Source organism: Scyliorhinus torazame, chromosome 21, assembly GCF_047496885.1.
Source record: "Scyliorhinus torazame isolate Kashiwa2021f chromosome 21, sScyTor2.1, whole genome shotgun sequence".
Classification (NCBI taxonomy): domain Eukaryota; kingdom Metazoa; phylum Chordata; class Chondrichthyes; order Carcharhiniformes; family Scyliorhinidae; genus Scyliorhinus; species Scyliorhinus torazame.
The window spans coordinates 121,289,538-121,361,575 of record NC_092727.1 but is presented as its reverse complement, the minus strand read 5'-3'; the positions used below and the strand labels follow the sequence as shown (position 1 = coordinate 121,361,575).

Sequence of the window (72,038 nt, the reverse complement as noted above, 5' to 3'; positions counted from 1 at the left end):
TCCTATAAAGAGAATATATTCAGCAATAACTGGCTCACTGTCAGGGTCACTCAGCTCTTAGCCTCACGGATGGATTTGTTTATTGTCACATGTACCGAGATACAGTGAAAAGTATTGTTCTGCATACAGTCCAGTCAGATCATTCCATACATGAAAGAAAAAACATAGGACATACATAAATACAGCATGTAAATCCATAGACATAGGGATCAGGTGAAGCACACAGGAATACATTACTACTCAGAAGAGAAGTTGGGTGAAGAGATCAGATCAGTCCGTAAGAGGGTCATTCAGTAGTCTGGGAACAGCAGGGAAGAAGCTGTATTTGAATCTTACATATATAAGATATATAATATCATTATACCCTAACTTGGACAAATGAACTGAACTCAAGAGGTGAGATGACAATGACTGCTCTTGGCATTAAGGCAAAATTTAGCTGAGTGTGTGTAGCGCACACACACGGAGTATAAGAACCCGAGCTTCTCCCCGCCGCTCCATTCTGTTGCTGAACTGCTGGGGACAAGTCTCGCTTAATAAATTGTAGCGCACAATGACTTACGAGAGAGACGAGTAGAGATGAAGTCGATGAGGCTTTATTAAGCGAGACTTGTCCCCAGCAGTTCAGCAACAGAATGGAGCGGCGGGGAGAAGCTCGGGTTCTTATACTCCGCCTTCAGGGCGGAACCAGGAGTCAACAGCCAACCAGGACCCGGGATCTGTCAGCCAATAGCATCACGGCTTCACAGTCCCACATGACCCCTAATACATACTACCACAGTGTGGCATCAAGGAAGGCGGGGAAACCAAAGTCAATGAAAATCAGGGGGAAATTTTCCACTGGTTGGAGCCATATTAAACACAAAAGAAGATATTGTGATTGTTGAAGGTCAGTCATCTCAGCCTCAGTACATCACTGCATGAGATCTCAGTATAGTGTCTGAGGCCCAACCAGCTTCAGCTGCTTCATCAATGACCTACCCTCCATCATAAATTGAGGATGTTTGCTGATGATTGCACACTGTTCAGTACCATTTGCAACTCCTCAGATACTGAAGCAGTCTGTGTCCATGTGCAGCAAGGCCTGGACAACATTTGGGCTTAGGCTGATAAATGGCGAGTAACATTTCTGCTGCACAATTGTCAAGAAATGACCATCTCCACCAAGAGGGAACCCTTGGCATGCCAATCGATGAATCCCCCATTATCTACATTTGGAGGCTGTTGCTCTTTTTAAGTCTATTTGCTCTGATTACGTCACCTTTGCTCATGAGTCACCAGGTAAATTTATGATACCGCCACGTGGTTCAAGTTCAGGTTATGATTAATAACACAGCACACCGCTTAGTAAGGATTAAAACAACGGTCATTTATTATATACAACAAGCAATATTAATACCCTAATACTACTTTCTATATAATAAACCTATCACTACTGGCCAATACTTAACTTAGGAAGAGCCCACCAGGTCAGGGAAACAAATGGCTTGTCCAATCAGATCTGGCCCGCGGGATTCAAAAGGCTGCTACAGGTCGGTGGCTAGGAGTCTCTATCGGATAGCGATCGCTGGATTCAAACTTACTGTTGCCAGTTGCTGTTCTTGCGAAGGTCTCGAGCAGGCGAAGAGGAGAGAGAGAGAGCTCTGAACTTGGACCTTCACTTTTATAGGGCCCATGGGCTTCCCGCCTCCCGGGGCGGCCCTTGACCCTGAGTCCCAAGTGATTGGATCTGTCCCCAATCTCTGGGGTCGATGTGTCCAATGGTGACGCGATTCCTCGATCGGGGGGTGGTCGCTCACCTGTCTTTGTTTCGGCCACTGCAGGCGCCGACAGGTCTGGCCCGGTATTCAATTGCTAATGTGTTGCAATTGTTCCCGGGGATAGCCGATTTAACTGTGGATGTCTGAATAGATGGGCTGCAAACAGTCCTGAATGCAACTGCAAATACCTGGGTTGATGGGCTGTTGACAGCCCTGAGTATCGATCTGGGCTAACTTCCCAGAGCCGAATATGCAATACTGTCTGCAGCTGCCTGCTTGTGTCTTCTTAGCTGCTTTTCCCAGCAGTCTTTCGGGTTAGCCATTTTAAACTGGGTTTTGGCCAGATTAATCGGAACGCAGCCATTTTACGTGGCTACAGGACTACCATTGACCAGAAACTAAACTGAACCAGCCGTGTGGACACCATGGCTATAAGAGCAAGTCAGAGGCTGGGAATTCGGCAGTGAGTAATTCACCTTCTGACTCCTCAAACCTTGTCCGCCATCTAGGAGGCACATCTGATAGTAGAAGTCATTGTAGAAAATCAACTTCATCAAGGGCAAAGTCACCCATTTGATTGGCACTCTATGCCCCACGTTAAACATCACTCCCTCCAGCACCGATACACAGTGGCTGCAGTGTGTGCCACAGGCAAATTTAACTGCAGCAACCCATCAAGGTTCCTTCAACAGAGGTCACAGCGGATCCAAGGTTTCCTTCCAAACCCATGACCTTGGCCACCTAGAGGCATCGGAACACCAACACCTGCAAGTTCCCCTTCCAAGCCACACACCATTAAGCTTGGAACAAAAAGCTGTTCCTTTACTGTCACTGGGACAAGACTTTGGAACTCCACTCCCAGCAGCATTGCGGGTGTATATACAGCATGTGGACTTCAGTGGTTCAAGGATTATGATGGGTAATAAATGCTGGTCTAGCCAGTGACACTGAATAAAATAAACTTCAAAAAATCCCTTATGAATGGTACAGATTGTTCTAGGCAATTGGCATAAGCAAACCTAACAATTCTCAACAATAAAGCAATTAATTTATAGTAATAAAATAATAATCTTTATGAGTGTCACAAGTAGGCTTACATTAACACTGCAATGAAGTTACTGTGAAGTTACCCCTTGTCGCCACATTCCGGCGCCTGTTCGGGTGCACAGAGGGAGAATGCAGAATGTCCAATTCACCTAACAAGCATGTCTTTCGTGACTTGTGGGAGGAAACCGGAGCACCCGGAGGAAACGCAATTTCATTTGATAACAATGATTCCGAGCAGGATATCAGGACAGGATGTCTTTTTAAAATATACACATTAAACCTGAAGATATAGGCTGGGATTCTCTGAGCCGGCGCGAGCTCAGAAAATCAGCATTCACGCCGAAACGACCCCTGACACCGGTCCGACGCTGGGACGTGAACCTCCGGCGACTGGAGAATCGGCGTCAGTCGTGCGCGCACGGTCGACACAGCACCAGTCGGGGGCCGTTGAAAAAGATCCCCGCGGCGATTCTGCGCTGGCAACTGGCCGAGTTCCCGCCGCGTGGTTCGAACATGCTTCCACCCGGCGGGCAGCCGGAGTCACGGCTGTGGGGGCCGCCCGGGTGGGGGGGCGGGGGGATCCGTCACCGGGGGGGGGGTCACCTCCAGGGCGGCCAGGATCGCGATCAGGGGCCACTGATCGACGGGCGAGCACAGTCTGGGGGGGGGGGGGGGGCTATTTCTTCGGCACCGGCCCACTGTGTGGGTCCGCCATGTTTGGGGCTGACGCCGGCAGTGCAGGGCCGCGTATCGGCAGCCGGAGCTGCGTGGAGCACTCCGGCGCTGTGCTGGCACCCTGTGGGCCACAAGATCGCTGGGCCAAGAGGCCCGTTGATGTCGGCTTGAGACACTCCGGTGTTTAGGCCGGCATCAACACTTAGCCGCCATTTTGAAGAATCCCGGCCATGGTTCTTGTTTAACAAATATAGAGTGAAGATGTCATGCTGAGTTCAAGCTGTTGGTCACAAATTTGCAAATAATTTCTTTAAGGTTGCCAGAGACACCTTGAATTCTACAAGTATTATTAAGACAGATGTTGTTCTTAAATCTAGATACTTTGGCACTGTAAAGTTTCAGGTGAGCGACCACACGGAAGCGATGACTGTAAGAAAACTCAATATTTATTTAACCTACAAGGTACAACTCTTACTCCCAGAAGGGCCTCCCTTGCTCGGCCCATACTTGGGCCGGGAAATTTATGTCCCACGAAGCCTTGCTGAAGGGTGAAGCTCCGCCTCCTCATCTGGGAAGATCATATTCAGATGAGGCCACGGGGACTCTGATGTTGCAGACCCCGCATCCTCTGGTCGGGTTACAACATCCTTCCACCTCCCCTCCCCAAGTCCGATACATTGTCCATTTCGACAGCTGGTGGGGAAATGTCCTTTCCCCTCTTTGCACGGAGCTGTTTCTCAAGCCTCTGCTGTGCTGGACACAGTGGGGTGTAACGGACTGGGGAGCGACATTTTCGGGCCGAACACTTCATTGGTGCGTGGGTCAGCGACATCCACTGGATCCATTGTGACCTCTGTTAACAAGGTCTCCATGTCCGATTCGGGGCCCGATGAACTTGGTATCCCGCACCTCGAGATTGTGGGGCTTGTCGCCTCATCAGGTATCAACAGTGGCTGCACTGGAGGAAGGGCCACTACTGGACATGGGGGTTTCGGCTTTCCCTTGAGGATCTTTAGGGCACGGGCTGTGGAAGTGGTTCACGTGCCTATTCGATTCCTTTCCCTGCACACTCACTGAATATCGGACCAGGCTCGATTGTCGCACTACTGTCCTCAGCATCCACAATGCCGTAATTCAGGACACACACCGTGTTGTGCACGGAGAATTCCCTCATGGGCCTGGCTAGGCGTGCTTTGGAGTGTTCCTGCTGGTCGTGGGCCTTCTTTCCAATGTCCGGCAGGATAAGGCTCAACCGTGTCTGCAGGCGACGCCCCTTAACAACTCTGAATGTGCGACCCCGGTAGTGGCGTACGGCTTGGTGCGGTAATAGAAGAGGAAACGGGTCAGATGGGTCTTTGGGGAACCAAAGGTCTGATTCCGCATTCGTAACTTAAAGGTCAATACCGCCCATTGGGCCAATTCGTTGGAGGGAGGGTGGTAAGGCGCAGTCTGTGCATGGCGGACCCCGTTCATCTTCTTGAAAGCACCGAATTCCACGCTCGTGAAAGCAGTGCCATTGTCTGACACTAACAATCCGGGATGTACATAACTCTCATTATGGTTTTTTTGCCTTTGTGGTTCCTCAACTCTATCCACACAGACTCCACATCATCTGATCCTATGTCGTTTAGTGCTATTGATTTAATTTCATTCCTAATTAATAAGGCAACCCCGCCCCCTCTGCCCACCTCGCTGTCTTTTCGATAGGTTGTGAATCCCTGGATGTTTAAATGCCAGTCCTGAACCCCCTGCAACCACGTCTCTGTGATGCCTACCACATCATACCTGCCAGTCACAATCTGGGCCACAAGCTCATCTACCTTGTTCCGTACACTGTGCGCATTTAAATATAGCACCTTTAATTCTCTATTGACCGTCCCTTTTTGTTTTCTTAGTGTGGTGGACCTTGGTTTACTGAGCCTTTCCATAGACTGTGTCATATTTTGTGCGATGGGGACTATCGTAACCTCTCCTGAGTTCTGTCTTTTCGTGCTTTTTTGTATTCCTAAGCAGCTACGCTTCCCACTGATTACTTCACCTCTTGGTTCCCTGACTTTCCCTTCCCCCCCAATCTCTAGTTTAAAGTCCTATTGACCACCCTATTTACTCTTTTCGCCAGAACACTGGTCCCAGCTCGGTTCAGGTGGAGACCATCCCAACGGTATAGGTCCCCCCTGTCCCAAAACTGATGCCAGTGTCCCATGAAAAGGAACCCCTCTTTCCCACGCCACTCTTTCAGCCACGTGTTAACTTCCCTTATTCTTGCCTCCCTATGCCAATTTGCACGTGGCTCGGGAAGTAATCCGGAGTTTATGAGCCTTGAGGACCTGTTTTTTAATTTGAATCCTAGCTCTTTATAATCTCTAAACAGGTCCTCTTTTCTAGACTTGCCTATGTTGTTGGTACCGACATGGACCACAACAACTGGATCCTCCCCCTCCCTCTCCAGTATCCTTTCAAGCCGGTCAGAGATGTCCCGCACCCTAGCACCGGGCAGGCAACATACCATGCGGGACTCTTTATCCTGCTCACAAAGGATACTATCTATCCCTCTAATAATAGAATCCCCTACAACTACAACTTGCCTATTTACTCCCTCCCCTTGAATGGCCTGCTGAACCATGGTGCCTTGGTCAGCTGACTCATCCTTCCTGCAGCCCTGTTCGCCATCCACACAGGGAGCACGTGCCTCGTACCTGTTGGACAGGGTCAAGGGCTGAGACTCCTGAGTTCCTGACTGCTGTTCCCTTTACCTGCCGGACTTGCAGTCACACCCTGCTGTCCCTGGCCACTGGCAGGATTTAAACTACTTACTCTGACAGGTGTGACTGCCTCCTGAAACACAGTGTCCAGGTAAGTCTCCCCCTCCCGGATGTGCCTCAGTGTTTGAAGCTCAGACTCCAGCTCATCAACTCTGAGCCGGAGCTCTTCGAGCAGCCAACACTTACTGCAGATGTGGTCGCTGCAGCTCGCAATGGGATCTGCCAGCTCCCACATCAAGCAGCTCAAGCACATCACCTGACCAGCCATCACTCATTAATTAATTAGTTTAATTTAAGTTTATGAGTTTAGCTGGGTTTTTTAAAAATTTGGAGCAGATTTGCTATCAACCAATCAGATCACAGCTTCCCTCTGACATCACTTTTTGGGGAAAAACTGGAAAACAGGAAGTTACCGTTAGATTTTTATACTCACAGAGACTGCTCCTCCTCCTCCGAATGGCTCCCAAAATTAGGCCCGAAGAAAGAGAGAGAACAAAACAGTCAGAAAAAAGCACCATCTCCCACTCTTCACCGAATTACCTCACTGCACCAAATTACCAAATTATCACTCTGTCTGTGTCTCACTCACTCAGGCTATGTCTCCTTGACCAGCGCAATGCTTACTAAGTGCGCTTTCTGTCTGTCTTTTATACAGACTTTAGGATGACTCACACTAAAACTTCAAAGAGAAGAATACAATGTGTACCTTTGTGCCCCTTAACAGGCCTCAGGTGACTGCCAGATAACTGCCTCTCAGCAATTAGGTGGGGGCAGCTTCAGCCAATCAGACACTAATCTACACTGCACTTTTAACTGAAAAACAGCACAATTAGATTAACCACTTACCTTTCCTGGTTACCTCACTGCACCAAATTACCAAATTCTCACTCTGTCTCTGTCTCACTCACTCAGGCTGTGTCTCCTTGACCAGCGCAATGCTTACTAAGTGCACTTTCTGTCTGTCTTTTATACAGACTTTAGGATGACTTACACTAAAACTTCAAAGAGAAGAATACAATGTGTACCTTTGTGCCCCTTAACAGGCCTCAGGTGACTGCCAGCTAACTGCCTCTCAGCAATTAGGGTGGGGGCAGCTTCAGCCAATCAGACACTAATCTACACTGCACTTTTAACTGAAAAACAGCACAATTAGATTAACCACTTATCTTTCCTGGTTACCTCACTGCACCAAATTACCAAATTCTCACTCTGTCTGTGTCTCACACACTCAGGATGTGTCTCCTTGACCAGCGCACTGCTCCTGTGCAATGAGAGCTGCTGGGACGGCACGGGTTCTTATACCCTGCCTATCAGGGCGGAGCTACTATACTATACAGCCAATGGTAAACCCCTTGGTTTAAACAATGCTACTTCAGCCTCTCAGGTACCGTAATACCTGATAATACCACAAGGCCTCCATCATATGCACTGACCAGGAAAGGGCTGCAAATGGACAGTTAATTATTCTTACCTTCTTTAGACTGGGAACAGGCCATGCGCGCTGATGTAGAAGGAAAGAAGCGAAAAGTGAAATGGCTCGAAACTGCAGGTCAGCTGACCTTAACCACAGCACCATTGTAGTGAGTGTGTCCCAAGGAGCAGAAAGCAGGGAGGAGGACACGGAGAAGATCTCAAACCAGGGATTGGGCCAGAAAGAGATTACAGAAGAAAGCCCCAGATAAGGAACAAGGACAAATATCAGGGTGGCCAGGGTGAGTAGGCAGCGCTGTGCCCTTGGCGCAAACCCCACCTCCCCACACACACGTAACCCAGTCCCTCCCCCCAGGGTCAGCTGAACCCCCACCCTGCCCACATGCCCGCATCCATGCATCCAGCCGCAACTGTCCACTGATGCCATCATCTACCCAATCCCTGGACTGCATTCGTCGGAATATCTAACACCCCCTCCCCCCTTCCCGCCCGCTCTCTAACCATACTTGTCGCTTTTTGTCTCACAGGACCTGCCGGAGATGGGGCCGGTCCATCCGGAGCCCCCCGCCCCCAGCCAGTGCGAGAGCCGGTGCCAGACAGCGAGCATTGACCGGGAGAGCAGCCCGAACACCAGCTCCCTGCCCGAGACTCAGGACACCCCCGGAATTCGGCTCAGAGCGACTTTCTGTCGCAGCTACACACTCCACCAACCCAGAGACTAGCACCTCGGTTGGGCACATTAGTGAAGAGGCTCTTGGGACACTATCTGGAGCGCACAAAACATCTCACCCGGTCCAGCAGGTGGCAGCAGGTGCAGCTGAGGGGCCGGACGGTCGGAGGGCAGGTCGGCCCCAGGAACCAGCTGCCGTCCAGCAGGTGTCCCGGGCTCCTGGAACAGTCCCAGCCACAATGCAGGTGCAGTCAGTGACCCAGGGACTACAAGAGGGGGTGACGGCGGGCATCCAGTACCTGCAGGCATAGGTGGAGGTGTCCATCCGTATGCAGGAGCTGGAGGTGGTGCTGGTCATGCGTGACACCCAGGCCGACACCGCACGGGTGGCGTCCGCATTGACGGCAATGGAAGACGACGGTGTCGGCTATGGATCAGCGTGCCCAAGGCCTGGGGCATTCTGTGCAGGTGGGGGCCAAGGCCCAGGACTGCGCTGCCCTCTCACAGGCAGCCATGTGTCAGAGCCACATGGAAATTGCAGCGGCGCACCTCAGCCTAGTCATAGCAGGCCATGGCTGAGACCATCGGCAGCATTGCCCAGGCGCTGGCCAGACACAGGGGGAGGTGTCCCATCCCAGAGAGAGGTGGCCCAGACACTGGCTGATGTCGCACAGACCCTCAGGGTGGTGACACAGTCACAGCGTGATGTGCTGCAGTCCCAGATGGAGATGGTCTACTCTCTGTGCTCCATGGCCACGAACGTGCAGACCCTGGTCGAGACCAGAGAGAGCCTCCAGGATTGGCAGCACCAAGGCCTCAGAGGATGGCTCTGCTCGCACCCCTGTCCCATGGAGTAGCCCGGGGGCCCTGACGAGGAGGTGACAGGGCCCGTGCCGGTGACTCCAGCAGGGGAGGTGCCGGAACAGCGCGGCACCTCAAAGGTGCTACCGTGGGCATGAGTCAGACACTGCCGTACGATGTGAAACACCAGAACTCATCCCAGAGCGGGTTGTCACCATCCTCCATTCCAGACCCGCTGTTACCGCAAATCCATGGCCACCAGCTTGTTGCGGCGCAGGTATGTATAACGGAGGGGGTGTGCATGTGGGCGGTTTGGTGGTGTGGGAGGTGAGGGGGTGTGACTCTGGGTTGTGGTGTCCGTGCTGCTAGCCAGCAAACCCCTGCCTCCTAGTCGTTGAACCATGTCACGATCAGAGCGTCCTGTGCGCGCTGGCCCTGGCGATGGTGTCATGCAGCCTCCCGTGTCTGCCTGTGCCCCATGTCCTGCTCATGGCCCCCTCCCCCACATCCTCCTCATCGGACGAGGCATGCCCTTCCTCCTCATCCTCCTCGTCCAGCACAGCGCCCTTCTGCTGTGCTATATTGTGGAGGATGCTGCAGGCCACCATGATGCGGGCAACCCTCTCAGCCTCGTACTGGAGGGACCCTCTTGAGCGGTCAGGCACCTGAAGTGCTTCTTGAGGATGCCGAAACACCACTTGACCACAATCATGGTCACTGTAACAGTGTCATTGTATCGGGTCCCCGCGTCGGTCTGTGACTTCCGGATAGGCGTCATCAGCCAAGACTGCAGCAGGTAACCCCCGTCGCCCAGCAGTTAACCCAGCAGCCATTGGCTGGCACTGCCCTCACTGGGGGCTGCCTTGGGTATGGCCCTGGGTGGTCCCCCGGTGCGTGGCTGCCAGTTGGGCAGGGTGCTCGGGGCCTGGGCGGGTCAGGCTGTGGCCGGGGGATGGGGTGCAGGCGTGGGCGCTCCCATACGGCCGTGCCACTGAGTAGAACCAGGGGCCGGGGTGGGTGGTCAGTGGGTGTGAAACAAGATGGCGCTCGGTGTCTGGGCTCCGCCCCAGTCCTGTGGAGGGGCACCCTGGCTGCTCGACCCGCCCGAATTCACGTCAAACCAGCGTCGATCCCGATTTCAGCGTAGGAAGCTATTCCCTGCCCAGACCTTGATGGGCAACTTTGAGAGGCCTGCGGTAATGATCCAGAGATTATGGGCTGGGTTGTCCGCAGCCCACTGCCGAACGCGATTTCGCCGTGGGGCTTCACAGAATCCAGCCCATAGTCTGTTCAGTCCGCCGATTCTCCGGGAATCGGCTTGATCACGGTGTACGCCGCGCGGCTGGGGTCCCAGTGACACATGCCAGCCCAGCGACCCTCCGCTCCCGACCGGCCAAGTTCCCGATGGCGTGGAACTAACCTGGTATTGGCAGTCGGGACGCTGGCAAGGCAGCTATGGACTCAGTCCGCGGCCGCCCTGGTGGTTGGCAGGAAGATCGGACACCAGGGGGGCCTTACAGGCGGCCGGGGTTAATATCCATGTGGTCAGATCCTCGGGCGCGCGACCGATCGGTGGGGGGGGGGGGTCTAATTTTTCTGTCTGCCTCCGTGGTCTGAGTCCACCTTGGCACTCGGCTCGGCCACTGGAGGCCGCTGCCGTGCGCATGCACGGACTCAAAACCGGATATGCAAGGGCCCGTATTCGCAGCTAAAGCTGTGTGAATTACCCCGGGTCCCTGCTAGACCCCTGCAGGGCATTAAATTAGCTGATTTTCTTTGCAGGAATCTCCAGAGTAAAACTCCAGCATTTTTACACTGGCGTGGAGACTTAGTTCAGCTGTGAGTTCAGCTCCCACCGAGAAAAGCTGCTCCCTCTGTTGGTGAGATGTACCATCTGCAGCCATTATATCAGACCAGCAATGAAAAACAGAATTTAAATAAGAGATTATGGAAGACAGACAGAATTTTAAGATTTTCTTGCTTCCTCCCTTGTTGGCAAAGCAGTTTAGATACTTTTTTCTATACCTTTTCTTCTCAAAATCATCTATTGTATAATTGCAGGCAAAATCTAGTAAAGACATACTTTCAGTCGTCAATATTGCAAACTTGTCAAAATGTTCCTGACTCATCGCACTTCTCAAATTAATTTTAATCTCTTTTCAAGATAGAAAAAGAATGTTCACCGGAAGCATTTGTGACAGGTATTGTCAAAAATATTTTCAGAATGGTTTCCACATTTGGAAAGGTTGCCTGCAATCCATTACGTGCAAGTCTTTACAGATCAGCTGGTGATGTGGAATCAGAGAGCACACCATCATTGATTAAATAAATGAATTGTTTCACTTTAGCTTCAAAAAGATTTGTGTCTATTTCCTCCCAGTAGAATTAACTTAATTTGCTACTGCAGTGACTTTTAACATCCTCATGCAAGCTTCTGTCGAAAAGCACATAAAATACATCTCAACAGTTTTCTTCAGAGATGCACTTCTACTCTGCAATGTGACTATTATTGTGAACTAATAACATCCCAATGATGAACTTCTCTTTCCCTCTTAAACTGATTTCATTGTCTTTAATTTCAACGAAAAATAACTTCCTGCACCTTCTATACTTATCATCATCAAAGAGAATTATATTTTTAGCTAATGTTCGTGCCTCCTCTTCCATAGAGCTGTAGTTATTTCAAACTTCAATGACAAAGATTCTAATTGAGGTTAATAATAGTGCAGCATTCAATATAGTTGCATCAACACTTTGTATAAATTTGCTGATGGCATTAATTCTTTGATGTATTCTTTGATGACAATTTTTGATGTCCCAACCTAAAATTGCAATGATTTACAAAAGAGTTGTCTCCAGATAGTCAGAAGTATGGGATTGTAGCTGGACAAAAATAAGAAATTGCTGTACAACTTCACCATCGCTGGTTACATACGTCTGAGGATCCTGGGATTATATTCATTGGAGTTTAGGAGGTTGAGGGGAGATCTAATAGAAACTTACAAGATAATGAATGGCTTAGATAGGGTGGACGTAGGGAAGTTGTTTCCATTAGCAGGGGAGACTAGGACCCGGGGGCACAGCCTTAGAATAAAAGGGAGTCACTTTAGAACAGAGATCAGGAGAAATTTCTTCAGCCAGAGAGTGGTGGGTCTGTGGAATTCATTGCCACAGAGGGCAGTGGAGGCCGGGACATTGAGTGCCTTTAAGACAGAAGTTGATAAATTCTTGATTTCTCGAGGAATTAAGGGCTATGGAGAGAGAGCAGGTAAATGGAGTTGAAATCAGCCATGATTGAATGGTGGAGTGGACTCGATGGGCTGAATGGCCTTACTTCCGCTCCTATGTCTTATGGTCTTATGGTCTAAGCTCATCAGATTCACTGGGATATTCAAGGCAGGCGAAAAAATGAGCTCTTTGAGCCTATAAGAACCGTGCTGATGTTTGCTGCGAGAGTGTTCCAAAACCGCAAAGGATAAGTTCAAACATTGGTTCCTAGTGGTGTATTTGTAGTTGGAATAATGTGAGGAACAATGTACAATCCAGTGAGGAACCAGAATAGTTGTCGTGTGAACAATTAATAAAGAATATTTATTAAAGTAAAAGAAAATAAAAAGCACATGACAAAAGACTAATACACACTATGAAACTTAAGTTTATGCATAACTAAATGAACCGTTTTATCTGAAGTTACCTCCTATTCCCAAAATATACCCACCTTTTCTGAACTCACTTGACACCCCTTTTCCTAAACACCATCCAATATTAATCTACAGGTAAAATACAGTTAATAGTTACCACACAATACCGCTTAAATCATAGAATCATAGAATCACTACAGTGCAGAAGGAGGCCATTCGGCCCATCGAGTCTACACCAACCCTCCAAATGAGCACCCTATCGAGCGCCCCACCCAATTCTCACCTGCTCTTTTGGACACTGAGGGCAGATTTAGCATGGCCAATCCACCCGACCTGCCCATTTTCTTTTGGCTTGGGTCGCCAAGTCTGGTAAAACGTTTCTTCCTGGTTCAGCGAGATAACAAAACTTTTAGAAGAAAATATCTGCAACCTGCCATGGCTCTAAATTTTAGATGGAACAGGCTTCCACGACTTGGATCATAGATGGAACTGGCCTGTCTGACTGTTGGATGGAGAACTATCCAGTTTCCATGTATTTCCCTCTGTGGATTCTGCTGTCTACCTCGCTCAAATACCTTGTCTTTAGAAATGATCAATTTTATAGCCCCACTGACATCTGGTAAACAATATTTCTGATAGGGCCATTCACACATCAATGCCACTACACTCCTGCTAATCTTGTTACTTGTCTGTTATTTTATTTTCATCTCAAGTTCACTGTTAATCTTGTTAACGTCACAGATTTCTGACATGTCCCATTTTTCATAAAAGTGAAACATCTTAATCTGAAAGACGCATTCATTTCTCAATTAATTCTTAGCTGTTCTACCTTATCAACTATTGCAACAGTTTAAGAGCATGCACTAACAATAAAATTATAATGCATAGAATTTAAACCCAATGTTCCAAAAACCGATTTATGCTCATAGAATCTCCACAGTGCAGGTGGAAGCCATTCGGTCCATCAAATCTCCACCAACCCGCGAAAAGAGCACCCTACCTAGACCCACTCCCCTGCCCTATGCCCAAAACCTTACCTAACCTGCACATCTTTGGACACTCAGGGGAATTTTATAGGATGTTGTCATCATTGTCACAGTGACGATATCTTCAGTGGGCAGAAGAGAAAGCAGCCTCGAGTTAACAAGGAGATGATGGAAAGGAAAGAGTTATATTAGCAAGGATGATGTACGGCTGCTGTGAAATATTTCATCTCTGCTCACTTATCTAAAGCACTGAGAATACTCAGAGCGGCAAAGGTGGAAACAAAGATATTTCTATCCCCATCATTCCATTTGAATAAGATTGAATCATTTTCTCGCATGAGGTGAAATCCAAATTCTTCCAGGATCTTCTGTGTTATTTCAAACCCTTCATTTGATTATTGAGCATGTCATGAGAATGTCGCTTTAAGAAATGTTTGGCTGCTCATATTACTACAGTGATGTCAGAGAGTGGGTGGAGCTGAGCTTTTTACTTTTGTTTTAGGCTGTTTGCTGCAGGGTGTGTTTTAGTTTTGCTTTCAGTGTTGGAGCTGAAGCCAGACCAAGCAGGTGTACAGGGGGGAGAGGAGTAGAGCATTAGTCATTGGAGACTCCATAATTAGGGGGATAGATAGGAGATTCTGTGGGAACGAGAGAGACTCGCGGTTGGTGTGTTGCCTCCCAGGTGCCAGGGTGCGTGATGTCTCGGATCGTGTTTTCGGGATCCTTAAGGGGGGAGAGGGAGCAGCCCCAAGTCGTGGTCCACATAGGTACCAACGACATAGGTAGAAAAAGGGATAGGGATGTAACGCAGGGGTTCAGGGAGCTAGGGTGGAAACTTAGATCTAGGACAAACAGAGTTATCATCTCTGGGTTGTTACCCATGCCACGTGATAGCGAGACGAGGAATAGGGAGAGAGGGGAGTTGAACACATGGCTACAGGGATGGTGCAGGAGGGAGGGTTTCAGATTTCTGGATAATTGGGGCTCATTCTGGGGTCAGTGGGACCTCTATAAATGGGATGGTCTACACCTGGACCAGAGGGGTACCAATATCCTGGGGGGAAATTTGCTAATGCTCTTCGGGAGGGTTTAAACTAGTTCAGCAGGGGCTTGGGAACCTGAATTGTAGCTCCAGTATACAGGAGGTTGAGAGTAGTGAGGTCACGAGTAAGGTTTCAAAGTTGCAGGAGTGTACTGGCAGGCAGGAAGGTGGTTTAAAGTGTGTCTTCTTCAATGCCAGGAGCATCCGGAATAAGGTGGGTGAACTTGCGGCATGGGTTGGTACCTGGGACTTCGATGTTGTGGCCATTTCGGAGACATGGATAGAGCAGGGACAGGAATGGTTGTTGCAGCTGCCGGGGTTTAGATATTTCAGTAAGCTCAGGGAAGGTGGTAAAAGAGGGGGAGGGGTGGCATTGTTAGTCAAGGACAGTATTACGGTGGCAGAAAGGACGTTTGATGAGGACTTGTCTACTGAGGTAGTATGGGCTGAGGTTAGAAACAGGAAAGGAGAGGTCACCCTGTTAGGGGTTTTCTATAGGCCTCTGAAAAGTTCCAGAGATGTAGAGGAAAGGATTGCAAAGATGATTCTGGATAGGAGCGAAAGCAACAGGGTAGTTGTTATGGGGGACTTTAACTTTCCAAATATTGACTGGAAACGCTATAGTTCGAGTACTTTAGATGGGTACGTTTTTGTCCAATGTGTGCAGGAGGGTTTCCTGACACAGTATGTCGATAGGCCAACGAGAGGCGAGGCCATATTGGATTTGGTACTGGGCAATGAACCAGGACAGGTGTTAGATTTGGAGGAAGGTGAGCACTTTGGTGATAGTGACCACAATTCGATTACGTTTACTTTAGTGATGGAAAGGGATAGGTATATACCGCAGGGCAAGAGTTATATCTGGGGGAAAGGCAATTATGATGCGATGAGGCAAGACTTAGGATGCATCGGATGGAGAGGAAAACTGCAGGGGATGGTCACAATGGAAATGTGGAGCTTGTTCAAGGAACAGCTACTGCGTGTCCTTGATAAGTATGTACCTGTCAGGCAGGGAGGAAGTGGTCGAGCAAGGGAACCGTGGTTTACTAAAGCAGTCGAAACACTTGTCAAGAGGAAGAAGGAGGCTTATGTAAAGATGAGACATGAAGGTTCAGTTAGGGCGCTCAAGAGTTACAAGTTAGCTAGGAAGGACCTAAAGAGAGAGCTAAGAAGAGCCAGGAGGGGACATGAGAAGTCTTTGGCAAGTAGGATCCAGGGTAACCCTAAAACTTTCGATAGATATGTCAGGAATAAACGAATGACTAGGGTAAGAGTAGGGCCAGTCAAGGACAGTAGTGGGAAGTTGTGCTTGGAGTCCGAGGAGATAGGAGAGGTGCTAACTGAATATTTTTTGTCAGTATTCTCACAGGAAAAAGACAATGTTGTCGAGGAGAATACTGAGATTCAGGCTACTAGACTAGAAGGGCTTGAGGTCATAAGGAGGAGGTGTTAGCAATTCTGGAAAGTGTGAAAATGGATAAGTCCCCTGGGCCGGATGGGATTTATCCTAGGGAGGAGATTGCTGAGCCTTTGGCTTTGATCTTTAAGTCGTCTTTGTCTACAGGAATAGTGCCAGAAGACTGGAGGATAGCAAATGTAGAGACAACCCCGGTAACTATAGACCAGTGAGCCTTACTACTGTTGTGGGCAAAATCTTGGAAAGGTTTATAAGAGATAGGATGTATAATCATCTGGAAAGGAATAATTTGATTAAAGATAGTCAACACGGTTTTGTGAAGGGTAGGTCGTGCCTCACAAACCTTATTGAGTTCTTTGAGAAGGATGAGGGTAAAGCAGTTGATGTGTATATGGATTTCAGTAAAGCGTTTGATAAAGTTCCCCATGGTAGGCTACTACAGAAAATACGGAGGCATGGGATTCAGGGTGATTTAGCAGTTTGGATCAGAAATTGGCTAGCTGGAAGAAGACAAAGGGTGGTGGTTGATGGGAAATGTTCAGACTCGAGTCCAGTTACTAGTGATGTACCACAAGGATCTGTTTTGGGGCCACTGCTGTTTGTCATTTTTATAAATGACCTGGAGGAGGGCGTAGAAGGATGGGTGAATAAATTTGCAGATGACACTAAAGTCGGTGGAAAACATAGAAAACATAGAAAATACAGCACAGAACAGGCCCTTCGGCCCACGATGTTGTGCCGAACCTTTGTCCTAGATTAATCATAGATTATCATTGAATTTACAGTGCAGAAGGAGGCCATTCGGCCCTTTGAGTCTGCACTGGCTCTTGGAAAGAGCTCCCTACCCAAACTCAACACCTCCACCCAACACCAAGGGCAATTTGGACATTAAGGGCAATTTATCATTGGCCAATTCACCTAACCCGCACATCTTTGGACTGTGAGAGGAAACCGGAGCACCCGGAGGAAACCCACGCAGACACGGGGAGGACGTGCAGATTCCGCACAGACAATGACACAAGACGGAATCGAACCTGGGACCATGGAGCTGTGAAGCAATTGTGCTATCCACAATGCTACCGTGCTGCCCTTAAGAACAAATAAATCTACACTATATCATTTTACCGTAATCCATGTACCTATCCAATAGCTGCTTGAAGGTCCCTAATGTTTCCGACTCAACTACTTCCACAGGCAGTGCATTCCATGCCCCCACTACTCTCTGGGTAAAGAACCTACCTCTGATATCCCTCCTATATCTTCCACCTTTCACCTTAAATTTATGTCCCCTTGTAATGGTTTGTTCCACCCGGGGAAAAAGTCTCTGACTGTCTACTCTATCTATTCCCCTGATCATCTTATAAACCTCTATCAAGTCGCCCCTCATCCTTCTCCGCTCTAATGAGAAAAGGCCTAGCACCCTCAACCTTTCCTCGTAAGACCTACTCTCCATTCCAGGCAACATCCTGGTAAATCTTCTTTGCACCTTTTCCAGAGCTTCCACATCCTTCCTAAAATGAGATGACCAGAACTGTACACAGTACTCCAAATGTGGCCTTACCAAAGTTTTGTACAGCTGCATCATCACCTCACGGCTCTTAAATTCAATCCCTCTGTTAATGAACGCGAGCACACCATAGGCCTTCTTCACAGCTCTATCCACTTGAGTGGCAACTTTCAAAGATGTATGAACACAGACCCCAAGATCTCTCTGCTCCTCCACATTGCCAAGAACTCTACCGTTAACCCTGTATTCCGCATTCATATTTGTCCTTCCAAAATGGACAACCTCACACTTTTCAGGGTTAAACTCCATCTGCCACTTCTCAGCCCAGCTCTGCATCCTATCTATGTCTCTTTGCAGCCGTCAACAGCCCTCCTTACTATCCACAACTCCACCAATCTTCGTATCGTCTGCAAATTTACTGACCCACCCTTCAACTCCCTCATCCAAGTCATTAATGAAAATCACAAACAGCAGAGGACCCAGAACTGATCCCTGCGGTACGCCACTGGTAACTGGGATCCAGGCTGAATATTTGCCATCCACCACCACTCTCTGACTTCTATTGGTTAGCCAGTTCGTTATCCAACTGGCCAAATTTCCCACTATCCCATGCCTCCTTACTTTCTGCATAAGCCTACCATGGGGAACTTTATCAAATGCCTTACTAAAATCCATGTACACTACATCCACTGCTTTACGTTCATCCACATGCTTGGTCACCTCCTCAAAGAATTCAATAAGACTTGTAAGGCAAGACCTGCCCCTCACAAATCCGTGCTGACTATCCCTAATCAAGCAGTGTCTTTCCAGATGCTCAGAAATCCTATCCTTCAGTACCCTTTCCATTACTTTGCCTACCACCGAAGTAAGACTAACTGGCCTGTAATTCCCAGGGTTATCCCTAGTTCCTTTTTTGAACAGGGGCACGACATTCGCCACTCTCCAATCCCCTGGTACCACCCCTGTTGACAGTGAGGATGAAAAGATAATTGCCAACGGCTCTGCAATTTCATCTCTTGCTTCCCGTAGAATCCTTGGATATATCCCGTCAGGCCCGGGGGACTTGTCTATCCTCAAGTTTTTCAAAATGCCCAACACATCTTCCTTCCTAACAAGTATTTCCTCGAGCTTACCAATCTGTTTCACACTGTCCTCTCCAACAATATCGCCCCTCTCATTTGTAAATACAGAAGAAAAATACTCGTTCAAGACCTCTCCTATCTCTTCAGACTCAATACACAATCTCCCGCTACTGTCCTTGATCGGACCTACCCTCGCTCTAGTCATTCTCATATTTCTCACATATGTGTAAAAGGCCTTGGGGTTTTCCTTGATCCTACCCGCCAAAGATTGTTCATGCCCTCTCTTAGCTCTCCGAATCCCTTTCTTCAGTTCCCTCCTGGCTATCTTGTATCCCTCCAATGCCCTGTCTGAACCTTGTTTCCTCAGCCTTACATAAGTCACCTTATGTTGTGGACAGTGCGGAAGGATGTTACAAGTTACAGAGGGACATAGATAAGCTGCAGCGCTGGGCTGAGAGGTGGCAAATGGAGTTTAATGCAGAAAAGTGTGAGGTGATTCATTTTGGTAGGAATAACAGGAAGACGGAGTACTGGGCTAATGGTAAGATTCTTGGTAGTGTGGATGAGCAGAGAGATCTCGGTGTCCATGTACATAGATCCCTGAAAGTTGCCACCCAGGTTGAGAGGGTTGCTAAGAAGGCATAAGGTGTGTTAGCTTTTATTGGTAGAGGGATTGAGTTTCTGAGCCACGAGGTCATGTTGCAGCTGTATAAAACTCTGGTGCGGCCGCATTTGGAGTATTGCGTGCAATTCTGGTCGCCGCATTATAGGAAGGATGTGGAAGCATTGGAAAGGGTGCAGAGGAGATTTACCAGAATGTTGCCTGGTATGGAGGGAAGATCTTATGAGGAAAGGCTGAGGGACTTGAGACTGTTTTCATTAGATAGAAGAAGGTTAAGCACGGTAGCACAAGTGGATAGCACTGTGGCTTCACAGCGCCAGGGTACCTGGTTCTATTCCCCGCTGGGTCCCTGTCTGTGAGGAGTCTGCACGTTCTCCCCGTGTCTGCGTGGGTTTCCTCCGGGTGCTCCGGTTTCCTCCCACAGTCCAAAGATGTGCAGGTTAGGTGGATTGGCCATGATAAATTGCCCTTAGTGACCAAAAAGGTTAGGAGGGGTTATTGGGTTACGGGGATAGGGTGGAAGTGAGGGCTTAAGTGGGTTGGTGCAGACTCGATGGGCTGAATGGCCTCCTTCTGCACTGTATGTTCTATGCTAAGAGGTGACTTAATTGAGGCATACAAGATGATCAGAGGATTGGATAGGGTGGACAGTGAGAGCCTTTTTCCTCGGATGGTGATATCTAGCACGAGGGGACATAGCTTTAAATTGAGGGGAGATAGATATCAGAGGTAGGTTCTTTACTCAGAGAGTAGTAAGGGCGTGGAATGCCCTGCCTGCAACAGTAGTGGACTCGCCAACACTAAGGGCATTCAAATGGTCATTGGATAGACATATGGACGATAAGGGAATAGTGTAGATGGACTTTAGAGTGGTTTCACAGGTCGGCGCAACATCGAGGGACGAAGGGCCTGTACTGCGATGTTCTATGTTCTATGTTCTAACCCTTGGCACCATCCCCACCCATACACAGTCCAAAATAAGTGTGTCCAGTTTCTGAAGGAGATCTTCGGAACAAAGATGAAAATGCAATGAAATGAAATGAAATGAAAATGGCTTATTGTCACAAGTAGGCTTCAAATGAAATTACTGTGAAAAGCCCCTAGTCGCCACATTCCGGCACCTGTTCGGGGAGGCTGGTACTGGAATTGAACCATGCTGCTGGCCTGCCTTGGTCTGCTTTAAAAGCCAGCTCTTTAGCCCGGTGCTAATTGGGAACGTCTGGAAAATGAACAGGAACCTCGGCAGAATGTTTACCGTTACCACTTGGACCCTCCCCGCCAAAGTCCCAATTGCAACCCATCCCAGTGGGGAGTGTGTTGTGGACAATGGCTCTTTCAGAGGCTCTGACGTTTTTGGGGGTGGACAGAGCCGAAAAGCAGACTGTTAGGTTTGGCAAAAACATTGCAGTTAACATGACCTGACAAAATGCGAGAAGATGAGGTCATTATGGCGATGGCTAAGCATTTAAAGTTACCTGAGATGCAGTTTGACTCATTGGAAATGGCAAAAAATTCAGTTACAAATTAAACAAATGGAACATGAGAAAGAATTGAAGCAGCTTGAATACGAAAGAGAGAGAGAGGAAAGAGAAAGAGAAAGAGAGAGAGAGGAAAAAGAGAGAGAAGAAAGGAAAACAGGAGACTTCCGTTTGCGGCTATGCTGAGCTCAGTCGCATGTTCGGCAGCTCCTGTCAGAAACGGACTTTTGGGCTCTTTTTAGGGGCCCCAGTGGCATTTGTATCGACGGTTCCCAGTGTGGGAAGGCGACAGCACGATTCCCCGGCACTGTATGGATTTGGGCCAGGAGTGGAGTGGTGAAAAAAGTGATTTTGGTGCAGCGAAAAGTGCGAGGGAGGAAAACCAAGATGGCGGCGGGTGGAGACCAGGCAGCGTGGCCACAGTGGTCGCAAGAGCAGCAGGAGTTCCTCAAGCGCTGTTTTGCGGACCTGAAGGCAGAGTTGCTGGAGCAGATGAAGGCATCGATCGATAAGCTGGCCGAGACCCAGCAGGCCCAAGGGGAGGCGATCCGGAAGGTGCGGCAAAAGGCCTCGGAGAACGAGGACGAGATCTTGGGCCTGGTGGTGAAGGTGGAGGCGCAGGAGGCGCTGCACAAGAAGTGACAAGAAAAGTTTGAAGACATGGAGAATCGGTCGAGGAGGAAGAACCTTCGGATTCTGGGTCTCCCGGAGGGAGTGGAGGGGTCGGATGCTGGAGCATAAGTGGTCACGATGCTGAACATGCTGATGGGCGCGAGAGCTTTCCCGAGGCCCCTGGAGCTGGATGGGGCTCACCGAGTCCTGGCGAGGAGGCCCAAGGCCAACGAGCCACCGCGGGCGGTAATGGTGCGGTTCCACCGCTTTGTGGACAGGGAGTGTGTCCTGAGATGGGCTGAAAAGGAGCAGAGCAGCAGGTGCGAGAACGCAGAGATCCGTATATATCAGGACTGGAGCGCGGAGGTGGCCAAGAAGAGGGCCAGGTACAACCGGGCTAAGGCGGTTCTGCATCGGAAGGGGGTGAAATTCGGGATGCTGCAGCCGGCGCGATTGTGGGTCACGTTTAAGAACCAACACCATTACTTTGAGACGCCGGAGGAGGCGTGGAACTTTATCCAGGCCAAAAAGTTGGACACGGACTGAGGGTTTGTTGGGAGGGGGTGTCAGGGGGGGAGGGGGGGGGCTATTGTGGTTATTGTGTTTTGGGGGATGTTCTGTTCTGTTTTCTTTGGTGCTGGGTGGGGTTGAGTAAATGGTTCGAAGTGGGGGTTGTGTGAGAGTGTGGACGTCGGTGGTTGGAAGGACGGGGCGCCGCCGGGGGTGAGGGGGAAGGGGAGGCCCGAGGTGGGGGAGCTGAGATAAGGCCGCAAAAGGGAGCTGCGCCAGAGAGGGCGAGGCCGGCTTGGTGGAAGGCGCGGGCTTTTTCCCGTGCTAGGGAAGGAAGGGGCCTGGGAGGGGGAAGGGCGGTGGTGGAGAGGAGCGCACGCTGAATGCCAAGAAGGGGAGGAGAGATTCTCACACTGGGGGGGGTCGACGGAGTGGCGGGAGAGGCCGGTGGCAGCAGGAGTCAGGTGACTTACGGGAGTGCCATGGGGGGAGCAATACAGCTAGGGGGGGACCTAGCTGGGGGGGGGGGGGGGGTGTGGGGGGGGGGGGGGGATGCTGCGGAGATCCGGGTTGCTGCTGCATTGGCCAAAGGGGAGTTGGAGTTCGAAGAGGGAGTCCGCCGCCTGGGGGAATGGAGGGTGCGGAGGCGCGGACATGTGGCTGGCCTAGAAATTGAGATGGCTAGTCGGCAAAGGGGGGGGGGGGGAGGGGGGGGCGGGAAGCCCCCTGATCCGGCTGATAACTTGGAATGTGAGATGCCTGAACGGGCCGGTCAAGAGGGCCCGTGTGTTCGCGCACCTCAAGGGACTGAAGGCAGACGTGGTTATGCTCCAGGAGACGCAGTTGAAGGTGGCAGATCAGGTTAGGCTGAGAAAGGGGTGGGTGGGGCAGGTTTTCCACTCGGGGTTGGACGCGAAGAATCGAGGGGTGGCGATCTTGGTGGGGAAGCAGGTGTCATTTGAGGCGCTGAACATCGTGGCAGATAATGGAGGTCGGTACGTGATGGTGAGCAGTAAGCTGCAGGGGGTGCGGGTGGTATTAGTGAATGTATTCACCCCGAATTGGGAACGCCGGATTCATGAGGCACATGTTGGGTCGGATTCCGGACCTGGAGGGAGGGAGCTTGATAATGGGGGGGGGACTAGGACCCAGCATTGGACCAGTCCAGGTCCAGGACGAGTAAGAGGCCGGCGGTGGCCAAGGTGCTTAGGGGGTTTATGGACCAGATGGGAGGAGTGGACCCATGGAGGTTTGCCAGGCCGGTGGCCAGGGAATTTTCCTTTTTTTCCCACGTCCATAAAGCCTACTCCCGGATAGATTTCTTCATTATGAGTAGTGCACTAATCCCGAGAGTGGAGGGCACGAATATTCGGCCATAGCTATCTCAGATCATGCCCCGCATTAGGTGGAGCTGGAGTTGGGGGAGGAGAGGGACCAGTGCCCACTGTGGCACCTCGATGTGGGACTGTTGGCGGATGAGGAGGTGAGCAGGCCGATCCGGGGGTGCATTGAAAGATATTTAGAGGCTAACGACAATGGGGAGGTGCAGGTGGGGGTGGTCTGGGAGGCGCTGAAGGCGGTGGTCAGGGGACAGCTAATCTCCACTAGGGCCCATAAGGAGAGGAAGGAAAGGAGAGAGAGGGAGAGGTTGGTGGGGGAGATATTAAGGGTGGATAGGAGGTATGCAGAGGTCCCCGAGGAGGGACTACTCAAGGAGCGACAAAACCTCCTGTTGACTACCAGAAAGGCAGAGGTGCAGTGGAGGAAAGCGCAAGGGGCGGTGTACGAATATGGGGAGAAGGCGAGCCAGGTGTTGGCACATCAGCTTCAGAAGCGGGAGGCAGCGAGGGAGATTGGGGGAGTTAGGGATAAAGGGGGGAACACGGTGTGGCGTGCGGTGGGAATAAATGGGGTATTCAGGGACTTTTATGAGGAGCTGTATAGGTCTGAGCCCCCGACGGGGAGGGGGGGTGCGCCGATTTTTGCATCGACTGAGGTTCCCGAGGGTGGATGAGGAGCAGGTGATTGGGCTAGGGGCACCGATTGGGCTGGAGGAGCTGGTTAAGGGGTTGGGGAGCATGAAGGCAGGGAAGGCCCCGGGGCCGGATGGGTTCTCGGTGGAATTCTATCGGAAGTACATGGACCTGTTGGGCCCACTACTAGTGAGGACTTTCAATGAGGCGAGGGAGAGGGGGCCCTGCCCCCGACAATGTCCAGGGCGCTGATCTCGCTGATCCTGAAGCGGGACAAGGACCCATTACAGTGTGGGTCGTACAGGCCGATCTCGCTCCTCAACGTCGATGTGAAGTTGTTGGCGAAGGTGCTGGCTACCAGAATCGAGGACTGTGTCCCGGGGGTGATTCACGAGAACTAGACGGGATTTGTGAAGGGTAGGCAGCTGAACACCAATGTGCGGAGGCTCCTCAACATAATTATGATGCCTGCAATGTAGGGGGAAGCGGAGGTAGTGGTGGCTATGGACGCGGAGAAGGCCTTCGATAGAGTGGAGTGGGAGTATCTTTGGGAAGTGCTGAGGAGGTTTGGGTTCAGGGAGGGGTTCATCAGTTGGGTTAGGATACTTTATGAAGCCCTAGTGGCGAATGTGGCCACGAACCGGCGGTGGTCGGAATACCTTTGGTTGTACCAGGGGACGTGGCAGAGGTGTTCCCTATCCCCCTTGTTGTTCGCATTGGCAATTGAGCCTTTGGCCATGGCACTGAGGGAGTCCAGGAACTGGAGGGGACTGGTTCAGGGGGGAGAGGAACACCGGGTGTCGCTGTATGCCGATGACCTGTTATTGCCGGAGGTTATGCGGATCCTCAGGGAGTTCGGGGACTTTTCCAGATATAAGCTTAACGTAGGGAAGAGTGAGCTCTTTGTGATACACCCAGGGGACTAGGAAAGGGGGATAGACGAGCTTCCGCTGAAGAGGGCGGAAAGGAGCTTTTGGTACCTGGGGGTCCAGGTGGCTAGGAGTTGGGGGGCCCTGCACAAGCTCAATTTGACGCGGCTGGTGGAGCAGATGGAGGAGGAGTTTAAAAGGTGGGATATGTTGCCACTGTCGTTGGTGGGTCGGGTGCAGTCGGTGAAAATGACGGTCCTTCCAAGGTTCCTCTTTGTGTTCCAGTGCATTCCCATCCTGATCCCTAAGGCCTTTTTTAAACATGTCAGCAGGAGCATCATGGGATTTGTGTGGGCGAATAAGGCCCCGAGGGTAAATAGGGTGTTTCTGGAGCATAGCAGGGACAGAGGAGGGCTAGCGTTGCCCAATCTATGTGGGTACTACTGGGCTGCCAATGTGGTGATGATCCGTAAGTGGATAATGGAGGGGGAGGGGGTGGCGTGGAAGAGGCTGGAGATGGCGTCCTGTGCGGGCACGAGTCTGGGAGCACTGGTGACGGCACAGCTGCCGCTCCCGCCGACAAGGTACACCACGAGTCCAGTGGTGGCGGCAACTCTGAAAATTTGGGGGCAGTGGAGGTGCCACAGGGGTGAGGTAGAGGCCTCGGTTTGGGACCCGATCCGAGAGAACCATCGGTTCGTCCCGGGGAGAATGGATGGGGGGTTTCTGAGCTGGCACCGGGCAGGAATTAAAAGAATGGGGGATCTGTTTATAGATGGGACGTTTGCGAGCCTTGGGGCACTGGAGGAGAAATTTGGGCTTCCCCCCGGAAACGCCTTCAGGTACATGCAGGTGAGGGTGTTCGTGAGACGGCAGGTGAGGGAATTTCCGTTGCTTCCAGCACGTAAGATTCAAGATAGGGTGCTCTCGGGGGTGTGGGTTGGAGGGGGCAGGGTCTCGGCAGTCTATCAGGAGATGCAGGAAGAGGAGGAGACCTCGGTGGAGGAGCTAAAGGGTAAATGGGAGGAGGAGCTTGGGGAGGAGATAGATGAGGGTCTGTGGGCTGATGCCCTGGGTAGGGATAATTCTTCCTCCTCTTGCGCCAGGCTTAGCCTGATACAATTTAAGGTTCTTCACAGAGCGCACATGAGAGGGGCGAGGTCGAGTAGGTTTTTGGGGGTAGAGGACAGGTGTGTCAGGTGCTCGGGGAGCCCAGCAAACCACGCCCATATGTTTTGGGCGTGTCCGGCAATGGTTGGGTTTTGGAGGGGCTTTGCGAGGACCGGTGTCTAAGGTGGTGAACACCCGGGTCAAGCCGAGCTGGGGGCTAGCATTATTTGGGGTATCGGACAAGCCGGGAGTGCAGGAGGCGAAAGAGGCAGGTATTCTGGCCTTTGCATCCCTGGTAGCCCGGCGGAGGATTCTGCTACAGTGGAAGGATGCAAAGCCCCCAAGCGGAGGAGCCTGGATCAGCGACATGGCAGGGTTCATTAAATTGGAGAGGGTAAAGTTTGCCTTGCGAGGGTCTGTGCAAGGGTTCTTCAGGCGGTGGCAACCGTTCCTAGAGTTTCTAGCGGAACGTTAGGAGGTGGTCAGCAGCAGCAACCCGGGGGGGGGGGGTTTCGGGTATGTGTTTGTTACTGTTTCATGGGGGGGGGGGTTTGGACATTGGGGGAATTTGCGATATAAGTGTACGATGTTGATCTGTGCGTTTTATGCTTTTCTTTTTTCTGTAAGTTTGTTGAAAATTTGCTAAAATAGAAAAAAAAAAATTTTTTTTTTAAAGAAAGAAAAACAGAAAGAATAGCCGAATAAAGCTCTCAGAGAAATTATACTTTTGGAGGAGTTTAAAATTCAATTCCTGATGCAGTGAGAATGCATGTGGAAGAGCAGAGGGTGAAAACTGTGAGATTAGCAGCACAAATGGCAGATGATTATGAATTAGTGCATAAATCAAAGCTTGATTTCTGACATCAGTTTCAGCCTATGAGGGATAGAAACTGGGGACATGAGAAATACTCAAGTGGTAAAGGTAAAGGTGATCTGATGGGAAATAATAAGGAGAGTGTACCTCAGATTAAAAAATAAATCCAGGAGGGTGGAAAAGAAATGAAAAATTTCAAATGTTTTCACTGTAATAAACTAGGCCATGTAAAGTCACAGTGTTAGTGGCTGAAGAAAAGCACTGGGAAGGCTGATATGGTAAAACAGGATAAGACAGTGGGGTTTGTTAAAGTGGTAAAGGAAAGCCCAAGTGAAGTGAAGGAGGTGCAAAAGATTGTACAACCTGATCAAGAGGTGATTGATAAGAAGGTGCCAGATGTCTTTCAAGAATTTATTTGTGTGGGTAAAGTTTACTCATGTGTATCAGGAGGAGCAGGTAAAGAAGTCACAATTTTAAGAGATACGGGAGCTATTCAATCTTTAATGGTAAGAGATGAGGAGTTATGTAGTTTGGGAAGAATGTTGCCAGAAAAGGCGGTAATATGTGGAATTCAGGGTGAGAGGAGTAGTGTTCCATTATATGAGGTAAGGTTGGAAAGTCCAGTGAAGAGTGGTGAAGTGGTAGTAGGTGTAATAGAGAAACTATCTTGTTCAGGAATACAGTTTATCTTGGGTAATGGTATAGCTGGATCACAGGTGGGAGTGATGCCTACTGTGGTTGATAAGCCAGTGGAAAAGCAGACAACTGAAGTGTTGAAGGACGAATATCCTGGGATTGTTCCGGATTGTGTAGTAACAAGGTCTCAAAGTCACAGGTTAAGACAAGAGGAGAAATCAAAGACTGAAGGTGAAGTTGAAGTGCAATTATCAGAAACGATTTTTGATCAGATGGTTGAAAAAGAACAAGAACAGGTGGAGGATGAGGTGGATATTTTTAGTGCAGGAAAATTGGCAGAGTTGCAACAAAAAGATATAGAAATAAAACGGATGTATCAGAAAGCATACACGGAAGAGGAATCTGTGTGTATATCAGAGTGTTATCACCGTAAAAGTGATGACTTGATGAGAAAATGGAGACCTTTACATATGCAGGCTGATGAAAAGTGGGCAGAAGTTCATTAAGTAGTATTGCCGGTAGAGTATGGAAAGGAGGTGTTGCAAGTTGCACATGAGGTACCAGTCGGAGGTCATTTGGGAATAAGGAAAACGCAAGCTAAAGTCTAAAAACATTTTTATTGGCCTGGACTACATAAAGATGTAGTTAAATTTTGTCAATCATGTCACACATGTCAAGTGATAGGGAAACCTCAAGCAGTGATAAAACCAGCGCCTTTAATACCCATTCCAGCATTTGAGGAAACTTTTACAAGGGTACTAATTGATTGCATAGGACTGCTTCCTAAAACGAAAAGTGGGAATCAATATCTTTTGACTATAATGGATGTGTCTACTAGGTTTCCAAAGGCCATTCCAGTACGTACTATTACAGCTAAAAGGATTGTTAAAGGATTGCTAAAAGGAGGTGTTACTTAAATTCTTTACCAGATATGGACTACCCACAGAAATACAATCGGATCAAGGATCGAATTTTACCTCAAGGTTATTCAAAGAAATTATGGCTAGGAATAAAACAATTTAAATCAACTGTGTACCATTCAGATTCGCAGGGAGCATTAGAAAGGTGGCATCAGACATTAAAGACAATTATGAGGGCTTATTGTCAAGATTATCCAGAGGATTGGGAAAAGGAATTCCATTCGTACTGTTTGCAATTAGGGATGCACCTAATGAGTCTACCAAATTTAGTCCTTTTGAACTAAGTTTTGGTCATGAGTTAAGAGGACCACTTAAATTGATTGAGGAAAAATTGGTGAGTGAGAAATCAGAAATTACATTATTGGATTATGTGTCAAATTTTAGGAAACGATTAAATAGAGCAGGTGAATTGGCAAGACAACATTTAAAGCGTGCACAAAATGTAACGAAACGGGTAGCGGACAAGAAATCCAAAGTTCGTAGTTTTGCCAGTGGAGATAAAGTTTTAGTATTGTTACCAGTGGTAGGTGAACCTTTAAAAGCTAGGTTTTGTGGACCTTATCAGATTGAAAGGATATTAAGTGAGGTGAATTAAACTACACAGTGTTACACTGTTACAGTGTTACAGTGTTACACAGAATACAATTAAATCAGGTTTACAAAGAGATTGAGAGTATGCTTAAAAATGGCAGAATTGAAGTGGGTTGCAGCCAATGGAGTTCACCCATAGTGATGGTACCAAAACCAGACGGTAACCAACGGATGTGCGTGGACTATAGTAAGGTGAATGCAGTTACAAGAACGGACTCTTATCCTATCCCACGTTTGCAGGATTGCATTGAGAAAGTGGGACAATCTGCTTTTATTTCCTAACTGGATTTACTTAAAGGTTACTGGCAGGTACCTATATCCAAAAGGGCAAAGGAGATTTCAGCTTTTGTGACTCCAGATGGTATATACCAATTCAAAGTTATGCCATTTGGCATGAAAAACGCCACATTTCAACGGTTAACTAACAAAGTTGTTTCAGGATTACCCAATTGTGCGGTATACATCGAACATCTGGTAATTTTCAGCCAGACATGGTAAGAACATTTAAAACATCTGATGGAGTTATTCGATCGACTACAGGAGGCGGGTTTGGTGGTAAACCTAGCCAAAAGTGAATTTGGAAAAACCCAAGTCACTTTCCTTGGCCATACAGTCGGACAAGGTCGAGTGGTCACACGGGATGTGAAACCAACAGTTATTGAGGAGTTTTCAATACCCTCAAGACAAAGGGAAATAATGCAATTTCTTGGCATGAGTGGATTTGATCGAACATTTGTGTAAAAGTTTTGTAGGGTGATTGCTCCACTGATGGACTTGCTGAAGAAACATCAAAAATTTCAATGGACAGCGGAGTTTCAACAGACATTTGACTGCCTGAAAGCTGTGAAAACCAATGCTCATGTGTTGGAGAATTGCAAGGGACTCTGTGATCAGATTGAACTAAAGTATCTGACTTTGAAGAGAAATGCCAAGGCATAGAGAAATGGACGGATCGTGCAGAGACCTTTTTGTGCAAAGAGACTGTCAATCGAGACGGATTTCAGTTGGAGGAAGAAAAACGAAAAAAAATGGACTATATTATTATACCTGTTTGGGTGTGTTCTTTTTTGAAACAAAAAAGTATATTTACTGTGTGCATTTCTTAAAGGATAGTGAAAAGGTGAAAAATGAAACCATCTTGAAGTTGATGGTTTTTTTTTTTCCTTGGGGGAAGGTGTCATGTGAGAGTGCCTTTAAGAAATGGATGTTTATAAATGGGTGTGTATATAAATATCTGTAGTGAGAGTACCTTTAAGAAATGGGTGTTTATTACTGCAGCGATGTCAGAGAGTGGGTGGAGCTGGGCTGTCTGTCAGCTTTTTCCTTTCGTTTTAGGCTGTTTGCTGTGTTTCAGTTTCGTTTTCAGAGCTGGATAGCTGCAGTCACCGCCAGAAGGTGTTTAGAGTCTCTCTCTGTAATCTAAAGACTGTAAATCGATCCTGGTGATTTAAAACTAATAACAGTAGTGACTTTAACCTGATGTGCTTCTGGTAAAACGTGTTTTAAGTCTTATAGATGTTAAAAGAAAAGTTTTAGGATTACTTTGTGTTGTATTCTTTGGGGGTTGTATTTGAATTGATGGTTGCTAAGATGTTCACTGTTTGTTTCAAAAAGGTTCACTTGAATTCATAGAATAAACATTATTTTGCTTAAAAAAACACTTTTCCATTTCTGCTGTACCACACCTGTAGAGTGGGCCGTGTGCTCCCCATACCACAATCTATTAAAAGTTGTGGGTCAGGTGAACTCCATGATACACTTTGGGGTTCTCTAAACCCTGGCCATAACAAGAGTCACATCAAGGGTTCATCTTCCTATTGTAGGTTCTAACTGGGTTTTTGTCTTCATAATATCTGGGTCTCGATCTCCTTCTATAGTCATGGAACCTGTTCGTAGCCGTAAGATTTTGTCATCCTGTTAGTAGTCTATCTTCCATATTCTGCTTTATTGCAGGCTGACCTATTTGGGTCATCAGGGCCATCGGAACCGAATGTTTCCCCAGAAACTTTTTTAAAACTGCTGTCATCTGATGGAATAAGGTCTCCTTATCCGCAAACTGTACTCCTGTCAAAACCAGGAGCCTATCCATGTTGCTCACTCTAGCACAGTCAAGTAATTTAAAGGCCAACACAGGCTGTGTAAATTCCAGATTGTGTTTCTGCAGCCTTTTATATAGTCTGCCAAATTCTATTATATAGTCTTCAGTGGAGAAATCCTCTATTTTCCGGAACCTACCAAAATCCGACCATGCTTCTAACGCACTTAACAAGTCATCCTTCTTATAAATCTTACTCATATAACGTAATAGGGTCTGCAGACCTTCTTCTGAGTCTAACTCTTCCAATTCCAGCTCAGAAAACACTTTGCTCCGGATTTTACTGCCATATGGTAGAGAAAGAGCCAATGCCATACCTTGTTTTCTCTTTCCCAAGGCAGTTACCTTAGTCCACATAACTACTGCACTTCTCCAATGGTCATACGATCCCCTTTCAGAAAATAAGGGGGATAGTCATATCCAGCCATTTTTATCCCAGGTTCAGCCATATATCTTTGGTTTTTTTTCCTTCTCACTCACTCCTTGGTTTGGTCTGGAAAAGTTGTATCTTTCAACCCTTCACATTTGCACAGCAACCATCCTCTGCTACCATTTGTTAGACGTTTAGCTTCTGTTGAATAAAGAGTCAAAAGTTCTGTTCTTTTCACCAACCCCTTTATTACACCTTAACAGACTCTGCACAAAGCTCTCACATCACATCACCTGACACAAAGGCCACCTGAAGCATATCAGTGTCAATTATTGGATACTTAACATAAATGATATAACTAATTGGAATGTCTCTCAACCCATTACTTAACACCGGATGGTATTGCTAGTGGCGCTGACCACATCTGCCACCTGCGCCCAGCACAGTGGATGGCAGCAGCTGACTGCCTCCTTCCCAGACTAAGGTACATAGTTAACCGCCTCTCCTCCACCACCTCCAGGAGGGTCTTTAACTCGGCATCTGTGAATCTTGGCACTGTGCATCTTGCTGCCTGTGGCTACCTAAAATGGACTCCAGCAAAGATCGATGGGAAAAATGGCCAAAGACAGAACACAGACAGTCTACAGCTTGCAGATATACAAAAGCTGCAGCCTAGACTTTCCAGAAACTAACACAGGAAAAAGTCCGTGAAAAGACCATCCCGAGACATGGGGCTCCAGGTAGAAACTGACAATAAGTGGCAGGCTTGGTGCCAACTGTTTTCCTTATTTGGGAAGGATTACGTGCCTCGGACACTAACGGCCATGGCTGATTGGGACCCATCCCGCCATCAAGGTGGCAGCCCTTAATTGGTTGGGATCGATCAGGATGATCGATCGATTGGACATTTACCTGGGACCGCCCAAAAGCGTGCAAAAGTTGCAAGGGATAAAAGGTGCTGTGCAGCCCACCACTCGCTCTCTCGACTGCAGCATTGAACTGACGACAACAATGGTGACACCTTGACCAGCGAAGAAGACCCTCCACGCCATCCACAGAGGGACCAGAGCCAAGGATACAGACGAACAGCAACATACTTCCATCACTACCAGACAACAGGATCCTGGATAAGACCATATCTGCTCTGTACTTGCCAGTCACATGGAAGTTAAGTTAAGGTCTTTCTTGTGTGTTAGCTTAGAGTTCAACTTGTATGTGTGTGTGATTGATTAATATTAACTTTGTAAGTTATGAGGTATTCTTGTATTAGGCAACTTGTGGTCATTTGTCCATTGTATATGGGTTAAAGACACACTGTGGCTTAGAAGGTACAACATGCCATCTTGTTGGCTGGGATGGTGTGTGTGGGAATGAAGTGTGAATATGTGACTTCAGCTTATCAGTCTTCTGAGTGTCAATCGCAAAACTGGCAAAACCCGCACCCTTTCTCATTGGAACGAATTGTGTTCCACATGGCACTGGTGCTAGCCTCTTAACAGATGCTGAATCAGTCCAGGCGCTGCGACAGTTTTGCTGTCGTGGAAGAACACAAATCCGGCCCCGGCGTCAACACTTTGGACGGGATCTTCCGCTTCGCCGGTAGTGCACTCACGCGCGCGGATTTCTCAACGGCGTGGGGGTGGCCACAATGGAAAACCCCATTGGCCGGCTGCCAGGATGGAGGATCCCAGAGGGGGCGCGTCGCACCAAAACACGGGTCTGGCGGGGCAGAAAATCTTTGGAGACTTATGCCACCCATTTTTCAGCTCAGACAGGGAGGTCAGGAGTGACTAAATGACAAATGTGGGGAATGATGATGATGCAAAAAGAAAGGGGTGTGATATCGAAACGAGTAAACGTGGAAAAGGTGGGCCAGAGGAGGTTTAGAAGCTGATAGTACAACAACAAAACTGGAGGCAAGTCTGGAAAATCTGCCCAAATGAAGACTTTCCTGGCACGGGAATATGGCAAAAGAAAAACAATTGGAGAGAGCTGGGGTGGCAACAACATTTCTGTTGTTTTTACTTCAAATGAATTTCGTTTTTTCTTTGGTCTTTGCTGGTCCATGGCTCAACCTTAAACCAAACTCAGGGGCTCGATTTTAACCCAGTATCGAGACACTGACAGGATTGGGTGCAATGATGGCTTTACGTCATGTCTGATTTTAATTTAATAGAATCACATCAGAATTAGAAGAAGGATTGGCCATTTTTGCTCCTCATTGATCTCAAACTGGTGTTTCACAGAAGCCAGGAGTAAAGCAACATGTAACAACATGTAACCCAGTGTGGAAGTGAGCCTGACAATGATCTCACCACACCCCTCCCCCCAGCCAGCTGTATAGTGTCAGTCAACGGCAATATCCAGTAAACTGATACATTCTCACAGGTGCAATAGGCAGTTTACACACAGATTAATACATCTTTTATTTTTCCTCTTGGGTGGGATTCTCCCAACGGGAGTCTAAGTGCCGACGCCGGAGTAATACCCGGAGTGTTTTACTCCGTCGTCGGCACCCAATCCCAGACCCCATTCTGGGGCCACTGTGGGGCTGGCAGGGGCGTGACACGATTTGCGGGGGCGGGGCCTCGGTACGGCGCCGGAGACCAGGCGCCGCGCAAAAGACGCGGCGCCTTGGGTCCCGCGCATGCGCAGATGGGCAGGCGGCAACTAACGCATGCGCAGTGGCCGTACTCCCCCAGGCCGCCCTGCACAAAAATGTTGCAGGGATATAGCATTGCCGGTGGAGGAAAGGGGGCCCGCCGACAGAGAGGCCGGCCCGCCGATCGGTGGGCCCCGATCGCGGGCCAGACACCATCGGAGGCCTCCCCCCGGTGAGGGAGCCCCCCCCCCCTGCACAGGCCGCCCCCCGAGCATTCCCCGAGAGTTCCCGCCAGCAGCGACCAGGGGTGAACGGCGCCGCTGGGACTCTGTCGTATCGGCGCAGCCCATCTGGGCCGGAGAATCGGCGGCCCCGCCGATTCCAGCGGCGCCACGCCAAACGCGCCGGTGCAAATGGCGCCAATTCTCCGCACCTCGGAGAATCGCACGCCGGTGTCGGGGCGTGGTGGTGCGGTTGTTCCGATTCTCCGGCCCGGCGCGGGGCCCGGAGAATCGCCCCCCCCTTGTTCCAGGCTTCAGGTTCTGTAATGGTTCCTGTGTCTTTAACTTTCAGCTACAGTTTGGGGGCCAGTTCAGCTCACTTGGCTGGACAGCTTTATGGTGCAAATTAAACCCAACAATACGGGTACAACTCCTGTCCTGGCTGAGGTTATTCATGAAAGCCCCGCATTCTCAACCTCACCCCTCGCTTGATGTGTGGTAATCCTCAGGTTAAATCACCATCAGCCGATGGTCATCTGGTGGGACTATGGCGACTTTACCTTTACCTCCAGTCAACACCTGTGTTGGGATCAGCACTTAACCCAGCACATCCACATCAAATACTTAATGGAGAGGCAATGTATTGTAAGTTCCATGTAATTTCACATAATGAATCTTGATTCAAATTGTGACAATCACGTGGAAACAGATCTCTACCTGCAGCATGTAAGATGAGAATTTCAGTTGGTGACTCAGAAGTTCCCCAGTGAATTCTGCATTCAAAACTGTAAAAAGGCCGGAGGCATTGGATTGTTTTTCGCAGTTTTCTGGTTGCTGACTGCTATATCTTAAATAATGACTTATCTAAAATATATATATTACTCTTTGAATCCACCTGGATGATAAAATGACCAATAGTCTTCTTGTTGAAAGATGAACTATTTAATGAGTATTACAAATAATCTGTGAGTCCTTGTATCCAATACTAAACTAACTAAAAGAAATAAAATACAATGGAGATAATTATCTAACTATACACTTATTGTAAAGCAGTTCTAACTTCTCTCACTCTAGCTGTTCTATGTCTTGCTTGTTCACTGTCCTGGATCACACACTCTCAGAAAGAACAGGACTCTGCAGTTATAAATAGTATCTGACTTTGAAGCAGTATTGAAATGGCTGTACTACATTTACATACAGTGATCATGTATATCGATATCTGAATATCACTACACTGACCAGATTGAGAGGCTGCTTGCTATCGGAAAGCCAAGCCTGATGTGGAGTGGGGAGGAGGGACAGAGGGACATATCACGGATGGAGTGGATGGGACGATACCAGAAAGAGGGATCTAAACTGATACCACAGTGGGGATAGAGATGGCATAGCTGGGGGAGAGATTACAGGCAGAGATTTCATGAGGTGGGTGGGGTTGGGGGCATGGACTGATTGTAAGGAGAGAGGCGGGTGTGGCAGGAAAGTTTGAGTACACTGGGGAAACATCCCCTGCTCCTCCTGGCCCACAAGTTGTTCAGGAAGTGTGCTCACATCTGGGATCTAGCAGCTCCTGGCTCCTTTTCATTGCTGACTTTTCCGGGTTGAGTTCTGCTGGAGTCCTGGACATTATTTATTCCTCAACCCAAACTTGATCAGGCCTTGGATCTAGCTGCTCAGTGGAGATCATTTGCTGTTCCGAGACTGGTGTTGTGTAATTTTCACCCATTGTCGTTTCCTCTATGGTCATGCTGAGTGATGGTCATTTTGTTTCTTCCCTTTCCCTCTTGCTAACCTACTTTTAATGCTGTTGATGTGTAATATTGTCTGATCTGCCCAGTATCTGGGCCATTTTATGTTTTTGTTGTGTGAAACAAAATCAGAAAATTGAGGCAGAATTTTTGGGAGAAACCCAATGTACCAAGGATAACAGAACCACAACTACACAAAGAATAAGATTGTCAGTTAAATACACAAGTGTGCTTAGAAAGATAGGGAAGGATAAAGTTGATAGGTTCACTCTACTGATTAGAGATAACATAATGGCATTAGGAATAGGGGGCATACCTTATATTAAAATAGAAACATAATCCCATATGGATTGGGATATGGATTCAGAAAGGAATAATAATGTTGATAGACGTATTGCACAGACCTTGTGCCAGTGAAGTGGAGGAATAAAGATGTAACATGCACATGAAATGGGTGAAAGAACACTATCATCACAAGAAATTTTAGCTCCTTAAACTGGAATGGACAGAAAGTGAAAGAAGAAAAGGGATTGGTGCTCCTTCAGTTTACACAGGATTCTCTTCTTACACAATGTGTAAGAAACAAGCACCGTGGGATCCAGTACTACAGAATGAACTGAGGCACATAAGTGAAGAAGTGTAAGGGAATATCAAGGTAACAGTGATCACAGGATAACAAAGATTAAGAGAATGATTGAGAAAGATATAAATGGGACAAAGACCAAAATAATAGATTGGAAAGGCACATTTTCGGGGGATAAAAATTGAACTGAGAAAGCTGAACTGCAAAAGATATTGACAAAGGTTTACAACAAGACTGGGAAACACTTGAACAGTTGATCAGAGGAGTTTAGGAGAAATATATACTGCTAAAATTACAAGAACAAACCTCTCAATAATTGAACACTGTGGGTGAATAAAGAGATAATATTGGAACTAAAGGACAAGGTAAACTCTGAGCTCATGGATAATAAATAAGACGATGACACAAAGACTTACAAAGAGTTTTGAAAGAAGTTAGGATGTAATCTCTGGAATTCCCTCTTTTAACGACCATACCTCTTTCTCCTCCTTTAAGTCTCTCCTTTTAAATCTATCGCATTGACCAAGCGTTTGTTTCTGTCACCCAACATTTCCTTTAGGTTGGTGTATGCGATTGACTGATCTTGCTGTTGAGAATCCCTTGATATATATTTCTGTGTTAATGTGACCTATAAAGACAAGTTGTTGTTGTATGCTTCCTCTAATTAGACGACAAGGCAAGCAATAGTGCTCTGAACAATATTTATCTCTCACCCAAGACTAAGAAAACACAAATTATCTGTTTTATTATGATTGTGAGAGCGTGTTTGTGCATAAATTAGCTGCCACCCTCCATTCATTACAACTGTGACTAATCAATGACCAGCTCCAATAAGGAGCATCTAACCGTAGCCCCTTGTCATTTGATGACATTACCATTGGTGAATCTCCCACTATCAACATCCTGGGGGTTACCATTGATCAGAAACTAAACTGCATATAATCTCTGTGATCTCAAGAATAGGTCAGAGTCTAGGAATCCTGTGGTAAGTAACTCACCTCCTGACTTCCCAAAGCCTGGGCTGGATTCTCCGCCGGCGGGTTGCTCCATTTTACCGGCAGCCCGGGGGTTTCCCGACGGCGTGGGGCTGCCCCACACTGGGAAACCCCATTGACCAGCCGGCGTATTGGAGCATCCCGCCGGCGTGCTGAAACTGAAAGGTGCGGCGGGGCAGAGAACCCTGCCCCCTGTCCACAATCTACAAAACATAAGTCAAGGATATGATAGAATACTCTCCACTTGCCTGGATGAGTGCACTCCGACAAATCTGAAGAAGCTCGACTGCATCCAAGACAAAGCAGCCTGCTGACTGGCACCCCATCCACAAACATTCACTCCCTCCACAACCGACGAATAGCGGCAGCAGTGTGCACCGCCTACACGAGGCACTGCAGGAACTCACCATGGTTCCTTAGGCAGCACCTTCCAAACCCAAACCTTAACCACTACCATCTAGAAGAGCAGAAGACTCTGAGGAACTCCTTGTTACCATTCTGATTTTGAATTATATCACCGTTATTTCCTTTTCGCTGGATCAAGATCTGGGATCTCCCTCTGTAATGGCTCTGGGGCAGCAACAGTTCACCAGCACCTTCTCAAGGGCAATTAGGGTTAGACAATAAATGCTAACTGAGACAGCGACACCCACATTCCATAAATTAATTTAAAGAAACACATTTCAAAGCAATTTAATTGGCTAGAAAGTTCTTTGGCACATCCCAAGATCAAGAAAGTTGCTAAATAAATGTAAATTATTTTTTTCATTGCTCTCACTATTGAGAGAGAACAAAACTTGATTGAAGCAAATTAACAGGTAATACATCACACAAAAGTAAACACTATAACACAGCCTCTAATATTACAGAGAGCTGACTAAGATATAAATATCACAGTTCTTCAATGTTACAGCCAAACACAAAGCACAAAATATCCCCTCGAGATTCTCTGGCTATTGCGATTCACCTTTCCACCTGGCAGCGCATCTCTGCCCATGTGTTTCCCGGTGGCATGGGGTGGCTTCAATGGGACAGTATAGAATCCCGCTGCCAGCGAATGGCACGTCGCCGAGAGACACGGGGCTGGTGGACCGAGAATCCAGCCCTCTTTCTCAATTAGCCAAAATGAGGACAGGTGAGGAAGTTGCGATCAGAACAGCAAAGATATGGAACAGTATATCTTGATTTCCATGATAGACACCAAATTAGATTGAGGGCTTTTCTCTCTTTAGGTGAAATCAAATTCTTCCAGGATCTTGTGCATTATTTTGAACTCATTGTTCGTAAACTGAAGGACCTCTAGAATCTCATCAGTTTGCTACACATTTCCAGTTGTGACCATTTCTATTCTAATTCGATTTGATGGGAAACATTAATTTTTTCTAACTGGAAAACAAATTAGAATAAAAATATACCGTGTAAGTTGCAGATCTAATGAAAGATAAGCAACAGATAATGCCGGACTTGATACTTCCTCGCCTCAGCACCACAGACACATAGAAGATAGGAGCAGGGGGAGGCCTTTTGGCCCTTCGAGCCTGCTCGGCCATTTATCACAATCATGGCTGATCGTCCAACTCAATACCCTAATCCTGCTTTCTCCCATAACTTTTGATCCCATTCGTCCCAAGTGCTATACCTAGCCACCTCTTGAATATATTCAATGTTTTAGCATCAACTATTTCTTGTGGTAATGAATTCCACAGGCTCACCACTCTTTGGGTGAAGAAATGTCTCCTCATCTCTGTCCAAAATGGTTTACCCTGAATCCTCAGACTGTGATCCCTGGGGCGTCATTCTCCGACCCCCCGCCGGGTCGGAGAATCGCCGGGGGCTGGCGTGAATCCCGCCCCGCCGGTTGCCAAAGTCTCCGGCACCGGATATTCGGCGGGGGCGGGAATCGGGCAATCTATAATTCCCTGTTTTCTCTCTACCTCACTTTTTGAATATTGGAGTGACATTAGCTACCCTCCAATGTGCAGGGATTGTTCCAGAGTATATAGAATCCCGGAAGATGACCACCAATGCATCCACTATTTCCAGAGCTACCTCCTTAAACACTCTTGGTTGCAGATTATCAGTGCTATTCTTAGCACCAATTTTCTACTAATAGTGATCTCCCTCAGTTATTCCGTCTCACTAAACATTTCATTCTCCAGCATTTCTGGTATCTGATTTGCATCCTCCTTTGTGAAGACAGAACCAAAGTATGTATTCAATTGCTCAGCAATTTCTTTGTCCCATATTAAACATCCCCCTGTTTCTGTCTGTAGGGGGCCTACGTTTGTCTTTACCAATCTCTTCCTATTCACATGTCTTTCGAAACTCTTACTGTCAGTCTTTACGTTCTCTGCAAGCTTCCTTTTGTACTGTATTTTCCCCTTCTTACTCAATCCCTTGGCCCTTCTTTGCTGAATTCTAAACTGTTCCCAATCCTCAGACCTATTATTTTCTTGGCCAATCTGTATGCTTCTTCCTTGGATCAGATACTATTTCGAATTTTCTTTGTAAGCCATTGATTGGCTCTTTTACCCATTTTGCTTTTGTGCCAGACAGGAATGAACAGTTGCTGCAGTCCCCCAATGCATCCTTGAATGTTTGCCATTGCCTATCCACTGTCATCCCTTTAAGTAACTCTCCTCAATCTATCAAGGCCAACTCACGCTTTATGGGCGGAATTCTCCGAGCCTCCCCCCCGGGACGCGAGCGGAGAATCGGCGCCACTGGGGCCGGCGTGGTCGGCGCGGCGCCAGTCGGGGTATGCGGCAACTCTCCGGCTCGGGCCGGCGCGCCGATTCTCCTGCCCGAATGGGCTGAGCAGCCGTCAACAAAAGGCCGAGACCCGCCGGCACCGTTCTAACATCCTCTGAGGCGGCGGGACCTCGGAGTTGAAGGATCCAGGGACGGCCTGTGTGGGGGGGGAAGAGCAGGTCCGACCCCAGGAGGGGCCTCCGTAGTGGCCTGGCCCGCGATTGGGGCCCACAAATCGGCGGGCCGGCCTCTCTGTCCCCCGGCCTCCTTTCCTCCTCGTCGGCTCCTGTAGCCCTGCGCCATTTGGCGTTGGGGCCGGCGCGGGGAAGAAGGCCACTGCGCATGCGCTAATTGGCGCCGGCCCACCTGCGCATGCGCGGACCCCGCGGCACCAGGTTGATGCCGGGATCGGCAGCTGGAGTGGCATGGGCTGCTTCAGCACCTTGCTATCCCACTGTGGCCCGAAGAATCGGGTCGTTACAGGCACCGACGCCAGAGTAACACACTCCCGTTTTTACGCTGGCATCGGCACTTAGCCGCCCGATGGGAGAATTGTGCCCCATATCGTCATTGTTTCCTTTATTAAGATTCAGCACCCTAATCTCCAAATGAACTACTTACTTCACTCTCTATCTTGATAAAAGTTCTATCATTTTATGGTCGCTCATCCCCGAGGGGTCTCATATGTTAGACGTTTTCGATGCTGTGGTATGAAGAGCCAAAAGTTCTGTTCCTTTTTCACCAACACACTTTTATTTCATTCCAACAGACTCTGCACAAAACTCTAACTACACATCACCAGACACAGAGGCCACCTGAAGCCCCTTTACATTTCAGTATCAATTATTGGACCCTTAACATAAATGAGACAACTAATTGCAATGTCCCTTAACTCATTACTTAACAGTCTCCCCTTCCTGGGAGAAAAAAAACCAATTAGGTGAAAACTAAATTTCAAGAAATTCAAAAACACACCCGTGATTTCCCCCCTCTTTTTTTCAGTTTTTGTTTGGAAGAGAAAAAGAACAGTCACAGAAACAGACGCCCTTCATTAACAATATCCAAACGTTTCTGTGAACTAGCCCCTCTTTTCGTAAAACAGTCTGACAGTTGATAGCTACTGTCGACCCATTTCATTTTTGTTATTTCCCCTCTGTCCGACATCTGCTTCAAACTTGCGATGTCTATCCGTAACCTCTTTTCATTGACACTTTTTGTAGAGTGCACATTTTCCCACAGGGATTTATTGTCAATGTGACAGTCAATAGGTATATTACCCAAATCCCCTAATCCTAAAATTTCTGTCAATATCTGACTTATGAGGCAGCACGGTGGGGCAGTGGGTTAGCCCTGCTGCCTCATGGCGCCGAGGTCACATGTTCGATCCCGGCTCTGGGTCACTGTCCGTGTGGAGTTTGCACATTTTACCCGTGTTTGTGTGGGTTTCACTCCCCCCCCCAACCCAAAGATGTGCAGGCTAGGTGGATTGGCCACGCTAAATTGACCCTTAATTGGAAAAAAAATAATTGGGTTCACCAAATTTTTTATTTTTTAAAATTAAAAAATCTGACTTATATAAAAGGCCATATCCACCGCCTCTACAAGGCTTAATGTGTCAGCAGCCAAAGTGCTTTTTACCACTCCCCTTATTTTCTTTGTTTCCCACACAAGAGGGCAACATTTACCGTTCCCCAAAAGGAAAATTATAAAACCTCCTGCGCTTGAAACCCCATCACATAAATTTGCATAGGACGCATCACTATAAACTATGAGTTTCAAGTGCCTACGGTCACCTAAAACCAGGAACTTCAAAACACACTCCTGCATTTTTAGTTTGGCCAAAGCTTTATTTGCTCTTATTACGTCTTCCACTTTGTGATCATTCATTTTTGTACTCAACTCTAAGACATCAAAACTCACGTCCGGTCTAGTCTGTCTACCTAACCAGTTCAGTTGCCCAATTAAACTTCGCAGTTTCTCTTTTTCTATCTTTGAAACCATTGCTTCTTTTTGTGAAACCCGGCCATGACTAATTACTATTGGGCTGATGTTTTCCAAATAAGATTGCTGACATAAAGTTGCCCCTAACTTAGTCTGTCCAATTTCCATCCAATATATTTAAATGCACCGGAAGCCTGACTTCCAACCCTGAATTCTTTCCTCAAACCAGAGATTACAAGAGCTTCAAAATCACTAGTCCCACCCCACAAAAAGTCATCGACATGCATCATAAAGATGCCAGAAAGATTTCCTTTATAGTGCCAGTGAAATATTGCAGGATCTGCTTTCAACTGGCAACAGCCTAACTTTAACAAAACTGACCTTACCGAAAAATACCAGACTCTAGATGCATAATTTAATCCACATACACATTTGTTCAACTTCCAGAGTACCCCTTCTGTGTTAGCTGCTTCTTTAGGAGGATGGAGAAAAGTGTCTCTCTGGAGCTGATGCCCCTGCAAAAAGGCAGCTTTTATATCTATAGATTTGCATTCCCATGCCTTTGTGGCTAATAGAGCCAAGAAGATCTTTAAAATAACCTTTCCTGCTGTAGGTGAATCTACCCTTAAATCCTGATCTTCTAGGTTTTCTTCAAATCCCCTTGCCACAAGCCTGGCCTTTGCCTTATAAGTTCCATCTGGAAGAACCTTTTCCGTGCAAATTCATCTGTGGGATAGTGCATTTTGTCCCCTATCCGGTACTTCCGTGGATACCCCAAATTCACTCCTATTATGCAATTCTTGCTGTTTAGCATCTTTGATAGCTTTTTCATCTAATTTATTTGAAGCCACCAAAATCTCACGTGCATGTGGGCTTCTACTCCTATTAGTATTCGTAGTCTTACTCATGTTCCGAGATCTTGACAAACTACGTCCCCTCTCCCGCCTGGTATCTCGTTCTGTATTGCTACTGCTTGATCTTTCCCTTCTGTTGTGAGATGTCCTTTCAATAGTTCTCGGCCTTTTGCTGCGGACCTGTTCACTATCCGATGTACTATCTGAACTAGCACTGCGGTTCTGTGCCCTCCATTTTTGAACTTTGTTTTCCTAATCCATTGTCTTGACTCCCTTCCCTGAATGCTGTACATTCAACCAATGTTTACACTTTCCAGTGGCCTTCTCTGCTCTACTCATAACAGTTGCATCCTTCCATTGACTAGACCCTTCAGGCAAGTATGTCACTTTTGTACCAACTTTTGGCAGTTCCCCTTTCGGAAAAATGGCCTGTTCTAATTCATCAGAAGTGTTATGTTCCTCTACAGGAACCCTGTCTATATCAGTTAACTGATCCTCATAGTTCTGTAACGCGTGCGTACCAGATGACTCTGGTTCCTCGTCATGCCTGTCTGCTCTATCTAAATTTGAAAATTTGTAATCTGTACCCATTGTCCTTGATGAATGTACCCTAACAGTTTGATTACCATGTTGCAAAATAATTGTTTTGACATCTATGCCTATGATCTTCCCTGGGCCTTTCCATTCATTAGAATTGTCTCTCTTATAGTATACCATGTTTCCTTGCTGAAAAATGACTTCTGATGGCCGTACATTATGTCTTAAAGCTCTGCGAATTCTTTCAGAGACTTCTGCTTGCAAAAAAGCTTTTCTACTGCTATGTAATGCATTTAAATGTTCAGCAAAACCAGAGCTAATTGTAGTCCCCTCCCAAGCTGGAGGCTGGTCATCCAAAATGGACGGAATTTTAGGATTTCTACCAAACACTAATTGATAAGGACTATAGCCCCCAACCATCTGCAATGAATTCTTTGCATGTCCCGCCATGCTAAAGCTGAATTTAGCCTGCAGTTTGGTCGATCTGCTAAAATTTTCCGAAGCATGTCATCGATGACAGCATGATTTCTTTCACAGACACCATTACTAATGGGCTTTCTGCAGCCGTATTCATAACTCTGATATTCATGTTTTTACACATATCCCTAAACTCATCATTAGCAAATTCTCCCCCATTGTCCGTAAGGAATTTTGCCGGTGGACCCATTCCTGTCCCGATCCATTTTTCCAAGATTTGATCCAGAATTACTCTCTTTTCTTTACTTTGTACAATAGGTGATTGACTAAATTTGGTTGCCAAATCTACAAAATGCAAAATAAATATATTATTTGCTTTATCCCAGATCCTAAGGTGCATGGCCGCAATGTCGTTAAAATCCCTGGCCAAATGTAGGGTTACTATCGGTTGTGCCGGTGTCCTTCTGTACTTCCTACAAACTTCACAGCGATCACTAACCTGTGCTATCAGTTTGGTATAGTCGTCATCCCTTACCCCTGTATCCTTTAATAAACTTCTCAGCCTCCGAGGAGACGGATGTGCAAATTGCCTATGCAGTTTTAATACAACAAGCTTTTTATCAGCGAAAGTCCCATTTTCAACTGCCATTAACACATCCTTAACCACTCTACTTGAAATATTATTTGTCAGTAATGGAATACAATAGTGTCCCGACTGTGTAAATTGTAAGTCCACCGTCTTTCCAAAAACTGTTGCCTTATCCTGTTCCATATCCAGTTTCATGTGTGCTTTCTTCATCAACGGTCTGCTCAGAAGCAAAGGTATGTCACTTGATACAACATCTGTGCTAATGAAATGATTCACTCTAGCAATATTACAATGGATCACCACTCTTTTCAGCGACTTTAGAGTATTATCATCCCCAAACCTGAAACTTGTGGAACTTTCAAATTCCTTTATATAGTCTTCCATGGAGAAATCCTCCAGTTTCCGGAACTTATCAAAATCCGACCATGCTTCATACGCACTTAACAAGTCATCGTTCTTATAAATCTTATCCATATAATGCAATACAGTTGCCAGACCGTCTTCTGAGTCTAACTCTTCCAATTCCAGCTCGAAAGCACTTTGTTTCAGATTTTACTGTCATATGGTAAAGAAAGAGCCAATGCCATACCTTGTTTTCTCTTTCCCAAAGCAGTTACCTTAGTCCACATAACTACTGCACTTCTCCATTGGTCGCACGATTCCCTTTCAGAAAATAAGGAGGGATAGTCATATCCAGCCATCTTTATCCTGGGTTCAGCCATATATCCCTTTGTTTTTCACACTGACTCCTAGGTTTGATCTGGAAAAGTTGTATCTTTCAACCCTTCACATTTACACAGCAACCATCCTCTGCTACCAATTGTTTTAGTTGCTGTGGTATGAAGAGTCAAATGTTCTGTTCCTTTTCACCAACACGCTTTTATTTCATTCCAACAGACTCTGCACAAAACTCTAACTACACATCACCAGACACAGAGGCCACCTGAAGCCCCTTTACATTTCAGTGTCAATTATTGGACCCTTAACATAAATGAGACAACTAATTGCAATGTCTCTTAACCCATTACTTAACATCATATAGCCATAAAGGGTTAATTCTTCAGAATGTTTTTTCCCTCTCAAATTCCTTCACTTCTTCAGGTGGAGTCTGTTGCTGGGGGGTCAATAGCACCGGTACCAACAACTTTCCAGTATCTCCCTCAAATGCCCACTCTTCATGTAAGATAGATAGTTCACAGCGGAAAGCCCCACTCAATATACCTGACAAACCATCTATGCACACACCTTACAGCAGACGGTGATTGGTACCAAGTGAGAGCATGTACTCTTATTCATTTTCACACTCTCTAGGCTGACCCACTGATACCAGCCTCAATTTTATTTCACACCTTTGCACACATAGAGATGATTGCAGCCTTCCCAGTGTCTGACACTCGGTCCTAAGGGCCTGTACTGCGCTGTAATGTTCTATGTTCTAAGTGCTATGGCTCTGCAAAGCATTGCAGAAACACTACACATATAGCTCCATTCACTGAATGTACTGAGTGAAGCACTGACTGAAGCATGTTTTTTAAACACACACATCCTACCAAATCATAGGTTGGAACAGGAACTCACATTTCTTTGAACTGCTGACACTGAGTAAATTACAGAAGCTTCATCCAGAGTCCAATTCGACAAAAATGCAAAATTTGCAACTCTGATGCAAAGCAAAGACCCCCAAATGCAGGATCTCACCAGCATCAAAATGAGTTGCGGGAAAGGTGAGACTAAAGGAGAAGGAACAGATGATGGGAAACTTGGCTTTCAAAATCCGAGCACGCTTTCAGGAGGAAGAAACCCAAAGGGGGTTAAAGAGTTCAATAGTTTGGGCATCCTGGAACAGATGGTGATTGTTTAGGAGATGCTACAATGAAACTTGGCTTCAAATTACAGTTCAAAAACAAAGAGATTGTTTGTAAAGTGGCGGGTTTAGAATGTATATGGAAAATTTCACAGCAGCAATGATGTTAACACCATTCACTAACTGAAACGACAGGAGACTGCCCCCAGTGCTAGAATTTGGGAATGTGTGCGTTTTGTTTCTGATGTCTTTTGTGAAATATATCACTTTCTGAAGAGAATCAGGGGCGAAATTCTCTGGAAACGGCGCGATGTCCGCCGACTGGAGCCCAAAACGGCGCAAATCAGTCGGGCATCGCGCCGCCCCAAAGGTGCGGAATGCTCCGCATCTTTGGGGACCGAGCCCCAACCTTAAGGGGCTAGGTCGGCGCCGGACGAATTTCCGCCCCGCCAGCTGGTGCGGAAATGACATCTCCTGGCGGCGCATGCGCGGGAGCGTCAGCGGCCGCTGACGGCATTCCTGCGCATGCGCAGTGGAGGGAGTCTCTTCTGCCTCCGCCATGGTGGAGGCGGAAGGGAAAGAGTGCCCCCACAGCACAGGCCCGCCCGCGGATCGGTGGGCCCCGATTGCGGGCCAGGCCACCGTGGGGGCACCCCCCGGGATCAGATCGCCCCGCGCCCCCCCCTTCAGGACCCCGGAGCCCGCCCACGCCGCCTTGTCCCGCCGGTAAGGTAGGTGGTTTAATCTACGCCAGCGGGACAGGCATTTTAGCGGCGGGACTTCGGCCCATCCGGGCCGGAGAATCGCGCGGGGTGGCCCGCCAACCGGCGCGGCGCGATTCCCGCCCCCGCCGAATCTCCGGTGCCGGAGACTTCGGCAACCGGCAGGGGCGGGATTCACGCCAGCCCCCGGCGATTCTCCGACCCGGCGGGGGGGTCAGAGAATCTCGCCCCAGATTCTGCACTGATTACATTTGCGCGGTGAACTCAATAGATAAGCACAGAGAATAGGCACAGAGTTTGATTCATTTCAGTTAAGAATCTCTGCTTGGTGTTGGGTGGAGGTGTTGAGTTTGGGTAGGGTGCTCTTTCCAAGAGCTGGTGCAGACTCAAAGGGCCGAATGGCCTCCTTCTGCACTGTAAATTCAATGATAATCTATGATTAATCTAGGACAAAGGTTCGGCACAACATCGTGGGCCGAAGGGCCTGTTCTGTGCTGTATTTTCTATGTTCTATGTAAGGGTGGATATTTGTACTCTTTTTATGATCTGTTGTCACAGTCAAAACAATTATCCAGACTGGAAATAAAAATTCACAAAATAAGTCAATTACACCCGTAGAAGCACACAATCTGGAGAGAGCAATGGTCTCAGATTCAGAGCAGATCATATCCTGTCCAGAACGGTCATCAAGTAAATCTCTGACAGTCCTGTGTTAAATTAATGCAGATAAATGACAAAATAACAAAACAATTGAAATCACTGTCACAATATTACTGTCTGAGTCTGCTTAAACAACTCCCATCAAATTTTGGTTTAAATAATCTGTTAAAGTATCATACAGAAGAATTTGGTCTTGACACATTTGTATCCTAATTTCTACCCTCTGAATTTCAATTATTTCTCACATTGCAATGAACTCTGTTCAAGGATGTTTGTCTTCTGGAGATTTGATACCTTTGAGACCCTGCTCAGTATCCAGAAATCAATTTAATCCATGTCTCTCCACACTCTCCAATCTCATTCACAAAAAATAATAACAAAGAGCATTTCTAACCAGCTATAACTGTGTGGGTATTAACGTCATCTCAACACTCATAGCCAATTGGGGTAGGAGATCAGGATTCTGTTCGGAAAAGTAATTAGAGAACTTCAGATCGCGCTGTGGTCTATCGAGTTGCACTTGGCCGCTTTAAAGACAACAACAGCAACAACTTACCTTTTTATGCTGCCTTTAGCATCGGAGGCTAGTGAAAGCTAGTGACATCGAAATTTGGACTTTAACCTGGTGTGTAAGACTTCGTACTGTGCTCACCCCAGTCCAACGCCGGCATCTCCATATTTTAAGCATAGTAAAACAGCTCACAGCATTTCTCAGGAAAATTACCAAATTCATTTGACCCACAAGGAGTTATTAGCACAGGTGACCAAAGGTTTGTTCAAAGGGGTAGGTTTCAAATAGCATCTTTATGAAGAAGAGAGAGATAGGATAGTGGAGTGGTTCAGGCAAAAAATTCTAGAGCTCAGATCCTCGGTAGCTGTAGACAAGGCTGCCAATGATGGAACCATTAAAATCAGGAAGCCCCAAGAGGCCAGAATTGGAGGAATAACGATGTTACATAGATACATAGAAGATAGGAGCAGAAGGAGGTCTTTTGGCCCTTCGTGTCTGCTCCGCCATTCATCACGATCATGGCTGATCATCCAACTCAATAGCCTAATCCTGCTTTCTCCCCATAGCCTTTGATCCCATTCTCCCCAAGTGCGATATCTAACCCCCTCTTGAATATATTCAAAGTTTTAGCATCAACTACTTCCTGTGGTAATGAATTCCACAGGCTCACCACTCTTTGTGAGAAGAAGTGTCTCCTTATCTCTGTCTGAATGTTGCAATGGATTGCAAGGCTGGAGGAAGTTACAAAAGGCGAGGCCTTGAGGGATTTGAAATGAGGGATGACAACTTTAAAGTTGAGGTGTCTAGGAGGCAATGTAGAACAGAAAGCACAGAGTTTGTGGGTGAATTAGTGCAAGTTAAGATACAGACAGCAGAGAAATGAAGAAACTCATGTTGAAATCCTATTGGTTTTCATTCAGCTGAGGTAGAATGTGTGTCTAAAGATTACTCTGATCCTGGTAACTGCAGTTCATGTTCTATCAAGGTACAACCATTGCTTAGCTCCTACTAGTTGGAACCCCAAATGCCCTGTACCAGTAGGTACTCTTCAGCTCTTTATGTTGTCAACATGTGTGCAGCACTCTCTCAACAATAAAGAATTTAAAGGTTTAGGGAACAGATAAGGACAAGATTACTGCTCTCTCCATGTTTAAAATTGCATCAGATAGATTGAGAAAGTTTCAGGAAAGACCAACAAACTATGAGCACAACGTGAACCCCATTTGATACTGCCTTGGACTTGTACTCCATGAAGAATCTAATACTATTAGTCATCCTCCTCCAGGGAGTCTTGTTTGAATTCACTCCAGAATCAGGTCAAACAATGCACTGCAAATACTGTGGGGGCAAAGTAGAAATCCTTCACACCATAACTGAACTTTCAGTGAAAGTTAACACTGATAGTCGGTAACAGGGGGGGAAAGTTAAGACTTTAAAACAAAGTACAATTGGAGGCAGACGTCTCGAGAAATGATGAGATGTGAATTTGCCTATCAGTGGAAAACAAGTATTTTACACATGCGAATAGAGAACAATGGGGCGATAGAGGTGGTAACTTCAAAGAGATAAGGAAACTGTCACATACCTGCCAAAAGCCAACTCCCACAGGGCGAATAACATCAGCAGAGTAATTGATTATGGACATAAAAGCTGACCCAGATAGGAGCCTAGGCAGAGAGGTCCGGGCTGGGGCCTGGATTGTGATCTATAAATAGTTTGCTTTAACAATAAATCCTTTTCGTTATACTCTCTTACCTGACTCCTCTGCAACCACTAAAGATAGTTTCTTGCAACATTATGTGCTTATAGTCGTCAGTATAATAAGTGGCATAGTTTATTATAGTCCTTCTTAACACATGTGTCTTTGTCTTCCTTTTAAGAGTATTTAAATGCTCTTCACCTATGTGGATGTGGTGGATTTATATTCCAGATCACAGTATATACCAGCGATAATAACGATCAACTAACTGGATCTTTTAGTGTTAATGGCAACTGTTTAGTAGTAACAAAGGCAACAATGTGCATTTATATAGTGCCTTTAATATCATAAAAATCCAAGGCACTTCACAGGTTATCAGAAACAAATTAACACCAAGCCACATAAATCTACATTTAAAGCAAGGTATTAACTGAGAAAAAAAGAGATAGAGAGTGGAGAGGTTTAGGGCGGAAATTCCAGAGTTGCTTGCCACGGCAGCTGAAGGCAGGAGGTGATTTGTTAATTATACTGTCAGTGTTACTGAAATTCACTTTACAACACATATGAGTAACTGCATGAACCTGGCTACAGTCTTTATGACTCCATTCTGTTGGGAAGTCAAAGTGAGGGGCTGTCTCAGTGGATCAACGTTCCGAATTCCCAACAGAATTATTTTTTGGGATAGCTTCTCCACATACGCTCGGTTCTCAACTTCCATCAGACTTAGGGCTTGGAAGTTGGGTTAGAGACTTTCACACATCTGGCCAAGCTGTGAACATTTGTAAAGGCGAGGAGAATAGCAGAAATGGGACAGTTAAAAATTGATTAATTTTTGCGCACAATGAGACAAGAGGACATTTTGCTGGGAAACTCATTCCAAATGTTGATGCTCAATGCTGGTACCCAACATTCTCACATATAATAATGAAGCCAGAATAAAGCTTTCCAATTCTGCTTTAATTAAATGTTTTAGTCCCATTGCTGCTCCTTATGAATAATTTCCATTTCTCTTCAGGGGAGATTTTAACTTTCCCCAATAAACTAGCAAGAGCTGGTAGTGAATGAGCAAAAGGGAATGATGTTCTTATAGTGTACACTGAATTCATTTCATACCTCGTGCATAAGAACTGGGGCAATGGACAAATAATCCCTGGATCCTGTATGACAAAATGAACTAGGGCAGGAAAATGCAGTAAGCATAGGGTAACATCTCGGAAACAGCAATCATACCATGGCAAGGCTTAAGATGAATATTGTGAAAGGATTAAGCGGGACAAGGATCAAAGTAATAGGTTGGAAAAAATAATTTTTCCGAGGTTGAAAATTGAACGAGGAACGGTAAATGGAAATAGAAAATTAACAGAGAGTTAAACCAGCCGTGGGAAATATTTACAAAGATGATCAGTGTGTTTCAAGAGAAATATATATGACTTTAGAAAGAAATTCCTTTGGTGAATACGGGGATGAGAAAAAATTGAATCCAATAAGAAAAAATCAATCGCGAAACAATTAGACAATAAAGTGTGTCAAAACAGTATAACAATGAAATTAAGAAACAAGTGAGTACAGCAATCGGGAAAGCAAAGTGAAAGTACAAAATTTATTCATCTACAGATACAAATATAATAAGCAAAAACTCTAAAGACACATAAGTAAAACATTTTGAACCAGGATGCATAGGGCCACTAAGTGATGCGCAGGATAAACTGTATTCATCAGAGAGGCAAAGTACATGGTCGGGACGTTAGGAGAGGCCCTTTTAAAGTTTGTGATGTGCTGTTTAAATCACTGCATGGCCTCACCCTTCACTATCTCTGTAGCTTCCTTCAAACATGCAAATCTTCCAGAACTCTATATTCCTCCTCTGGTCACTTGTTCATCCCCTGCTTCCTCCAACCCATAGGTGGCAGATACATATCCAGCTGCTAGGCCTTCGTTTCTGGAATTCCCTCCCTAATCAGCAATGCGTTGTGAAATAAAGGCAAGGTGTTGTTGCTGTGTACAACCTTCCATGAAGCAATTAAGCAAATACCAGTGTTCTAGCCATAATTTGTCTCCACCAAAATTTACTAAAGACAGATTATCTGGTCATTAATTGACATGTCAATGTTGCGGGAGCTTGCTGTGCACACAGACCACACCATTCATATTACAATTTACAAGTATTTCATTGGCTATGAAGATCTTTGGTATGTCCTGAGGTTGTGAAAGGCACTATATAAATTCAAATTCTTTCCTTTTTATTAAAATAACATTGCTGGTAAAACAATACAATACATTGCCCAGACTACAGTAGCACAGAGAGCTGATTAAAATGCGCACTTCACAATCCTACAAGCAAGTACAAAGGATAAAAGAAGCTCTCTCGTTTCCAAAGATGATATCTCAAGTAGCCAGAAAGAGAGCAAGTGGAGATGGTATCATCATTGCCACAGTGAGGACAACATCTTCAGTGGACAGAAGAGAATGCAGCTTTGTGTGAGCAAGGAGATGACTAAAAAGGAAAGGGTTACACCCGACTGACGAGAATCATTTCATCCCTGCTCACTTATCTAAAGCACTGAGAATACTCAGAGCAGCAAAGATTGAAAAGAAGACATTGCGCTCCCCATGGTGTTTTTTGTACGTGATTGAACCATTTTCTCTCATTAGATGAAGTCCAAATTCTTCCAGGATTCTCTGTGTTATTTCAAACATTTCATCTGACAATTGAAGAGCCAGTGTCTCCAGAGTCTCCTCAGTTTCCTGCACTTCCCCAATTGACTCCCTTTTCATTCTGGGTGCACTTGACAGGAAAAAGTTTTCTTCAATCTTTTCAAACTGGAAACCAATCAGAACAAAATAATTCAGTCGGATTTTTCACTCTGTTGAGGTGAAGCAAAAATATTCTGCATTGAAACCGGGAGTAGCGTTTCAATATTTTATACTGATCAGATCAAGTGAACAGAGTAAACCACAGGACAGTTTATGAAAGACGATCAGCAGGTAACACGACATACAAATGTTTTCTGCTCAGCAACATAAAGGGTTAACTCATAGGTTTCCCCTCTCACCCAGCTGTGGCCTGTTGCTGGAGGATAACTACATATTCCAGCAGCTTTCAGTATGCCCCTCAAATACCCATTCTTCATTTAACTGGAAGGCATTTCTCAACCTGCCTTGCAAAATGTCCATGAACTCAAACACAAGGGTGGCATAGTGGTATTGCCACTGGACTAGAAATCGAGCGACCCACGGTACCGCTCGGAAGATCAGGTTTGAATCCCATCATGGCAGGGGGCGAGATTGGAATTAAATGGAATTAAAAGTCTAATGATTGTCGGTAAAAACCCATCTATTTCACGGATGTCTTTCAGAGAAAGAAATCTGCAGTCTTTAACTAGTCTGGCCTACTTCAGATCCACAGCATTGTGATTTTTTTCCCCTGGTTCTGGCGGGTTATATCAGATAAAAGTGCCTAAATTTAGTTTCCTCGGAGGAGAGCCAACTTCCGTGTGTCCGCTTCGCACATCCCCATCACCGGACGTCCTCGATCTAATACCCTCATGAATGCCACAATTGGACCTGCCTCCACCACATTTCCAAGTTGTGCATTCCAGACCCAAACCACCCACTGTGTGAATAAAATTTTCTCATATCATATTTGCTTCTTTTGCAAAGCACTTTAAGTCTTTAAATCTGTGCCCTCTCGCTCTTGATCCTTTTACGAGGGAGATTTTCTTTTTCATCTGCCCTCATGATATTAAACATCTCTATGAAATCTCCTCTCAGCCTTCTTCTCTGCAAGGAAAACAGTCCCAACCTCCCCAATCAATCCTCATAACTGAAACTTCTCATCCCGGGTACCGTTCTTCTAAACCTCCTGCACTATCTCCAATGCATTCACATCCTTCCTGTAGTGTGGCACCCAGTTCTGTACACAATATTCCAGTTGAGGTCTAACTAGTGTCTTGTATAAGTTCAACATAACCCTACTTGCCCTTGTAATCTGTACCCCTGTTAATAAAGCCCTGAGTATTTATTAACTGCTCTTTCCACCTGTACTGGCACCTTCAATGATCTATGCACATATACACACACATACAGGTAAATCGTCTGCTGCACCTTTTTAGAATTTTACCCTTTGTTTTATATTGTCTCTCCATGTTTTTCCTACCAAAATGCATCACCTTACACTTCTCTGCACTGAACTTCATCAGCCACTTACTTGCACGACATGTTGATGTCCTTTTGAAGCTCTACATTGTCCAATTCACAGTTTACAGTACTTCAAAGTTTTGTATCATCTGCAAACTTTTTAATTGTCCCCTGTGCACCAAGATCCAGAACATGAATATATATCAGATAGAGCAAGGGACCCAATACTGACCCCTGGGGAGCATCATTAGAAACCTTCCCTCAGCCCGCAAAATATCTATGGACAATTACTCTCTGCTTTCTATTATTCAGCCAATTGTGTATCCAAGTTGCTACTGTCCCTTTTATTCCTTGAGCTATAATCTTTCTCACAAGTCTGACGTGTGGTATTGTATTGAATGCCTTCTGAAAGTCCCAAGTACATCACATCAACCCTCATCGGCCTTTTCTTTTACGTCTTCAAAAAAACTCCAGCAACTTAGTTAAACACAATTACCCCTTTAGAAAACCCATCCTGGCATGAGGTTGAAATCTCCGGAGATTGCAGGGGGAAGAAAACCTGAGTGAGTTAAAGAGTGCAACAGTTTTGAGATCCTGAGACAGAAAGTGACAGAGTAGGAGCTGCTGCAATGATCCTTGATTTTAAATCTGCAAATCTGTGAGCAAGTTGCTTGTGATACAGTTTGTTTTGAGCCGGGGTCATAATAACGTTGATTAATTGAAGAGACCCTAAAATAAGTATTTGGGAATGTGTGCCGTTATGCTCTGATATCTTCAGAAAAATGTTTCAGTATCTAGAGTAAATCAGCTACCAACGTGAAATCAGCATTTGGAATGAAAATTTGTCAATAATAATAATAATAGCTTATTGTCACAAGTAGGCTTCAATGAAGTTACTGTGAAAAGCCCCGAGTCGCCACATTCCGCCGCCTGTTCGGGGAGGCCGGTAGGGGAATTGAACCCGCGCTGCTGGCCTTGTTCTGCATTAAAAGCCAGCTGTTTAGCCCACTGTGCTAAACCAACCTCTGTACAATAACATCCCGGGAAAATCATAATGATCTTTCACTCAGGCTACCTTGTACAGCATTTACAATGGCCATCAAGGCAACTTCTTTGATCCAGATTCTGAGGGGGCTTGACAGGATAATGCTGAATTGATGTTTTCCCCTTGTTGAGATATCAATTCCTCGGGGCACAGCACAAAAATAAGGGGTCTCCAATTTAAAATGGCGACGAGGATGAATTTCTTCTCTCAGAGGGTCGTTCGTTTTTGGATTTCTCTTCCACAGCAAGCAATGGAGGTTGGATCACTGAATATATTCTTGACTGAGTTAGAGAGATTTCATTTACAAGGAAGTCAAGAGTTATGGGAGAGGGATGACTGGCAGGAAAGTGGAGTAAAGGCCACAATCCGATCAGCCATGACCAACATTACTGAATAAATAATTACCCCCCCTCCCCAACTATTTAATTCCTGGTTAATAAATCTGTTTAAAAATCAGAATTTGTTATGAGGATTTTAAACATCTCTACCATAACATGAGTAACAAAAATGTCCACCTTTCTGTATTTGAAGTATTTTTCAAAATGTAATTAAATAAATCCTCTGGGTCCCTGATGTGTTTCTGACCCTGGTCATCATCCAGGAATCAAATTAGTCCATGCCCTCTCTACCCTTTCCTCACTCTCTCATCTGAATTAATAGGAATGTGTATTTCTTACCAACTTTATTTGTATGGATATAATCTTCATCTCAACACTGTTAGCCAAGAGGATTAGAACGTCAGGATTCAGTTCTGGAAGGGAAGCAGAATAATTCAGACACTCTACAATGAAGGCTCCACTGAGTTGCAACTTGGAACTTGGATGCTGAAATGACAACTAATATTTAAATAGCATCATTAATGCAATAATATGGCTCAAAGCCCTTCACACCATTGATAAGTGAATGGGAAATGGGTGCAAATCAGGATATCGGTAGCAGAGCTTTGGATGAACTCCAATTTAAATAGTGTTAAATTATTTTAATCCTATTTGTTTTCATTCAGCTGTGGTAGAGTCTGGTCTAAACGTTAGTGTGGTACTGGTAACTGTAGTTCATGTTCTAGTGAACGGAAACCATTGCTTGGCTTCTGCCTGGCTGGAACCTTAAATGCATTGTTCCCGTAACAACTCTGTATAGGTCTGGATAGGAAACACGTGAGCCCCGCTCCCTAAAATGCAGAATGGAAATGGTTAGGGAGCAGGTAGGGGCAGCATTGCTGCTCTCTAGTTTTTTTAAAATATGGTCAGATAGTTTTAAGATGGATTAATCAACCTGGAACACATTGCAAGCCGAATTTGACACTGCCCTGGGCTACTGTTGTTAGTTATACTTCTCCACAGAGTCTTGTTTTAGTTCACTTCCGAGTCAGGTCAAACCCTGCACTATCAGTGCAAAATAGCAATCCCTTCACACCAAAGCTAACCTTGCAGTGTAAGCTGACACTGGGAGCCCAGAAGGACACAACTCTAACAATTTGGTCATGGTACCACTCAGTTGGGCAAAGGGAATTTTTAGGCAATGCTGCAGGAAGCACAAAACAGTTCAGTCGGTAACAATGTGTTGGTAAATGAAAATGGACACTCCCATGTTCAAACCTCCCATTCTCCTGTCTGTCCCGTGTGCCTCTGCTTCACCTGGATTGCCAACACGGTTGATGATTGAGACTGAATTCAAAAATTTCCCGCTCAGTTTTCAGCAGATCATTATTCGACGTCTCTTTGGAATTTCTCTTCATCAAAATGATAATGCAGAAATCTATTGAGTTACAGCACAGCTCACATTACAGACCAATAATACTAGCAATCAACCAACTGAATTTATTGGTGCTGCTGTCAGCTGCTTGGGAGTGAGGAAAACAACAACCTGCATTTATAGAACACCTAGTGGAAAAGGTGACCAATAGCTGAATCAAAGAGGCAGTCTTAAGCAAAGTCTTAAGTAAGGCGGGAGAGGTGGAGCCGGAGAGGTTTAGGGAGGGACTGACAGAGTTGAGAACCGAGGCAGCTGAAGGCAGAATTGGTTAATTAGAATGCGAGTAATTGTTACTTAATGTCATACCATTGAGTGACTCGATGAAAATGTTGACAGTCGTTATGATTCCATTCTGTTGGGGAGTCAATGTGAGGGGCTGTCCCGGTGGATCAGCCTTCCGAATTCCCAGCAGATCCAGCAGCTTCTCCACACACGCTCTGTTCTCTTCTTCCAATCGCTCCAGCACTTGGAGATCGGGTTGGAGACTTCCACAGATCTGGTCAAGCTGAAAACATGTAGGTTGTGGGGATGGATACGGGGGTGGCGGCGTAAAAAATAGATTAATTTTGTCACTATTGAGACAAGGGTTACTTTGTTGGGAATGAGAACACTTCAGATGTTCAGTGCCGGTATCTTGCACTTTGCAGGAAGAGATTATACAGCCCGAGGTAGAATAAAGCTTCCCAATTTTGCCTTATTGATGTGCTTTAGCCCCGGTGAGTAATTATCTTCTTTTCAGAATTTTGGTGTTTGTATCAAACTGGTTTGTCAGAGGCAACTCACAAAAAAAATCACAGCATAAATTTGTTCAGAATTTGTCATTAATATGACTCGAAGAGTCTGCAGAACATTGGGTGTGGGAGATGAGAAATGTAAACCACATTGGGACAACACGACCATTCTTCTGGAATTGGAGCTGACGCACAACATTGGGAAGAGGGTGGAGGAAGCATTACTCGATTTATATCAAATTTACACCGCAGAGCACTGCAGCTCACTCCACACTGACACTGAGAGAAACTGAAAGATTCCCCAATACCTGCGAACTCAGGAGCAAAAGTAAATGGGTCAGTCAGTGGATGGAGAATTGTCATGAATGCGGAATATTTCCTTCTCAGCCCCACTAACCATTATGTGTGTGAGAAAATACCATATTTGGGGATAGTTTGGTCAGACTTTACCTTTAAAAAGCATTAAGAACCAATGATATAGATTTGATTTACGGTGATAGGCTGAATGGGGCAGCACAGTGGTTATCACTGCTGCCTCACAACTCCAGGGACCCGGGTTCGATTCTGACCTCGGTTGACTGGTTGTGTGGAGTTTGCACTTTCTCCACCGTGTCTGAGTGGGGTCCTTTCAGGTTCTCCGGTTTGCTCCCACAGTCCACATTGTGCAGGTTAGGTGAATTGGCCATGCAAATATTGCCCAAAGGTTAGGTAGGGTAACAGGGATAGGAGTGGGGGAATAGGTAGGGTGCTCGATCGGAGCAAGGACTCGATGGGCCAAATGGCCTCTTTCCACACTGCAGGCATTCTATGATTCCAATGGATGATCGTTAGCAGTCCGATCACATCTGATCCCATTTTTGTCCCAATGAATTTCCCAAAGCCAATATCCATCCTAAACAACAGGAGTAATAACTACAATAACATAGTTGGACAGTATTATCCTTGATTTCATTATTGAGAAAAATTAAGATACAAACCATTGTTTCAAGAACAGGAAGATAATCACAGTTGCCAAGAATCTCAAGAAAAGTGTTGAGGAACAGCAGACTCGTCTCCTTAGACATTGTATTGATTTCAGTGAGTGGAATCTCGGGTCTCTCATGAACGAACGCTGTTAATAAGGAAAGTGATTATGTTCTGAAATTTCAAAAGACATTTCTTTAATACAATGACAAGTGATAATTTAATCAGAGAGATCCTGCTCTATTTCTGCAAGGGGATAATTAGTTATCTTAGTTATAAAGGATAATTGGGCGGCACGGTGATGCAGTGCTTAGCACTGTTGCCTCACGGTGCTGAGGATGTGGATTCGATCCCAGCCCCAGGTCACTGTCCGTGTGGAGTTTGCACATTCTCCCCGTGTCTGCGTAGGTCTCAACCCCATAACCGAAAGAGATGTACAGGGTAGGTGGATTGGCCACGCTAAATTGCCCCTTAATTGGGGGAAAAAAAGTTGCAAAGGATAGTGCACTGAGGTTTTTATAACCAATAACCTAATTTTAAGAAAAAGAGTAAAGGCTTGGCGTAATAACCAGAACCCTGTTCCATCAATTGATATGTAATTGAGGTGGGAGAGGGGTGTTCATTCCACCCATTTTACCTGGTGTTGATTCATTACAAATAGCATGGCACATTTATAAGATTGGCGACATAAACGTGATGAAACGGACTGCAAATGCTTACATCCATTGCGATTTCACCACACAATTCTGAGAACTATTGGGAGGGGTGCCCCTTGGACGTATGGATAAGGCAAGGATTCCCTTGGGGGTTCTCTCAATCTCAGGTTCATGCTTTGGCAAATATCGACGTAAATCCCGTAGAAACAGAACATTTGTTTGTGGAAATCCACTCCAATTTGCTTTGGGCATACTATATTTATTATATTGTGCAGATATTTATGCATATTAAAATATTTATATCATGTGACTAATTATGCAACAATACTGCTAATATTTTGGGATGATTTTGCCATTTTGAGAAAATATAAATGTGGGGCTGGATTCTCTCCGGGCTCCAAGTTCATTGCAGAAACTACATTACATTCACTGCCCACCATTGATTCTGCCCTAATTGAAACACTTTCTCAAGGGTCATGGTATTGTTTGGATTACAGGCAAGTTTGGAATAACAAAGATGCTGCATTAAGAAATGTGAAAGAGACTTACCCAGCATATTGGACTGTAATACTTCTTGCCAATCAACATCTGAAGGAACCGAGAAGAAAGTGGTTTCAGATTTTAACTCGTTCTCTGGGCAGCTAGTCATTGTTAGCAGGATTGACAGAACCCCACAGGCATTATTAACCCACTCCTCATTTTACCCACTCCTTTTGTCCCCTTCTTTAGTGCTCATTGCCATCTTATATTGGATAGTCAGTAAGGAAAATAAAAGTTACAATTATAGAACATACAACAGAGAACATTACAGCGCAGTACAGGCCCTTCAGCCCTCGATGTTGCGCCGCCCTGTGAAACTACTCTGAAGCCCATCTACACTATTCCCTTATCGTCCATATGTCCATCCAATGACCATTTGAATGCCCTTAGTGTTGGCGAGTCCACTACTGTTGCAGGCAGGGCATTCCACGCCCTTACTACTCTCTGAGTAAAGAACCTACCTCTGACGTCTGTCTTATATCTATCTCCCCTCAATTTAAAGCTATGTCCCCTCGTGCTAGACATCACCATCCGAGGAAAAAGGCTCTCACTGTCCACCCTATCCAATCCTCTGATCATCTTATTTGCCTCAATTAAGTCACCTCTTAACCTTCTTCTCTCTAATGAAAACTGCCTCAAGTCCCTCAGCGTTTCCTCATAAGATCTTTCCTCCATACCAGACAACATCCTGGTAAAGCTCCTCTACACCCTTTCCAATGCTTCCACATCCTTCCTATAATGCGGCGACCAGAATTGCACGCAATACTCCAAATGCGGCCGCACCAGAGTTTTGTACAGCTGCAACATGACTCATGGCTCCGAAACTCAATCTCTCTACCAATAAAAGCTAACATACCGTACGCCTTCTTAACAACCCTCTCAACCTGGGTGGCAACTTTCAGGGATCTATGTATATGGACACCGAGATCTCTCTGCTCATCCACACTGCCAAGAATCTTACCACTAGCCCAGTGCTCTGTCTTCCTGTTATTCCTTCTAAAATGAATTACCTCACACTTTTCTGCATTAAACTCCATTTGCCACCTCTCAGCCCAGCGCTGCAGCTTATCTATGTCCCTCTGTAACTTGTAACATCCTTCCACACTGTCCACATCTCCATCGACTTTAGTGTCATCTGCAAATTTACTCACCCATCCTTCTATGCTCTCCTCCAGGTCATTTATAAAAATGACAAACAGCAGTGGCCCCAAAACAGATCCTTGTGGTACACCACTAGTAACTGGACTCCAGTCTGAACATTTCCCATCAACCACCACCCTTTGTCTTCTTCCAGCTAGCCAATTTCTGATCCAAACTGCTAAATCACCCTGAATCCCATGCCTCCGTATTTTCTGTAGTAGCCTACCGTGGGGAACCTTATCAAACGCTTTACTGAAATCCATGTACACCACATCAACTGCTTTACCCTCATCCACCTGTTTGGTCACCTTCTCAAAGAACTCAATAAGGTTTGTGAGGCACGACCTACCCTTCACAAAACCGTGTTGACTATCTCTAATCAAATTATTCCTTTCCAGATGATTATACATCCTATCTCTTATAAACCTTTCCAAGATTTTGCCCACAACAGAAGTAAGGCTCACTGGTCTATAGTTCCCTGGGTTGTCTCTACTCCCCTTCTTGAACAAGGGGACAACATTTGCTATCCTCCAGTCTTCTGGCACTATTCCTGTAGACAAAGATGACTTAAAGATCAAAGCCAAAGGCTCAGCAATCTCCTCCCTAGGATAAATCCTATCCGGCCCAGGGGACTTATCTATTTTCACACTTTCCAGAATTGCTAACACCTCCTCCTTATTAACCTCAAGCCCTTCTAGTCTAGTAGCCTGAATCTCAGTATTCTCCTCGACAACATTGTCTTTTTCCTGTGTGCATACTGACAAAAAATATTCATTTAGCACCTCTCCTATCTCCTCGGACTCCAAGCACAACTTCCCACTACTGTCCTTGACTGGCCCTACTCTTACCCTAGTCATTCATTTATTCCTGACATATCTATAGAAAGCTTTAGGGTTATCCTTGATCCTACCTGCCAAAGATGTCTCATGTCCCCTCCTGGCTCTTCTTAGCTCTGTCTTTAGGTCCTTCCTAGCTAACTTGTAACTCGAGCACCCTAACTGAACCTTCATGTCTCATCTTTACATAAGCCTCCTTCTTCCTCTTGACAAGTGTTTCGACTGCTTTAGTAAACCACGGTTACCTTTCTCAACCACTTACTCCCTGCCTGACAGGTACATACTTATCAAGGACACGCAGTAGCTGTTCCTTGAACAAGCTCCACATTTCCATTGTGCCCATCACCTGCAGTTTTCCTCTCCATCCGATCCATCCTAAGTCTTGCCTCACCGCATCATAATTGCCTTTCCCCCAGATATAACTCTTGCCCTGCGGTATATACCTATCCCTTTCCATCACTAGAGTAAAAGTAAGCGAATTGTGGTCACTATCACCAAAGTGCTCACCTACCTCCAAATTTAACACCTGTCCTGGTTCATTACCCAGTACCAAATCCAATATGGCCTCGCCTCTCGTTGGCCTATCTACATACTGTGTCAGGAAACTCTCCTGCACACATTGGACAAAAACGGACCCATCTAAAGTACTCGAACTATAGCGTTTCCAGTCAATATTTGGAAAGTTAAAGTCCCCCATAACAACTACCCTGTTGCTTTTGGTCCTATCAAGAATCATCTTTGCAATCCTTTCCTCTACATCTCTGGAACTTTTCGGAGGCCTATAGAAAACCCCTAACAGGGTGACCTCTCCTTTCCTGTTTCTAACCTCAGCCCATACTACCTCAGTGGACGAGTCCTCATCAAAAATTCTTTCTGCCACCGTAATACTGTCCTAGACTAACAATACCACCCCTCCCCCTCTTTTACCACCTTCCCTGAGCTTACTGAAATATCTAAACCCCGGCAGCTGCAACAACCATTCCTGTCCCTGCTCTATCCATGTCTCCGAAATGGCCACAATATCGAAGTCCCAGGTACCAACCCATGCCGCAAGTTCACCCACCTTATTCCGGATGCTCCTGGCATTGAAGAAGACACACTTTAAACCACCTTCCTGCCTGCCGGTACACTCCTGCAACTTTGAAACCTTACTCGTGACCTCACTACTCTCAACCTCCTGTATACTGGAGCTACAATTCAGGTTCCCAAGCCCCTGCTGAACTAGTTTAAACCCTCCCGAAGAGCATTAGCAAATTTCCCCCCCAGGATATTGGTACCCCTCTGGTCCAGGTGTAGACCATCCCGTTTGTACAGGTCCCACCGACCCCAGAATGAGCCCCAATTATCCAGAAATCTGAAACCCTCCCTCCTGTACCATCCCTGTAGCCACGTGTTCAACTCCTCTCTCTCCCTATTCCTCGTCTCGCTATCATGTGGCACGGTTCACAACCCAGAGATAATAACTCTGTTTGTCCTCGATCTAAGTTTCCACCCTAGCTCCCTGAATTCCTGCCTTGCATCCCTATCCCCTTTCCTACCTATGTCGTTGGTACCTATGTGGACCACGACTTGGGGCTGCTACCTCTCCCCCTTAAGGGTCCCGAAAACAACAAAGTGTGGATATTTAATACGTTTTTTCTCAAGAAATGGGCATTATTATTGGTTGGGCTGATATTTGTTGTTCAACCCAAGATGCCCTTAAGTTTGTGATGGGATTGCTTCTTGAACCACTATAGCCCTTGTGGCGGAGGTGCTCCCACAATGGAGGATAAGCTGTTCTAGGACTTTGGGAACAATGAATAGACAGCAGGTAAATGTCCAAATCAGGATGGTGTGTGACTCTGTGGTGATGATATTCCCAGGCAGCTGCTGCCCTTGTCCTTGGTGGAGGACACAGCTTTGAGAGATGCTGCTGATTAAACCTTGGTGAGTTGCTGCAGTGCATCCTGCAGACGGTAAACTCTGCAGCTGAGATCCAGAACTGCTAGAAGGAGCGGGTGTTTAAGGTGAAGTTTTGTCTTGGATAGTGTAGAGGTTATTGGGTAGTGTTGGAGATATAGCAAATGGATGTTACTCCATATCACCCCTGACATCGGGGTGGCGCGGTAGCACAGTGGTTAGCACTGTTGCTTCACAGCGCCAGTGTCCCAGGTTAGATTCCCAGCTTGGGTCACTGTCTGTGCGGAGTCTGCACGTTCTCCCTGTGACTGCGTGGGTTTCCTCCGGGTGCTCCGGTTTCCTCCCACAAGTCCCGAAAGATGTGCTGTTAGGTAATTTGGACATTCTGAATTCTCCCTCCGTGTACCCGAACAGGTGCCGGAATGTGGTGACTGGGGGCTTTTCACAGTAACTTCATTGCAGTATTAATGTAAGCCTACTTGTGACAATAAAGATTATTATTATTACATGTGTCTTGTCAATGGTAAGGAGGCTTTGAGGAGTCAGGAGGTTCTCCACTTTACCCTTCAATCATGTCATTTATTTTGTCCTCTTCTCTAGTGCTCCTTGCCTTGTCATCTTAATTTCGATAGTCAGAAAGTAAAATCAAAGCAACTGTTATCCTTAATTACATGGAGGTAATACCACAGAATATCCAGCCTCTGACCCATTCAATTTGTTCAAATTAGTCTGAAATTCATCTCACAGTTGTCTTCGCGGAGATGTTGACAAAATTATTTTAATTGAGTAACAACAACAAATAAAAGTGTGGGGGGGAGCAATTTAAGAAAAAAAGCATGTTAAGCTATTATAATCTGGAATATCTCTGCCACGTTTGACCTATTTCTAGAATGTTGAATATGTGGGGGTAGGATGAATGACGAAATAATGTGTGTAATTAACTATTTGCTGTTCAATTCCCGATTTCTCCTTTTACATACCCAAGGTGTTGTCCCGGGTTATCTCGAGTTTTGAGACCTTGAATGCAATAGTAGTTCCACCAGGAAAGGATAATTCCTGCTGCACCTTTGCTGCAACTCCTGCTTTAGCCTAGCACAAAGAAAATTAGAATATTTAAAATTGAAAATCCTTCAAAATGGAGTTCTCAGAAAAGTCAAGTTTTTTGGACAGGGTCGAGAGAAGATTTATTATAATGTTACCAGGATGAGGGACTTCAGTTATGTAGGAAGACTAGAGAAATTGGAATATTTGTGATTAACCATTAAGTATTTATATTTAAATATTAAGTCAACAGTAGATATAGTGTGGAATATCATACCACACCCCGAACATTTAATCATGAATCATTCAAACTATACGACTGCCTGTTACAGAATTAATCAAAAGGAAAAGGTGGAAAAAGTCAGGAGAAATTGTAAATCTCAATGTTACACTTTCACAATCAATAATTACCCCAATGAACTGTTTAAGGTATATTCATGCAATGGATGTGGGCTTTGCTGGCCAGACCTGCATTAATTTCTCATCCCCAATTGCCCTTGGGAAGGTGGCGGTGTACGGCCTTCTTGAACCGCTGCAGTCCATGTGGTGAAGGTACACCCACAGTGTTGTTAGGGAGGGAGTTCCAGGATTTTCACCCTGAACAGTGAAACAACAGTGATATATTTCCAAGTCCGAATGGTGAGTGACTTGGAGGGGAACTCCCAGGCAGTGTTTCCATGTGTCTGATCTCCTTGTCCTTCTAGATGGTAGTGAGCGTGAGTTTGGAAGGAGCTGCTTTAAGAGCCTTGGTGAGTTTCTTCTGTGCATGGTACACACTGCTGCCACTGAGAGTGAGTGGCGGAGTGGGCGAGAGTTTGTGGATGGGGTGGCAATCAAGCAAGCTGCTGTCAAGCTTGAGTGCTGATGGAGCTGCACTCATCCAGGCCAGTGTGAAATAACAGAAGAGAGATAAATTACCTCAACAGTTAATGGTTTAATCGATTGCAAATCAACTATCTTTCAGCCATTCCCGAGAAGAACCAATAACTGATGGTCAGAAATCAACAAGTTAACGGAAACTCTTCAGCCTCCACCTTGCTAACTCCAATCACAGCGAGCTAAGTACAGTCGATGATTAGATTTTATTTGTCATTTATAACCAAACTTCTCTCTAGCCTGGATTTTCATAACAGCTCAGTTTCTGCTGAAATTCATATAAAATGGGATCAATCAAACGTGCTGCATTGATAGCGTTACGGTTCTGTTCATGGCTAGCCTCCCCGTTTGCTGTTCTTTAAACAGCTCATTTCAGTCACTTTTGCCACATCTGAAAATCTCAGTGGATGAGCTGTGAAACATTGACAGCATCTGTGGGGAGAGAGAACTTAGAACATAGAAAATACAGCACAGAACAGGCCCTTCGGCCCACGATGTTGTGCCGAACCACTGTCCTAGAAGGGACCAACGCTGTGAATCTGGATGACTTCGACAAAGTGTTTTGACCAAGAGTCATCCAGACTCGAAATGTTAGCTCCCTTCTCTCTCCACAGATGCTGTCAGACCAGCTGAGATTGCCCAGTATTTTCTGTTTATGTCTCACCTTTACTATGTTGATTGGCACTTCCGATCCAGAACGCGCTTCAAAAATGCTGTTTAGATTGCACTGTCGATCTGTCTCCACCACTTCGGATATGATAAAAAGAATATCGCCATACAATTGTTTCACAAAGCTGTGCCCTCTGTCTATCTTCCTGAAAAGATTTTTTTAAAACACAAATTAGACTATCAGTTTTGGGAAGGACAAGTTAATTAAGGGGGATGTGATGGGGAGCGGCCATTTTAACTCAGAAAACCTATGGATCGTGTCATTGATATTTACAGCATCATTCTCTGTCTAATCCCAAACCCAGTGTATTTTAAACCTAGCGCAAATACAATTGTTAGTAAAAGGATTGTGCACAAGCATGAAATTGTCACAACTTGAGTAAATTGTTTGAAATAGAATTTCAGAAAGGAAAACACAACTTTGGCCTAAATGAACAAATTAATTCACATTAGCATCACTGACAATATTGTTCAAAATAACAAGTTGATTACACAGAGTAAAACAAATCAGTAAACACAGACAGCCAGAATAGAGCATCAATCAACCTTAATTATGAAGCCAATTTCTCTGTGATTTGGTTATGACAGTTGTTTGAAGATTGATGATAAATTTGCTACAGAATCCAGAAAACAACCTGTGAAGAGCTATCATTAGATATTTCTCTCTGATACCCAGCAGAGTTTAGAGAAACATAAAGGGATATTCCCCATTACAGTGAAAAACAATCTTTAGCTGCAGGTGTCGGTAACCTTTCTTTGGATGGAAACATAAATACCTGTCTCGGGTAACCTCAAGCAGCATCTTGTCAGAAATTCCTCGCTTTATCATTTTGAAAGCAGACATGCTGCTTGTCGTGCCCACTGATGCGTGCAGTCCAGCATCAACATCACAGATACTTACACCGACTTCTCCAGAAGCTAAGATCCGAGAACTTGCAGAGTAGTCACTAAAACTTGAGCTTTCCAATACTAGAAAAACAAAATAATCCACCATAATCTTTCCTTCTCTCTCGTCCCTCCAATATTATATATGTGCAGGTGTTGGGTATTAAAATAATTATGTGGGACTGTCTCCATTTAATGCTTACTACTGCTGAATTACTGCGGAGTTCCAGACACTGTCCCGTGACCTTGTAAACCTGCTCCTAGGCCTGGCCAAACTTGGCATGAACAGGTCTAGGCAGCGGGCGACTGAGGAGGTCATTCGACCCGACTAACCCTCCACCACGGCTGCATTCATGGCCAGATGTCTGTGGAGAGGGAGCATGCGGTGTCCACGGGCACCATCAAGACCTTCCGTGCCCAGTGGGCACTGCAGGGTTTGGGGTGCTTTATCAACCCTTTTAATCACATTTCAGTTTGTTGTTTTAGGTTCATTTATGATTTATTTCTGTTTAAGACAGTATCCCTCTAATGGGCTACCCCTTTTAATTTGTCCCTCAATTTATTTAATTTAGCTTATATGGTTCAATCAAAATAGTTGGAATCAAGACCTTCAGGAGGGCAGGAATAGAGGGAGAAAGTTTGAAGGAAACAGATTCTATGAAGGAATTTAGACTGCAGTGTAAAACTTGGATTTTATTATAGATGAACTTACTTTTGTCTCCATTTATTCAAGAGGAACTAAACTGGGTCTGGGGGGAGCAGGTGTCAGAGCAATATGATGCATTTTACATCATTGCCCTAAATCAAAATGACTCCCGATTTGCTTGATAATTGATCGATTTGCTGGGATTTGTAACCATTCATGAACAGGGGATAAATATTTACAGTCTTGACGCAGCTTTGGAAGCTGAGCTACGATGACTGGAAAGGGAGAAAATCTCTTTATATTTTGATCCAATCAGATTACAACACAGAAACAGGTCAGAGAAAAATACTGAGTGTTTAAATCTGATGTAGCGCTATTCACATTGAATGCCAGAATTGTTACAGCACTGAAGGAGTCCATTCAGCCAATTGAGCCCGTGTTGTCCCTCTGCAAGAAAGATCCAGCTGCTTATTTTCCCCAGAGCCCTGCAATTATTTTTCTATTTCAAACTTTATCCAATTCCACTTTGAAAGCCTCGACTGAACCTGCCGCCACCGCACTCTCAGACAGTGTCTTCCAGGTCCTAACCACTCGCTGTGTAAAATAGTTTCTCTTTATGTCACCTTTGGCTCCTTTCCCAATCACTTCAAATCTATGTCCTCTAGTCCCCCACCCTTCTGCCAATGGGAGCCGATTCTATCTATTTGGTTCAGACCCCCTCGTGATATTGAACCGTCTATCAAATCTCTTCTCATCCTTCTCCGCTCTAAAGAGAATAGCCCCAGTTTCAATCCACCGAACTGGACTCCCTTATCCCTGGAACCATTCTATTAAATATTTTCTGCATCCTCTCTAATACCTTCACATTGTTCTCAAAGTGCAATGCCCAGAATTGCAACAACTGTCTAATTGAGGTGGGACCAGTGTTTTGTGTGGGTTCATCATTATTTCCTTGCTTTTGTCTGTCATGTCAAAAAGGAAGAATCACAACTGACACATGTACTTATACTGACGGTTCGACTGAATTATATCAATTCTTCAGGAAAAGAAAAAAAATTATTATATCAATATCGCAGACTCAGTGCAACAGCTATTCCGTGCCATGTTCCAATGTGAATATGGGATAGACACCAATGTACCACAGCACAGCTCTACAGGGGACCACCCAGTATCTCTGACTGAGACTGTAACCTTTACGTAATCAGTAAATGTTACCGAAATCTAAATCTTTGCCATCTTCCAATATGTCAGCCACTGTGACAGGTGTCGGGATATATCGGTCTTTCATGAAAAAGAAAGCTCTCTTTTTTTTCTTGATGATGTTTAGGGGTTTGTAGCAATCGGAATAATATGGACTTGCCACAGGAATCAGTGTACAGCCATAAGGATCAATCTCTTTCACAATTTTCCGAGTTGCTTTGTGGAACATGGTTGTAAAAAATCTACAAATATAAAACATAACTTTATTTAGCATTGTACATTGACATTGAAACACTGAACTGGGTTCAGGTCACGTGCAATTACATTCTTATGAATCAACATTCCTACACAAACTGCTCAATCTCATCCTTCCTGTTCTGATTTTACAAGATGGCATTGTCATAGACTAGGGGAGGGAGTTTATCCCAGGTCACCTCCTACCAACCAGAGACTGAGACCAGGACAGGCGCTCAGTTTGGGTCCCGCCAGGATCACTCAGCTCCTGACCTCTTGACAATCTTGGTTGGAACATGGACAAAAGAGCTGAACTCTCAAAGGCAACTATGGATGGGCAATAAATGCTGGCCTATCCAGCGAAGCCCACATCCCCTAAGGGATTAAAACAAACTTGCCTCTCATTTTAGTTTCAGCTCATCTGCAAGGGGGAGTTCACAGAATTTACAGTGCAGAAGGAGGCCATTCAGCCCATCGAGTCTGCACCGGCCCTTGGAAAGAGCACCCTACCCAAGCCCAAACCTCCACCCTATCCCCATAACCCAGTAACCCCACCCAACACTAAGGGCAATTTTTGGACACTAAGGGTAATTTAGCATGGCCAATCCACCTAACCTGCAAATCTTTGGCGTGTGGGAGGAAACAGGAGCACCCGGAGGAAACCCATGGGGAGAACATGCAGACTCCGCACAGACAGTGACCCAAGCCGGGAATCGAACCTGGGACCCTGGAGCTGTGAAGCAATTGTCCGAACCACTGTGCTACTGTGCTGCCTTTGAAATCTAAAAATCTAAAAAAAAATCGAATATCAATTCCAATATAAACAAGTGCGAGGAAAAAGCTGAGGGTGTTGGGCGTGGACGAGGAAAGCTGACCAACGTAAGAGAGTTTTCAATGTAAATTGGGAGATTCAAACCCTGGAAGTGAGTTAATTGGTACGGAGACTGGCCGGGTGAGAATTTTGTGATTGAATTCTCGTTAGTTTGGATCTGGGAGTCAGAGGGCCCCAGGGGGCCAGCACAGCGCTGGAGTGGTTCACGCCGCTCCAGCCTCCCTTCCCGGTGCCAAATGGGCACCGCGCCAAACCGCGCATGCGCTGGGGACTTCTTCAGCGCGCCGGCCCTGATGCAACATGGCTTGGCGGTTCAGGGGCTGGCCGTGCAACAAAGTAAGCCCGGGGTGTGGGGGGGGGTGGTAGGAGAGGCCGGCCCGCCGATCGGTGGGCCCCGATTCGGACCAAAACCCATCGGATGTCCCCCCTGGTGAAGGAACGCTTTCCCCCGCCCCACAGGCCGCCCCCCCCGACCCTTCACGCAGAGTTCCCGCCGGCAGCGACCAGGTCTGGAACTCTGCGGGACTCTGCTTTTTCCACTTAGCCCATCTGGGCCGGAGAATCGGCGGCCCGCGACCGCCGCCGCGTCAAACGGGCCTGCGCAAATGGCGCCAATTCTCCGCAACCTCGGAGAATCGCGCGCTGGCTTCGGGGCGGCGTTGCGCGGATGCGGTGATTGTGCGGCCCAGCGTGGGGCTCGGAGAATCGCTCCCAGAGTTTCGGGGACATCCAGGGCGGGATTCTGTGATCCTGAGGCTAAGTGTTGACGTCGTTGGAATCGCCGACGCGTTTCTCGACGGCGTCAACACGGCCTCAGGATCAGCAATTCTGGCCCCTACAGGGACGAGTGGGAGGGGCTATGGGCCAGGGAGTGGGGCTTTGCACCAGGGGCGGGGTTCTGGAGTCCAGATCTCCTGGCTGAAATTTGATCTCTCGGGAGTTCGGAAAGTTCAGGCGGAATCTTGTGGATTTTCCCCCGAGGTCCGGCGGGACAATGGGACAGGAACCCGGAGCTGGCATCAATACCACAGAACTGAGCCTCCCGCACGGACACAACCCCCCCCCCCCCCCCTGCCCTTGTCTGGGGAGACTCCCCCCAGAGACCCGGGCTGGGGGTCGCCACGGGGAAGGTTCCGGGAAAAGCTGCAGCCCAGAAACAGCGAGATTCATGTTGCGGCGGGAGGGGGGGGGGGGGAGAGTTTGTGGGGTGAGGGAGGGTCTGCTTGTTGGGTCTGGAGGAAACACTCCTGCTCCTCCTGGACTGCAAGCAGTGCTGGAGAGACTCTGAAATAAACAAATGCTGAATAAACTATACAATCCACCTGGATAAATACCCCTGGAGAGACTCTTACCTTCTGCTCCAACACTTCTGGGCTCCTTCTACCGTCCAGGAACACTCGCTTTTAAAGGTTTCAGCCACCACCCCATCGCCAAGTTCATCAGCAGCCCCTCCTCCCACCCTCTGGCAAAACTGACATTCTTTGAAATTTAACATCTGGGTTCTGTCTTTCCTCACATTACAACAGTGACATCATTTCAAAAGTAAATGAGCTTTAAAGCCATTTGAGATATCCTGATGTTGTGAAAGGGTTTTTTTTAAATCCAAGTGAATCATTTCAACTCAAACAAGTCGGGTGATGGGAATTCAAGAATCAACTTCTTTTTAACATTGTGGTTTTCTTTCAATTTCCTCTTTTACTGCGACAATACCGACTGCAGAATGTCGATCACATTTGAAAGCTTCAATGCACTTCTGCATTCAAGATACTTGTGTCTTTGATCCCTGTCCAGCATTATGAGAATAGGGCTGCACGGTAGCACAGTGGTTAGCACTGTTGCTTCACAGCTCCAGGGTCCCAGGTTCGATTCCCAGATTGGGTCACTGTCTGTGTGGAGTCTGCACG

General features: G+C 46.2%; 1 protein-coding gene across 1 annotated transcript; it reads right to left on the bottom strand.

Moving 5' to 3' along the window:
* Positions 1-51,633: 51,633 nt before the first annotated feature.
* Positions 51,634-71,618, bottom strand: LOC140398593 (gasdermin-A-like). Its single transcript, XM_072487426.1, has 10 exons — positions 71,487-71,618; positions 69,084-69,310; positions 67,114-67,306; positions 66,333-66,483; positions 64,732-64,840; positions 59,886-59,924; positions 58,695-58,828; positions 57,293-57,491; positions 55,912-55,985; positions 51,634-52,872 (listed from the first exon to the last, which is right to left on the bottom strand). The coding sequence occupies exons 2-10, from the start codon at positions 69,295-69,297 to the stop codon at positions 52,597-52,599; spliced, it is 1,389 nt and encodes a 462-aa protein (XP_072343527.1). The 5' UTR covers positions 69,298-69,310; positions 71,487-71,618; the 3' UTR covers positions 51,634-52,596.
* Between the last annotated feature and the right edge of the window lie 420 nt (positions 71,619-72,038).

Coding starts and splice junctions, on each gene's coding strand:
- LOC140398593 (XM_072487426.1), bottom strand. CDS start 69,297: ATGTTCCACAAAGCAACTCGGAAAATTGTGAAAGAGATTGATCCTTAT. Junction 64,841..66,332: donor TGCCAATCAACATAGTAAAG/GTGAGACATAAA, acceptor TCTTTGTGCTAG/GCTAAAGCAGGAGTTGCAGC. Junction 58,829..59,885: donor ATTACAGTCCAATATGCTGG/GTAAGTCTCTTT, acceptor CCTTATTAACAG/CGTTCGTTCATGAGAGACCC.